This window comes from Phyllostomus discolor, chromosome 5, assembly GCF_004126475.2.
Source record: "Phyllostomus discolor isolate MPI-MPIP mPhyDis1 chromosome 5, mPhyDis1.pri.v3, whole genome shotgun sequence".
In the NCBI taxonomy this organism is placed as follows: domain Eukaryota; kingdom Metazoa; phylum Chordata; class Mammalia; order Chiroptera; family Phyllostomidae; genus Phyllostomus; species Phyllostomus discolor.
In genome coordinates, this window is record NC_040907.2 from 61779031 (window position 1) to 61851119 (window position 72089).

A 72089-nucleotide genomic window follows, 5' to 3' on the forward strand; every position below is an offset into this window, starting at 1 on the left:
AGGTAGAGGGGGCCACAGGTAGATCACAAAAGATTCTTGATGGTTTTAATCTTCTACAAATTCATTTTGTTAATTGATGTATGAACTTTCTAGGAAGGCTCCTTTTACTAACACCCAGAGCTACTTGGGGCCACTTGGTTACTCTCAACTCTTACAAATTTTGGTCAAAAAAATAATAGACACCTTTCCTGACATTGGCTTTATTCTTGACGTAGAACTCATGGATCAGAAGAGCCAGGCTGCCTGAACAGCTGTGTCTACACAGCAGTCAGGAGAGAAGCTCGCCACTTACTAGATGTTTGATCTCAGTAAAGCCATCTACATCAGGTCTCTTGTTTGCAAAAGGAGGGAACTGGCACCAGACATGTCTATGATGTCTCTGCTGGTTGAAAAATCTAATGATTTTAAGTATTTTTCTGAGTCTGTTTTCATATCTGTTAAAATGGGGATATTAAAATTAATCCCTCTTTCTTTTCAGTGTTGTTATAAACCAGCCTGTTGTTTTATATATTTAAGGATTTATAATATTTCTACTACCCAGCTGGTGTAGCTCAGTGGATTGAGTGCAGGCCTGCAAACCAAAGGGTTGCTGGTTCGATTTCCAGTTGGGGCACATGCCTGGGTTGCAGGTCAGGTCTCCAGCAGGGGGCACATGAGAAGCAACCATACATTGACGTTTCTCTCCCTCTCTATCTCCCTCCCTTCCCTTCTCTCTTTTGTTTGAGTAGATCAAGGGAAAGAAACAAAATATGTTTTTACATACAATTTTTGGAGTTTGTTTTTTAATTTTTTCTCTATAAGTATTTGACCACTTTTGCAATAAAATATGCGCTTATTGATTGCAATCATTCCCATGGCAGCATATTGGAGCCACACACACAGGTCTGAGACTTGACTACAGGTTCAAGCAGCAAGAGAAACTGGCTTGGGACCAAATAAACTCTTGTTCAAGTAAAACTGTCGAAAAACACTGCCAAGAGAATACAGAAAATAACTGGGGAAGGAAATTGCTTTTGGAATAAATGTTCTGTTCTTTCAAGTTTTCTCTGGTAGAAAAGTACCCCTTTGAAGGGACATAATAGAACCATTAGGAGGACCAAACATGAAATATCTCATGAAATCTTAAAAGGTTTATTTTATAACCACTTTTCCTAAAGGTGTAGAGGAGAAAAAAAGAAACCAAGGTGATAAAATTTATACCCTTGTACAAATGCATAAGGCTATTTGATGTAGAACCGTTACTTATGTCTCAATCTATTCTGGATATGCTATCTGATCTGTTCTTTGCCATGTTTCTTGTTGTTGTTTATGTATCCTGTGCTACCCACATGTCTAGACATCACACTGAAGTGCTAGGTTTTCCCTTGACTTGCTTTTGTACTGAACTTTTGCAGTTACTCTTGGCTCTTTAGGTGTAGTCACTTGAAGTTTTCCTCAATTTCAGTGAAAGCTTTTGACAGAACCTGTCTTTATCAGTTTTCAAACATTTACTAGGTGCTAAGTACTGTTCATTCTTTTGTTTAACAAATTTAACTTCAGTACCTGTCGTAGGCACTGGTTACAAAAGAATGTATAAAATATATTTCCTGCTTGAAAATAATTTGCATTTTGGTAGAATTTTAAATCTAGGCCATTTAAATATAATGAGGGACTACAGTGTCTTTATCTATGAGGAGCAACTGATCCAGTGTTGTCTAGAGGGGGAATTAAGATTTTTAGATGTGTTAATGGTTTCACTGAGGCAGAAAATACTACCAGGAATTAGCCTCTCTATTGTCGGAGTGCAGAGGGGTTGCAGAAAAGGGTATTTCTAGGCTTGGAATGGAAGGACAGTGTATTAGTCAGCTAGAGTAGCCATAATAATACCACACGTAAGTGGCTTAAACAACAGAAATTTATTTTTCACAGTTCTGAAGCCTGGAAGTTCAAGACCAAGGTACTGTCATGTTTGGTTTCTGTGAGGCCTATCTCTTTGGCTTGCAGGTAGTCATCTGCTCAACGTGTCCTCATTTGACTTTACCTCTGTTTGTGTGCACTGCTGGGGTCTCCTCCTCCTCTTATAAAAACATCAGTTCCATTGGATAAGGGCCCCACCCATAGGCCTTATTTTACCTTAATTATCTCATTAAAAGACCTATCTGTAGACACATCAGAGGTTAGAACTTCAACACAGGAATTGGAAGGGGGCACAATTCAGTCTATAACACAGAGTAATGGACTTCAGCAATTCAGTATTGCTTAAGTTTAGTCAGTGAATGAAAGAAATGGGAGAGATTACACAATGCCTGAATGTCTGATTGTGCATCTGAATTACAAATCTTAGGACACTGGGGAACCATTGAAGAATTCTATGGGCTACAGTGATCAGATTCACCCTTTGTAAAGGCATTCTGGCTACAAGGTAAAAGATGGGTCAGTGGCAGAGGCAAGATCAGACCCAGAGAAACACAGAGAGACTGGTTAACAGAGCATAACCAGTCAGCCAAATAGTCATCATACAAAGATGAGCTGAATCGCAAGTGGCTAAATTAGGCAAAACTTTAGAAGGTAGATTGATAGAATTTGATGATTAAATTGTATGCAGAGAGTGAGGAAGGGAAAGTGGTTGGTGTTGACTTTGCACTATTTGGAGTAACTTAGTAGATCAATGAGATAAGAAATATAGGGAAGGTATTGTGACTTAAGGATTTAAGCAAGAGCCCTTGGGATCAGCTTTGATGTGGGGTGTTTAAGGGCTGTAGAACATCCAAGTAGAAATGTCTAAGTAGATAAGCAAGCCTGATTCTCAGAAAAGAGATCTTGGATGAGATTAGTTTGAAATTATTTAAGGATATGGACAAGTTAAGAGTTAGAGCTGTGAGAGTAAATGAAATTACCTGAGTAAGTTAAGAAGAGAGCAAAAATCACCTTTCTAAATAGAGGTTCTGTATAGAAAGGTAGAATTAATACAAATAGAAAGGTAGGAAACATTATCATTTAAGGTATGAGTTGAGAAATAAGAATGAAGGAAAATGATTTTTTTGGTAAATACAAGGAATATAATTCAAATAATCATGAATTGTGAATTTGATTTAATACTCCAAATAAATATCAAGTTATATTTGTATTGTGGTTTATCAAATAAGTTATATTACAAGCATATATTTTCATTTTACTGAAATATTTTTATTATCTTTGGTTTAAATTTCATTCTGTGATTTCATTTTCAGCTTAAGGTCTTTAAATTCTAATCATTATTTTGGTTGCAATACTTTTCTAACTTTTTCAGTTAGTACTGAGATCAAAACCTAAATAGGCTATTAACTAGTGAAGGAATTTTAAATTTTTGAAAAACTCTGAAAATACACTCAAAGGAAGAATTTGATTTCTAAACATTATACTGTGCTTTTGATTTCAAGTTGTGTAACATTAACAGCTTTATCTTAAAGCACTGTGAAGATACGCTAATTCATTTATTTGGCTGGGCTATTTGTCACTGCTGGGTCTAGCAGAGGAAGGAAGAGACCCAAACAGCTGCTAACAGAGATTCTTGAGTGTTGGTCCATTCATTTTTTGAGCATTTACTTACTCTCTCAAGCATGTGCTAGGTGCAGTGAATGCAGACAACAGAAGTTAACAGAACTTAAAATGGACCCTGTTCTTTCAGAGCTTTTAGCACTTTGCGAGTGTGCCTGAAAAAACTGCTGTAAAACCCTTTTGCTATGGTATAGGACTAGGGTGGCAAAGTCCTTTTGCTTGCAGCCGTCTCTGGAGCAGGCCTTTGTTACTTGGCTTTTTAATTTCATCACCTGCTTGCTGATGGCAGCTTTTCTGTGCTCCATATCTTGCCTCACAACAGTGTAAAGAATGGCTCGGACCAAGATCAGTAGTCATGGAATCATTTGTTACTAGGCTGGCCAAACAGGGCTGGAATAAAAATAGTCCTAGGGTTCTCTTTGAATTGTTATTGCTTCCAAATCTCTGTTCATGGCTCTACCATTCCAGCCTTGCATATTCAAGAATTCAGGAGATATTAATAGAAGAATGAAAGAGGCATATGGGAGGCTAATTTTCATTAATGAAAAGTGACAGCCCTTTGAACCCTATAAATTGTGGTAGGAAATCAAGGCATCCACTGCCCCTTGAATGTTGATTTCCAGATTTCACCACCATTATTGAAGTAAATCAGACCATCCTAAGGTAAGTAATACTGCTGTATGTTGTGTATATTACATAGTTATCTTTCAGGAAATGCCATAGTGTTGACACACAAAATGAAAAAGACTTTTAAAAAGTATGTATTTAATGCTGTGGTTGAACTAGTAAATAACAATTATTATGCTTCCATTTAGAACATTTGGATAAAGAAAAGCCTATATAATTTTCATTAGCTTTTCTTTCTTAACCTGTGAAAAGAGAACTGTCAAGCAAACATACCATCACTTTAAAGAAAACTATTTTCATCTATTGAATGAAAGTTTTTATTGCCCATTACTTTTTGTATTTTCCATGCAATGGCTTAAAAAAAATACAATCAGGAATTTGAGACATGCTCAAAAACTGGCAATGCATACTTGATTGTACTGGCCTAAGAGTGTCACGATTTTTTCTACGGGGCTCACCATCGTACTTCAGTGTGTTGATGGATCATAGTATTGGATTATTATCTAAAATTGATAGGAAATGCTGCGATTTGAATGCTTCCTGAAGAATTCTATCTATTAATTCTGCTAACATTTGACATTAGAACCACCAGTTCACTGAAGTTCAACCTTGGCTGAGTTTCTTGCATATGCTTCTCATTTAGAGATAAGACTTCTGCTTCCTGACAGAGATTCAAAATGAGTGTCTCAAGGAGGAGGAAAAAAAAAACAGAAACCACAAAAAAAAATTTCCAAATAAAATCAAATGTACTAGAACAAGTACCATATTGGGAAACTTTTTAAGAGGGAGAGGGAGAAGAGAATAGATAAAAAACAGACTTTTATATTCAAATTCAAACAACTCATCTCTCCATTCCTGTCAAGGCATTATCAAATAAATTTAGAAAGTAAGGAAAATCTCCAATTACCCTAGGACTTAGTAGTTCTAGAATTTATGGTTAAAACTATAACTATCTCACAAATATTAACCTTTTGATAGCCTTTGCAGCTTGTTTTAAGATGTGTATGTTCAGAAATGGCTTAACCTATTGACTTTTCCCCATTTCAACCCCCCTGCAGACACATTTCTTCAATTTATATAAGCAGCTGCTTTAAGGTAAACTGGGAAAATTATTTCAATTTGACAGCCTCTAAGTATGATCTTATGTACATTTGCTATCAGGATGAAAAATAATCAGAAAGTTTTCCCCTACTCTCATAGGATTTTCAGGAGGAAAAGTGTGTAGATATTGCATCTTCTCCATGGATAGCATGATGAGAAATGGTGTGCAAACTCACCGGACCAAGATGTGAAATAGACTTCAGTGCGCTTGTTGATTTTTAAAATCTCATTATATTTTCTCAAACAAAGATGAGCAATATTTTCCAATAATCTAGGCAATTTTTTATTTAGTGGAGATTATGAAGAACAAAATATTAATAATTAACTCTAAGTAACTAAGGTCCTCTTTATTAAATTCTACTCACTAAAATTACCCAGAACATACAGAAAATTTAAATCAGTAACATTATTTTTATACTTCCTAAGGCACTGGGGAGACATCAGACTTTATACAATAAAAATGTACTGCATACCTATAACATGTCAGGCATTATGCTGTTTTCTAAATAAAGAGAAACACTGGACACGCAGTCTGACACTGGCTCTTTGGGCACTCACCAAAGTCTTACAGTTTTCCGTACACTACCTATAATGCTAAGTTAATCATTTTTAGGTGGCAGACATTCATTGTCTGAAAGTTGTATTCTGAGTCTCAAACTTGGAATTTCCAGGATGGGTAACTGTATGCTCCAGGAACAAAACGATTGAATGTTTGCAATTGTGACAGTCATTTACAAGCTGAAATTTATTAACACCATTCATATGAACCACCAGGAACAATGTGTGCATAGGCACACACACACACACACACCCTCCCTTTATAAATGTTACAACTGTAACAAAAGGCCATTGCACCTTTGAAATGTCTCATGTGAAAGAGTCCAGTTTCTGTTTCTCTTTTGTACTGTTTTCTAGAGCTTTCAAAATGCCTTTCCTACAATGGTTGTGCCAGTCTTGCAGCTTAAACTGTGCCTTCCTTGCAACTTTATTTCGAATTAGTTGTTGCTTTTTTTAAAGATGAAAGCCCTTTTGCATCTTGAAGAGCTAAGTGAACTTAATGAAATGCTCTGATAGTAGTTACAGATATTTCCTTATATGAGTATGGGCATTAAAGATTAATCCTGGCCTTCTCAGAGGAAAATTGTTGTACTGTGTTTCAGTTAAGATTATGTATTACCATGTTTCTTTCAGCTAAACCAGGTACATAATTTCAGAGTGAGGAGAGCTGTTTTCTTTAGCATCACCTAACTGTATGAGTTGATTTAAATGAATAGCTTCAAAAATAAATCCTTGCCAGCAATAACAATACTAGGAGAAAATGTGGTATGTTATCAGTAGTCACATCAGTGCAGAGGATCCACCTTTCGGTTTGTTTTTCTTTAGCTGGGAAAGTAAGGTTTCTGTGGCAATAAGTTCTGAAGTTTCTTTATGTATCTTGAAGTATCCGTGGTGGACCTTGTGATGTGATGCCCCTGTAAAGGGCACTGACAGGCCCAACTGCTGGGAGTGCTGCAGACAGAAAACGTTCAGGAATCTCTTTCCAGGGTTGCCTCAGCTGAAGATTGCCTGCCTACATCCACACATTTCCAGGGCAGCCCCATTGGAGCACTGCTAATGTGGGTGGGGGGACAAAAAGGTCTGGTCCTTCAACCTAGCTTGGGTAGGTTTTGAAGCATCATTATAGTCTTATGATTGCCTTTGAAAAGATGGAGTACAATGAACGGCCATATAACCATTATTTAAATTTAACCATTTGATACATTTATTTTTACATATGCATCTTTGCATATAGGGATCTTTGCACATGTGTGTCTTTGATGCATCACCCAGAAATACCTCAGCACTTATTTTCCAAGATTAAGGACATTCTACAGTATAACCATAATGATATTTTCACTCTCAAGAAATGTAATATTGGCACTTTACAATTGTCTAATATACAATCCATATTCTAACTTTCTAGTGTCCTAATAATGTCTTTAATAGCTGTTTTTCCCCCACTGAGAATCCATCAAGGGTCACACCTCACATTTATTTCATTTTTAGTCTTCTCTAATTTATAACAGCTTCCCTAATTTCTTCTTTTTAAAATTATATGATACTGACAGTTTTTAATGGTTCAGAAAAACAGTCTGGGTTTGTCTGTTTCCTCATGAGTAAATTTGTATTCAACATTTTTAGAAATAATCCTAAATATGTGAGATTGTGTCCTTCACATGTCTTTGCATCACTTGGTAATGATGGAGGAGGAGGAAGAGGAGGAAAAAGGGGGTTGGATAGGTAGCTATGTAGTTAGATAGATAGGTAGGTAGACAGATGCCTCTGTCTATAGAGCACACCCACCCCTTTCCCCACACTTTTTCCCCCACCTTCCCCCAGGCATGTTCTGTTTCTCCTGAGCTCTAAGGGCCCTGCTTTTGCCTTTGTACCTTGTTCCTTGGGCCCATATCTTCTTTGGCTCACTTCTTCTACCTCTGTGACTTTCTAAATAAACTTTGTCTTACTGTTTGAGTCTGGGCTCTGAATTCTTTTTCAGCCAGAACTAAAAACCAAGGTCCTTTCTGACTCTACCAGTCTAACACCTGGTGCTGTTTCACTGCCAGTGTGTGGTGCCATGACTTGGATACTCTGGTGACTCAGATTGTCTTATCATGGCATAGTGCAACAGGATCCCATGGAAGCCCACCCAAGACCACCTTGCAGACCTGGACCTGTGCTAGGTACCAGCAGGGGCCTATTGTACCCCACAGGTTCCTCTCTTTGCATCAGATAAACTTGGGTGAGTTTTTTCTTAAAATTCTTGACCTCCCTGCTTTAAGGTAAGAGGCCCTGGTTTTCATTGAGTGGTTCATTTCTTTCTTTCTTTCTTCCTTCTTCCCTTCCTTTCTCCCTCCCTCCCTCCCTTGCCATCCCCTTCCTTCCTTCCTTCCTTAACTTAAGGATAATGTATAGAGTGAGGCAAGACATTTCAGGACAATGGAGAAGGTGGTGGTGTTGGTAGTGAAATGGCACCAGGTGTTAGACAGGCAGAGTCAGACCAGACCATGGATCAGCAACCTTGGTACTTGAGTTCTGGCTAAGAAAGAATTCAGAGTCAAGACTCAAACTATAAGAGAAAGTTTACTTAGAAAGTCACAGAGGTAGAAGAAGTGAGCCTTAGAAGAAATGGGCTCAGAAAACAAATAATACAGACAACAAAGCGGGGGGCGGGGGGGTCTTGGGGTTTAGGAGAAAAAGAGAGGCAAGGAAAGTGTGCCTGGGGAAAGTGGTGGGAAAAGGCACTGGCTTGCTCCATAGACCAAGCTGGGTCCTCCCTTTTGAGGGCTTTTATCTGGAGGTCTAATTACATAAGGTAACTTTGCCTCTTTCTAAGTAATGTTAAGTTGATGACTTAGTTAAGATAATGTCTGTCAGACTTTTTCACTATGAAGGTATCTATTACCCTTTAATTAATATGTAATCTGTAGATAACTTTGTGCATTGGCATTTTCAAAATGGTGGTTTTCTGGTTTTCCTTCCACATTTATTAGATGAAACTTTTCTTTAAAGAGGAGCCTTCCTTTTTTTCTCTTATTCTGCTTTATTTTTTTTTATTTCTTTGCAGAGGAAGAAATTCATGGATTAAATAAAATGTATGTTAAAATTTATTAAAATTATTTTATTGTGTATGCTCAAATTTCTTCACATTTAGTCAGTTATTCTTTCAAATGTTATTTACATGCCCAGATCTGGTGCCATTTTGCTCATTGTTACTAAGATTCCATTTGTAGGCCATTTCTTTGAGAAAAACAAGGACATAAAGAAAACAAAAGTCATGTGTTCTCACAAAGATTATTCCTTTTCTCATACTTTATTAGTCAGAACTCTGGTTGTAAAATAACATCAGTCTATTTATTCATTGTCTGTACCTTACTGTCTATCTATCTACATATTTATCTATCCTTTTTTCTTCTCTTCTTCCTCCTCCTCTATCATTATCATCATGGTCAACTTATTAATTGAAAGACTTAAATACACTATTCCAAACCATACCCTCACTGAGTAAAGATCAAGCTATTTGTTCTGTCTTCGTAGTTAGAATATATTTATGGTAAACAGCTCAAATATTATGGTCAGAAGACACTTAAATTATTCTGCTATTTCTATGTAATTATGTTGTTATTTGATACAATTATACCCATTTGTTTCTGAATATAGTTAACCTGTCTGGTTTTATTACATCATTATTGATTATTTTTGAATATGTAAAATGTTTTCATTGTTCAACTTTTTTATTTCTTTCTTCTTTCATTTTATATAAGAATTGGTGGCGTTTCATTTCGTTTCTTTTTCTTTCGATTACCTAATATTCAAGTTTGACAGTGATTGCCTTTGAGGAATAATTTACATTGTTCAGAAATTTATGTCTATACAACAAAGACTTTGTGTTTACCATTTGGGAGGAGAATAAAAAAAATTCATATTTAAATGAAGGGTATCTACATACAATTTTAATACTTGTTTTAAAATTATGAAATTATTATTTTGTTATATAGAATTTCAGTTATCTGTAGAAATATGTGTATGGATACTGAGTAACCCTAGTAGTGGGCTGTGCCATTTGATAAGCTGCTGTGTCTTAGCTCCAAGCCCTCCCTCCCATATTCTCCTTTATGATGATGGCACTCAATATCTTGCACCCTTGCCACCTGTGGTCCTGTTAGGTTCTGCCAAGGAGATTGCAGAAAAGAAGGCTGAAGGAGAAAGGATTTGCTTCTTCAGAGTTCATTTTTGTCCCTTTCTGAGTTTCTCCAGCAATAATCTTTACCAAGACAGTGGAAGATATTTCTAGTAACCATTGTTTTCCAATGAAAAGCCTCTTCCAGGGCTTTCAGACTTGCCAGTAAGAACTCTGTTTTCAGTCTGAGTCTGTTTCAGGGTGCCTTTTCTCAGAGCTCCTGAGATTCTAGGACTATCTGGGACTATCTGTTTTCAGACAAATGCGATCTTTCTGTGGATTCTCTCCTCCATCCCCTCCCTTGTTCTCCCAGCCTGTGGGGGTGGAAGCTGCTTCAGGCAGATGGAGTGTCTAGATTACATCAGTGTTCCATGGTTGCTTTGCATCCTTCCAACATCAATCTAGGCAGGTTTGTAAATGATATTCTCGATATAATTTGTGTTGTTTCTGTTTTCCTGACTGGATGCTAATGTGTGAGATTTGTTAAGAATATTTTTAGCCATTCCCCAGCCTTTCTATATTCACACACACCTGTAGGTAACAAATTTATTATATTTTGGTTTATCCTTACTATGTTTCATTGAGAAAAATAGATGTTTATCTATATTTATAATTAAATTTAAACCTATATGTAGAAAATGACATCTTCTCATAAGGATAATTTTTAAACATCAGTGGAGTACCCTGTCATGTGATTGTGATAATAATTCTCCTGTGATTGGGCACATGAGTTGTTTTCAATGTTCTTTATTATAAAAAAAATGCTGCTATGAAAAAATCTGGTACATAAGGTTCCCACCACCATACATTTTTGGAGCTGTATCTCCAAGGAAATTTTCTATAAGTTAAAAGGTAAACACATATAGTATTGTTATATATCACCAAATTCCCCTTTGTAGCAATTGCCTCATGATACACCCTTACCAACAGTATAGACAGTCCCTGTCCCCAAAGCTCACAGAAAAAATGTTTTCTCAAGCTTTTGAATATTCTCAACCTGACAGATGAGAAGCTATATCTTTACAGTTTAATTTTAATTTTTCTCATTATGCTTGTATGTGTTCTATTATGTAAGGGCAAATTTTAGACCTTTTCTCATGAATTGTTTGTTTATTCATTCCATTCTTTTCATTTGGTTTTGGCTTTTTCTCCTCAGTTTTTAAGAGTTTTTATGTATCAGAAATCTTATCACTTTAATTGCTGTATATATTGCAAATGTTTTTTCCTTCCTGGTCATTTGCCTTTTGAATTTGCTTATCATTTCTTTTTGCCATGAAAAAAAGTTTTAAATAGTAAAATTGTTTCATATTTTACTTGTATTGAATATATAGAATTTAAGTTTAAAAAATAATAATCATACTTTCTTCAAGTAATTATGTGATTTCAATTTTTGATCATTTACATATTATAATGATTAATTTTATGTTTTAAATTGGTTGGGCCACGATGCCCTGATATTTGGTCAAACAGTATTCCAGATGTTTCTGTGAAGGTATTTTCTGGATGAGATTAACGTTTCTATCAGTGGACTCACAATTGCTTTCCATAATGTGGGTGTGTTTCATGCAACCAGCTGAAGGCCTTAATAGAACAAAGTCTGACCTCCCCCAAACAAAAAGGAATTCTACCAGCAGACTGCCCTAAGGCTCAAGTGCCAGCCAACCCATCAAATTTTAGCCTCACAAAACTTCCTCAATGGCATGAGTCCAGTCCTTAAAAAAGATCTCTCTCTATGCATATATACATACCCTGCTGGTTCTGTGTCTCTGGAGAACCTGGACTAATACACATACCTTATCCACTTGAAACTTATGCTGTATGGTGGTATGGATCAAATTTTATCTGTTATCCAAATGGATATCTACATGTAGCAACAAAATTTATTAAAATGTCCATCATTTCTGTGATTTGAAAGGTCACCTTCATCTTATACAAAACTTTCATTTGTACTTGACTCAATTTCTATTCCACTGGCATATGTATTCAGGCAACAGTAATAGATTACTTGTTAAATTTTAGAAGTACTGAGCTATGTTTCCATTTCTGGTAGGGTTACTGCACTTTTACCGTTCTTTTTTACTCCCCCTACCCACAACTTTTTACCTTACAAAAATTTTCAAATGTTCAGAAAATTTGAAAGAACTTTACAGTAAACATCTCTATACCACTGCACATGCTGTAACTAACACTGACTTTCTGCTAGGCTTACTTTATTACATATTTATCCATCTACTCATTCTGCTATCTATCCATCAGTCCCTCTTTTTCTTTGGTGCATCCAAAAGTAAATTGCAGACATCACTGTCACCCTTCTAAATACTTCAGAATTCCTAACATTAAATAGAGTTACATATTTGTTAGAACTCTCTTTTTCTGAAGTAAAATTTTTATGATAACAAAATGCCAAATCTTACAAGTAACATCCAATAAGTTCCCACAGTCCACACACCGTGTACTCTGGTAAAGTTCTCCCATTATTTCCCCAATAAATCTCCACTCACATTGCTGTCCCAGAGGCAAGTCCTCTTTTCACTTTTTCCCCACCATGAATTAGTTTTGCTTGTTCTAGAACTTCATGTAAATAGGATTATACACTATATAAACTTTGTATAAAGTTTCTTTCACCCAGCAAAATGCTGATAGTCATCCATGTTGTATGTATTTGTAAATCATTTCTTTTAGTTGCTGAATAGTATTCCATGGCAAAAATATACCATACTTCCTTCATCTCTTTTCTATTGATGGACCCTTGAACTGTTTTCAACTTTTGGTTACTATGAATTAAGCTGTAATGAACAATGTTGAAGAACTATTTGGAGGACATATGTTTTCATTTATCTTGGATAAATACCTAGGAGTAAAATTTGGGGGGTATGGGGTGGATGTTTAGCTGTATAAAGAACTTCCATTCTTTTACCTAATGTATGTGAATTATGTTGCTTAACCTTTAGTGGTGTCAGTTTTCCCATTTTAACTGATTTAGTGACATTGCAGTAACTGTAGGGTTTTCTTTGTTAGGTTTTATTTTTACTAGTTTTACTTACATTTCTTTCCCAAATTAACTTTAGAATAAACTTATCTCTTGAAATGAGTATTTGCTAATATGTTAAAAATTATTAATATATTTTACTGATTATCTGTTATAGTTGTCCCAATTTTTCCCCCTATGCCCCTCTCTACCAGGTACCCCCATTCCCTCTGGCAATCCTACCCCCTTAGTTCTTGTCCATGGGTCATACATATAAGTTCTTTGGCCACTCCAGTTCCTGTACTGTTCTTAATATCCCCTATCTATTCTGGACCTACCAATTTGTACTATTTAATCCTTGCCCCTTTTTCTCTATCCTCCCCCTTCCTCCTCCCAGCTGATAACCCTCCAAATGATCCCCATATCTATGGTTCTGTTCCTCTTCTGGTTGTTTGCTTAACTTGTTTTTTAGATTCAGTTTTTGATAGTTGTGAATTTATTGCCATTTTAATATATATAGCTTTGTTCTTCTTGCTCTTAAGTCAGTCACTTTACATATCGTATTATAATGGCTTGGTGATGAAGAACTCCTTTAGCTTTACCTTGTCTGGGAAGCACTTTATTTATCTGCCTTTCTATTCTAAATGATATCTTTGTTGGATAGAAAAATTAGGTTGTAGGTCCTTGCTTTTTATCACTTTGAACACTTCTTGCCAGTCCCTTCTGGACTGCAAAGTATCTTTTGAGAATTCAGCTGACAGACAATCTTATGGGAACTTCTTTGTAGGTAACTATCTGCTTTTTTCTTGCTGCTTTTAAATGTATCTTGTTATCATTAACCTTTGACATTTTAATTGTGACGTGTCTTGGTGTGGTCCTCTTTGGTGTCCATCTTGTTTGGGATTCTCTGTGCTTCCTAGACTTGTATCTCTATTTCCTTTGCCAAATTAGAGAAGTTTTCCTTCAATATTTTTCAAATAACTTTTCAAGTTCTTGCTTGTTCTCTTCTCCTTCTGGCACCCCTATGATTCGAATGTGCATACTTTTGAAGTTGTCCCTGAAACTCCTTACCATATCCTCATTTTTTTGGATTCTTTGTTTTTCTTGCTGTTCTGTTTTTTTCTTCCTTATGTTCCAAATCATTGATTTGATTCTTTACTTCATCCTCTCTGCTCTTGATTCCCTGTAAATTTTATTTCACTTAATGTAACCTTCATTTCTGCCTGGGTCTTCTTTATGCTGTTAAAATACCCAGTGAGTTCCTTGAACATCCTAATAACCAGTGTTTGTAACTCTGCATCTGATAGATTGCTTATCTCTATTTTGTTTAGTTCTTTTTTGGAATTTTGTTCTTTTCTTTCATTTGGGCCATATTCATTCTCTCCACATTTTGGCAGCTTCCCTTTGTTTGTTTCTTCGTATTAGGTAGGGTTGCTTTCACTTCTGCTTAGTACCCTGGCCTATTGTAGAAAAGCACACATGTAAGTTGGATGGCACAGAGCCTTAGGTAATTGCCAGGCTGGGGCAACCCATATGAACCAGGTTGATGGAGTCTTAGACATGGTGTCTGTGCTCTGTGGCTTTGTGTGGGGGAGGGCTCAGAAAAGGGACTATGGCCACTGGCTGGCCTCTGGGGTTTTGTCTAGGAGGAAGGTATCTCCTGACACTCGCCTTGATGCCAGACACTTCGGTTTCTCCCCATGTGCCACTGATGCTCTTCCAGCTTCTACCCCAGAGTGGGAGCCCAGAGGGACTGAGTCTGCATAAGTTCTTAATTTGTTGTGAGCCCTTAAAGAGGAGATGCCTGAGATTCCCACAGTTTCTTCCACTGTCCCAACCTGCATTGGTTTTTATTGTCAGAAGATATGCAGACTTATCTTCCTGGCACGAGGCCCTGGGCTAGGTGGTCTGGTGTGGGGCTGGAATCCCTTGCTCCTGAGGTATCTGTACCAAATTTTTATCTACCACATATGGATGTGGGACCAGCCTGTTCCATGTCTCCACATCTCTGTGTCTTCACAACTCCTCCCCTCTTATCTGTCTGGATGAATGTGGCTTCCTTAATTCCTTGGTTGTCAGACTTCCACACAGCTTGATTTCCTGTTGATTCTGGATGATAATTTTTGAAGTTTAGTTGTAATTTTTTCCTGTGGTCGTGTGAGGAGGTGAGCTGTGTTTATCTATGCCTTCACCTTGACTGGAAGTCCTCAGGCTGCTAATATATTTTTGAGGTAATTTTAAATCTGTAATATTTTGAAAAATAAATTTTAGGGATAATTTTTTCCAATGATGAGGAACAGTTTCTATTTTTAGACAAAAGTCTAAAAGTAGAGAGAAGTCTACTTTTGTATATCTCATGAATGTTTTTAAAATTTTCTTTTTGTCCACATTTCTTATTGAGTTACTCATAAATATTTAATTTTTGTTTTTATTGTAAGTGGGTTTTTTTCTTCAATTTTATCTCCAATTGGCTATTTTATATCTATATATGCATATATTATTTTGTATACTAATATATAATAAACATGCATATTAATGAAAATTTTAATACTGTCACTTGAATAAATTATTTTCTTGTGTAAACTACTTTTGTCATTAATTCTCTTTGGTTTCCTAGGTATGCTGTTGTATTATTTGTAAACAGAGGTAATTTAAGTGTATTTTCCCCCAGTTCTTATTAGTCTTTTATTTTAAAGATTGTGTTTATTTTTAGACAGAGGGGGAAGGGAGGGAGAAAGAGAGGGAGAGAAACATCACTGTGTGGTTGCTTCTCACATGCCCCACATCTGGGGACCTGGCCTGCAACCCAGGCATGTGCTCTGACTAGGAATCAAACCAACAACCATTTAGTTTGAGGGCCTGCACTCAATGCACTGAGCCACACTAGCCAGGGACAATTCTTATTATTTTTAATCATTTTCAGGTTTCTGATTGCTTTGGCTCTTTTTCTCCTTCCCTGAATGTAACCTTGTCTAGTATTAAGTTTGCTAGTCCTGTCTTCTTTTTGGTTGTATATGCCTTGTCTTTTTCCATTATGTGATTTTCACTCTTTTTTTGAGACACTTTGCTTTGGGCCTGTATCTTTTATAGCTTTTTTCAACCTGAGACTCCTTTTCTTTTAATCAGTGTGCTTGATCTATCTATATTTATTGAAGGGACAGATTTGTTTGAGCTTAGTTCTTTCATAGTCCTCTATATTATACTTTCATTTTTTACAGCATATTTGACTATCTTTGTATTATTAGAGTATATTTTCTTCTAAGCTTCATCTTGTGTGTATGTTTTTGAAATATTTTTAAAAGCTGTAGGTTGCACATTTATTGGCAGTTCTGTTAGTGATTATGTTTATATAATTTTATATAATACACTTACTGCTCTGTGTCTTTAGGCAGTAACTATTGAATCACCATTTTGTGCAATAACAAAGTTATTATAATTCCTCAATTTCTTCTTTTCAAAGTGTATTTCCACTTTGAAATACAAGTGAACATAATATGAGTGAACTAGAAAAAGATGATCTAGTCTATAGATTGTCTAGTATATATGTACCTTTACATATTTAAATACAGTTGTATTTCAGTTACATTTTTATCAATTTTTTAAAACATTTGAATCTCTTGTTACTAAAATGAAGAATAAAGTAGTTATAATTCTATCTTTTTTCATCCTTCTTCTTCCAATTATTTGTTAATATATTTTTGCTTTATTTTTGTGGTTTGTGACATTTTCTTTTGATTTTCTAACCATAATTTCATCTGATGTTTGGTATTATTCTTGCAGTTGAATGACTTCAGTGTCTTAATTAATCATTTCCCTACAGTTTCTCTATTAATTTTTTCATTGGCTCCACTGGTTTCCTTAAGAAGGGCTCAGAGGAGTCGGCGTTATTGCACAAGTAAGATTGCTTATCTTCTGCCTTTGTTTGTATCCACAGTTTCCTGATTAGGAAGTTTATATGTTATACTTTCCCTCAAAACATTGAAGGCATTTGCCAATCTCTTTCACCACTGAAGAATACTAATCAAAGGTCTCTAACGCTAGCCTGAATCTTCACTCTTTTGGTGACTACCTTTCTGACATGAGGCCCATAGAGATATTTTTTTGTTTTGTTTTGTTTTGTACATAGAAGATCTATGACTCTAATGGTCTGTTTCGATGTTGATCATTCTGCACCCATGTTTTCCAAGACAGTGCATGTACCCTTTTACTCTGCAGGTTAGTCTTATTTCTAGACAATATTTTTGCACTACATATTTGAATATTTTTCCATTCCAATTATTGAGACTGCTTTTGAAACTCATATTTTCTATGTATATGTGATTTTTTTCTCAATCTTGAATTTTCTTTTGCATTGTGATCAGTGAAAATTGAAAAATAGTTTTTTTTTTCCTACTTAACTTGTTTTCTGAGCTCTCTCTGATCCAATTTCTCTGTACCCATCATGTATTTTCTTTAAGCCCTATGTATTTGCTTTGTACTCTTGGTAATTTTATTAATTTAAAAAATTGTTTGGCATTGTAATTGTTTGGGGTTTTTTGGGGGTTGTTTTTTTCTAGCCTTCATTTATTACTTTCTAATATATTAGGAAAGATCCTGTAGTGGTTCAGTTTTATTATTTGAATAAGTGGAATTCTGCCTGGCCTGACTTTTTGCAGGAAGTTTGTCTTGGCAGTTTTCTGGGCTAGTAGGAATTCACCTTGGTATACAAGGAAACCCAAGATGCTATGCTGGGCATTTGAGAGACATTTTCTCTGGAGCCAATAAAGGTCAGTAGCTACAAGAGACTCTAAAACCCCAAACTTCTCTCCTACAGTCTGTCTCCAATCTCTCCAACCACGCCTAATATGTTTCTGTGTTTCCTTATGGAATTCTTGATATACCACAGTGCCATATGGCATTTTCCCACCAGCTAGGGTGTTCCATTTCCTTTGTTTTCAACAGAAAAGACTTTAAACAAAAAGATCATTGCTTTGGCCCCTCCGATGCACTCCTATGCTCTGCTGTCTTTGTTTGGCATCTACATGTTTTGTCACTTACTATTCCCCACATCTGCCTGCTCTTTTACAACCTTTGGCAGTTCTACAGAAAATATTGAGGTTTAAAGTTAGAGTGCCCTGTAATTTTGAAAAGGTAAAAGTAATTCTATTTCTTCACTTATACTCAGTATTTTCAGTGAATCTGCCATCAGATTCAGAAGTGCTTAAGGTATGTAGCACTCAACCTTGGTCCTTTGTGTGTATGTATGGTATAATACACATATCAGAAAATTCTTCAGGCCCTAACTTCATCTTAACCTTTGCTCTTTCAGAATTTTTCTTTATCTCACTTTCCTAATAGTCACCATTTACTTTTACTTTCTAGCTTGTGTTGTATCAAAATAGGAAAGTTTTGGCTGCAAGTTACAGAAAATCTAACCCCAGGTAACTTAAACCAGTGGTCCTCAAACTTTAAGGGGCCATCAGGATGACCTGCCCAGTTTCTGATTCAGTAGGTTTCGGCTGGTTGCTGGGAAATTTCATTTCTGACAAGTTCCCAAGTAATGTGGATGCTGCCAATCTTGACACCATACTCTGAGAATCACTGGGTTTAACAATTAGAAGATTTATTATTTTGCAGTAAATGACAGTAGGATGACTCATTGACAAATTAAGGTTATATTTCAACAATAATAGTATTGTCTCTTCTCAGAAATATAGATTATCTCCCCTCCTGGAGAAAGCTGTAGCACTTTAAGGCACAATAATGTCAGCAGGAAAAATAGAAGCTTAATCCTCCCTGTCTCTTTCAGAGTTTCCTTTCCATGAAACACTCTTCTAGGTGAAAATTAGGCAGGACAGTTTTTTCTCTGTCTACTTACTAACAAGGAGGGTGTAACTTCTATTTGTTATTAGGCTGGACTAATCAAGACTCACCTACTGTCTAGATAGATAAATGAGAGCAAAGCTTGGGACTGGAAGTGGTGGTTCAATGGTGTAGACAGAGAAAGTGACAGTGCTCTAAATTATTGCATGTGCAGGTTTCCTGAAGTCCTTTTGACAGTTTGAGCCCAGTTTTTCCCAGTTTATTTCCATGTTTTCTGTAGTTAAAATCTAAGTGTTAAATGCAATGTTAATACTTCCTTGTTCATTAGCAAGCAGAACAATGTCTCCATGGATTCTTTTAGACTCACAAATTCTGTCCTGTGGGTACTTTAGAGGAATCATACTCTGCACGGTTTTTATGTTACCCTGGTACAAAGTTTCTTCTACAATATTTGCCTTAGTTTTGATTTTTTTCCTCTCTTGTTTCTGGAACAAATCTATCTTTTTTTCTGATTCTGGAATAAACTTGAAATAAATAATCTTTCTTCAGATGAAATTCTGAGCTGCTGTTCTGGATATTTCACTGCTTTATTTGCTTGTTAATTCACAATGACCAATTCTTTCTACATAATTACAACTTGTGTGTTGTATAATAAAGGGACCAGAAAATTTTGTAAGGAAACTCAATGTATATGAAATAACTATCATATCTAATGTTATTATTTTATGGACATTTTATTGAAGTACACAACTTAAGAACTTAGCTTGATAAAAGTGAGCGTATTCATTTACCCATAATCAGATCAATAAAGTGAACATTATATGAATCCTATGAGTCCCTTACATGTGCCCTCCATCCAGCATACCCCCTCTTCTTAACTGAAAGCAACATAGATTAGTTTTTCCTTTTTGAACATAACATAAATGGAATCACACAGTATGAACTGCTTTGTGTTATACTTCTTTTGTTTAATTGTATGTGTGAGATTGATCCTTATTTTTTTTAAGATTTTATTTCTTTATTTTAGAGAGGGAAGGGAGGGAGATAGAGATAGAGAGAGAGAGAAAAAAAAATATCAATGTGCGGTTGTGGGGGTTATGGCCTGCAACCCACGAATGTACCCTGGCTGGGAATCGAACCTGGGACACTTTGGTTCCCAGCCCACACTCAATCCACTGAGCTACACCAGTCAGGGCTGATTCTTATTTTTTTATGTGGCAAAGTGACTGCAGAAATTTATACTGCTAGTAGTATTTTGAAGTTCCAGTAGCTTCAAAGTAAGGCAACATTTACTTTCTATCTTTTTAACCTTAGCAGCTCTGGGTATGTACAGTTTTACTTTTGGTTTTAATTTATACTGCTCTCATGACTAATGAAAGAAGGTTTTCTTTTTATTCCAAGTTAATGTTTTTAATACATAAGACTATTCAGATTCCTGTTATTTTCTCATCTGTTTTAATAAGCTATGTGTTCATAGTTATCTCTTTTTCATCCAAATTTTTGTATATGTTAGCTTGTTTATAATAGCTGATTATCTTTTTAGTTTCTATAAATTCTATATTGATGTTTCTTTTTGGTTTGTGTATATATTTGCTAGGGTTTTGCTACTCTTATTTGTCTTTTTAAAGGACAAAATTTAGCTTAGCTTTCTCTTGAGTTTTTTTTCTATTTGATTTTCACTTTTTTCTCTTTATCCTCCTTCCCTCTTTTTTACTGTCTGGGTTTAATTAACTGTACTTTTCCCCTAAACTCTTAAGATGTATACATGTATAATATCAGCCTTTTTCTTCTCTTTCAATATGTATATTTAAGATTTAAATTAGTTTTGATTTTCATTTAGTTAAAAATATTTTTAATTTTGCATTGAAATTTCTTTTTTACCTGTGAATTAATTAGAAGTAGAGTGCTTAAATTCAAAATATTTGGGGATGCTCTAGTTAACCTTTTGTTGTTGATTTCTAATGTAATACCATTGTATTCTAAAAACAAATGATATATAATTTCAACCCTTCAAAATTTGTTCACTATGCTTATGTTTCTGCATGTAGTCAGTGTTGGAAATGCTCTGTAGTTGTATGATACAATGTTCCATATGCAATAATTACATCTTTTGTGAATCATGTTGTGCTGATTACTGTATCCTCATGGATTTTTGTCTGCTTATCTTATCAGTATTGAGAGAGGTATATTAAAATCTTTTGTAATTGTATATTTTCATTTCTTTTTCATGTATGTCAAATTTTGCTTTGTATATTTTGAGGTCATGCTTTTAAATATAAATTAATATTTTATATCTTCCTGGTAAATGTAACATTTTGCTATTAACATAGCCCTACTATTACCTTTTTCATAAGGATTTGTTTTCTGCATTCCAAATAATTAGGCTCTAAACAACTTACAAAATGGACAAATTGGGTGATATTCCACAATTTTTCAGGATTAAATGTAAAGGGATTGCTGTGTTCCTGGTCTCCGGAGATTGATACTCAGTTTGCTGGCCTTTCTGATTGCAGAAGTACTTTAAGGCTCTATTTTACTAAAACTCTACGGTGAATATTTGCCTTTAGGGCCATCTATTTCAAATCTGATCTGTCATAACAAAGTACCACAGACTTGGTACCTTAATCGACAGAAATTTACTTTCTCACAGTTCTAGAGCCCGGAAGGCCAAGACAAAGATATCTATCGGCAGCATGTTTATTTTAACCTGAGGCCTCAGTTCTCAGCTTACAGGTGGCATTTTCTCATTGTGCCCATGTATCCCTAGTCTTCTGTGTGTCCATATTTCCACTTCTTGTAAGGACAGATTGGATTAGGGTTCATCCTAGAAGCTCATTTTAACATAATCAAATCTTTACAGGCCCCATCTTCAAATACAGTCACATTCTGAGGTAGGAGGGGTTAGAGTTTTAATACAGGAGTTTTGAGGAGAGCAGAACTGAGCCCATAGCAGCATCAATGGATACTACATCCATTACTTAAATTAATAGACAGGAATTTTATTGTGTACTTTCTTGTGTATATTTTTTACTGGTTTATATAATATCCTTTCTTATGTAATTAGAAATAGCCTTTTAGGTGCATTTTATAATTTTATAATACCCTACGTCTGATTCTTTTTAACACTTAACAACAAATCTTTCAGTAATTAACGTGTGAAATTCACAAAAAGAATATCAGTATTTGGAAAGGTTACATATAACACAATGAAATATTTAAATAGTTCCCTGTATTAAGACATTTAGACAGGCCTAGATTATTTGAATGTGTTCTTAAATTTTAGATAGTTTAGAATCCAACTAATAATTAATCTTAATTTAGGTCTACTTGATTAAAAATTAACACCATATTGTTTTCTTTGAGGCTGATAACTCAATTCTGAAGAAAAATAATACCATAATTAATATATAGGCATCAGTTTCTATTCTTGCTCATATAAGGGTGGGACAAAAGTAGGTTTGTTTACAGTTGTTCATTTGGAAAAATAATACAATAATAAGAATACATGAGCAAATAAATAATAATACAAGAATCACTCTGTGTTTCCCACATTCACAACTGTAAACCTACTTTTGCCTCACCCTGCATTATGTTTATTAAAGGTTTAGTGCTAGAAATTTCAGCCTGAACAAATAAATATCTTAGATATCTGTCAGGCAGATTATGAAGGGTTTTTAAAAAATAAAATATCTTTTCTTTCTTCCCAGCTTCTCATTCAATTGAATAAGTCCCAGGCGATTGAATTCTGGCCAAAAATGGTGGACATCTTTCTAGGCATAATCAGTGAAAACTTCTTGTGGTAATCCTCCTCTCTTTCTTTTCCTGTTCTTTTGATGAATAGAGAGTGTCCTTTGGATCTAGAGGAGAACAAAAGTATAATGTAGAAGTATGGCTTCATGACTGACAATATACAAGGCTATTCACCCAGTGGGGACATGTAACTCATGTGGAGAAAGATAAAATGGGCTGTACTAAACCACTGAGATTGGGAGTCCTCCTTATGACAGCAGCAAACACCTAGTAGGTACAGATGATCAAAATACAATTTCAAATAACTCCTGTAACAAACAGTCTTTGCTAAAAATCTCCTTTTAGATGATTTTATTAAACACTTCAGAACACTTTTTCTTAATTTTTCTACTTGGTTAAATGCCATCCATTATCTTTATGACATATGTAAAAAATAACTAGAAATTTCTTCCCTGCTTCTTCTCTAATCTTCATGTTCTCTTCACCACATCAGAGTAGTTTACCTCTAGTTTGACTATTTTTTTCATTTATTATTCCTCAAACATTGAGATTATTCCCTCCTTTATACATTTGCTTTCCTGATGTGTCTTCCCCCATATGCTTGTTTAAGCCCTGCGTTATCTGTGAGGCCTACATTATTGTCCTAATTTTTCATGTGTTTCTGTAATACTTATTTTCTGAACCATTATTTTAACACTTTCAAATTGATGCATGGTGTCAGGAGGAAAACTAATCTTTATCAAGTATATCTAGTATACTAATAAGTATTTTAAATGTGTTCACCATGGGCCAGATGCCTCATGAAAAACTTTCATTTAAGGTCATCCGAATAACCTCCAGAAGATTTTCTTCACTCCTATTTTCTAGAGGAAGAAACTGAGAAATCAAAGAGCTGAAGAAACTTACAACCCATTGGAAAGTGACTTCAAAGAACAGGTTTTTCCACACTGCACCTCAATAATTTACCTTTCATGAATAGTTTTTTGTTTTGTTTTGTTTTGTTTTGTTTACTTAAAATGCATCTCCTCCCCCACTGGCTCCATGCCCCTGTAGTCAGAAAGTATGTGTTGCATGAAAGGCACTCAATAAATATTCAGTTATCAGTGTCTACATTTGGCTCCAGTTCAGAGCAGGTCTTTAATTCAGAAAAATGTACTACATTTAAATTTGTGTTTGACCTCTTGTACTACTACAGTCAACATAAGTGTTCAAATGCACAACACTGTGATGCTTTAGCCTGGAACCCTGGGACTCCAACCAGGAATTCTCTAATTTGTAACCCAAATTCTAGGTCAGGCACTGAAAAATCCAGATTTCTAGGGATTACTTCATTCTTATGTAAAGGGGTCAGAGCAAGTCTAAACCAGGACTACACTGTTATTAGTTCAAAGGTCTTATGTTGACCTATGGGAATCCATCTTGATATTCCTTTCTTTATGAAATAATAAATACCCAGAATTTGTCTGGCTGATTACAGCCTTACACCAATTTCTAATCTACTTTTCTCTGTAAAAGGGAATTAGAAGGTGTTTAAATGAAGATTAAAATGAGGAGAGTCTAATTAGGGCTGCATTCAATTACAATCCTACTTTATTTATTTAACATTAGTTGAAAGTTCCTCTCATATATTTTGGTAGTTGAAAAATACTGAATTATTTTAATTTTTAATAATATCATATTGACAATGTTTTCAGGTTTTCATAAAAATATATGTATTTATTTTATGACAATTTATGTATTTTATGCCTTTCTGTTTTCAGCAGGAAAATAGGTTGTCGGTAAAGTAGGATAATTGCTAATATATATTCCTTGACATTAATGGCCTTCTCTTCCCTGTAGAGCATTATTAGTTTTCCACTAAAACACTTTTTAATTAATCAGAAGAAAATGGGATATTTCCATTAATATCTGAGCATCTTTTTACCTCAATTTGTTCTGAAGTGCACATGTGTCCTGAATTGTGAGTCTCTGAACAGATTGGAAAAAGAAAAGGAACCTTCATGTTTTCTTACATAGGTCAAAGATGATCTGATCAACTATGTCGGTGTCATTGACCTTTCTGGTAAAATGTTTATCCAGGCTTTTTGCTCCTTTTTTTGCATTCCTTCAGGACAAGGTGTTCATAAATGTGACAGTATCATATTCACTGACAGAATTTTCAAACTTATCTGAACCAAGTCATATCATTTGTAAGTTTCATTTGGGTCTAATGAAGAAAGTAAGCATGTATCACTGAGGACTGCACTTTACAGTGTATAATCAGCCAGCTGAACTACAAATACAAATAAACAAATGTCATTAACTTATGGATTGCAGAGACATATAATAACAAGTAGTCACTGGGGAATAGGAAAGATGTGTTATTTAAAATCAAGACTTTCTCCTAATACCAAGAATTACGAAAAAAGATATCAGGAACATTTTGAGATACTTGAGAATATTGAAAACTCAAATGAAACAGCAACATTTAGATTTTTTTTCACTTTTTTATTTTAATTTGTAGAGTTCTCAAAACATGAGAGAAATAATCACTTAAAAACATAAGTGTTCAGATGGAGCAAAATCCCAACTGAGGGGAGGTTATGGAAACATCAGGAGAGCAGAGTCCATTGTCGATGGGTATTGTGCAACCCACAAACAAAATTACCACTAACGTATCTTATATCCCAAACTCAATTCACTGGAATAGTGGAAGACAAGTGATAGTCTTTCTGATTTTCTGACTGGAAAGATGAGTGTGAGTCTTTACCTGGAATCTAATTACAGGCAAGCCACTAATAAAACTACAATATACTTGACAATATGAGAGGAAAAATTGTACAAACAGAAAATTTATGACAGTGATCCACAGCACCACTGCAATAAAGGAATCTAGTTTGAGTGACACTTTCTGAATAGTAATAAAAAATTAGAAGCCCATTCAACCACCAGGGATATTATCAATATTTACTTCTTCTTTGGTTGTCAGTTTCATGTCATGCCCCCAAACCTCCTTTAGGGGAAAGAAAAGAAATGTAGGTTCTCCTCCCTACATAAATTTAAAATATTAGTCTTTAGCATTTAAGATTTTTTTTTTTATTTTTCTGCAGGCAAAGGCAAGGGATTTACTTTTGTCACTCTTGAGAAAAGCTGCTCTGTAGTTAAGAAAACACTTGCAGAATCAGACAGGCATAGATTTTGATTCCAATTTTCCCATGAGCTAGAAGATTGTGATCGTGTTACAGAACAACAAGGGCGGCCTGGGAAGATATACTATTACTGAAAGGAACCCCCAGGTCCGTTATATCTGCCGCCAGAGGAAAGATGTCTCTCAGTGCCAGGGATTTGTGAAAAGGAAAGGAAATGTTTATTTAATGCTGTACAGACTTAACGTAGTGACCTAATGTCTTCATCAAAATCCTAGTCTCTTAAAACACCCACAAACATACACAGTCCTTCCTTCCCCCTTTGCCCCAGTTTGGGGTACCATATCTCAGGAAAGGAAATAGAAGTCCATGGCTCAGGCAGTCCTCTGGTTCTTCCCAGTTAGTACTCCATCTCGACTGGGAGACCTCCCTGGGTTCCTGGCACCCTCAGCTGAGTCGCCGGGATCTCCGCTAAAACCAGGTGGTGGTTCCCCCTTCTAAAGCTGCGGGGGTCCCCACTCTGGCAAAGACACGTGGTCCTCTCTCCACTGCTCCAGCTGTGTGGTCTTCTCTTCCCCAGGGCCACGGGAGTCCCCACTCAGCCAAAACCGTGTGGTTCTCTCCCCCAGGGCTGTGAGGAGGGGGGTCGCCACTCTGCCAAAGCCGAGTGGCGATTCTTTGCTAAAGCTGCATGGTGATTCTCTCTCCAATGGCTGCCGCGTCTGGGTTTAAATTCCTGCGCCAATCTTCCTCTGCAGCCCCATTTCCAACTCCTCCCACACAAGGCCTCACATGCCAGAACTCATATCCTTCCAGCTTTACTGGGCTGCCATCCTGAGTCTGGGCAGGCGTGGCCCCATGTCCTGGAGCCAATCTTCTCCAAGCTCCCATGCAAGCGCTGTAACTCGGGGGACCTGCCCCCCAGTTACATCTTGGTGGGGAATTTACATTCATTCCCCTGGCTCAGAGCAGGGCTGCAGCTATTTAACATATCTAAGCAATCAGTTAAAGGTTATAGATATGTTAAATGACCACACCAGAGGTTAGCTGCAAAGCTGTTGCTATGCAAAACAGCTCTCAATGGCCCTGCTCCATTTGTCCCTTCCCCCAACCCACACCTGGGGGTGGAGTGAAGACATCCTAATATTTCCTGAACACCTTGAGTTCTGGACCCCATTCCAAATCCCTATTTGGGGTCCCCCTTTTGGCTGCACCCTGTTACAATCCTAACTGTTTATGTGTTAGTTTTCTAATTTTTTAATATGATAATAATTAATTAAAAGGGTGTTGTGGGAATTCAGCTAGATATTATATGAACTATGAAATGTAATGTCTTACAAATAGTAAACACTCAATACATGGTAACTGAAAGAGAAAGAGAGGGAAAGTGAGGGAAGGAGGGAGGGAAGGAGAGAGAGACAGAGAGAGAGGAGAAAGAGAGATTTAATTTTGGCTCTGTAGAAACATTTTAAACAGCACAGACCAAGCATTATCACAAAGATTTGTTCTATTTGAAGCAAAAGTAATGGATTACTTTCTGAAAGTTACACGTAAAATTATTGTTTTTCTGTACTGAATTCTAATTTGCCACTGATGTAATTCTATAGTTTAAAATTCACAATTTTGTAATTGAAGACTGATCTTTATTTGTTATTGATCATTAATTGATAAGATTGCTGAGAACATTTCCTAACCCTCATGGTAACATGTAAACACAAAAGTTAACTACACTAAGTGGGAACTGTATAAAAAAATGTTTAGTGCAATTGTTACAGAACAAACAAGGGGGGCCTGGGACGATATACTATTATTGAAAAAAAAAAAAAGCCCCCAGGTCCGTTATGTCCGCTGCCAGAGGAAAGATGTCTCTCAATGCCAGAGATTCATGAAAAGGAAAGGAAATGTTTATTTAATGCTATACAGACTTAAAGTAGTGACCTAATGTCTTCACCAAAATCCCAAAGTTCCTTAAAACACCCACAAACAGACACAGTCCTTCCTTCCTTCCCCCTTTGCCCAGTCCAGAGTACCATATCTCAGGAAAGGAAATAGAAGTCCATGGCTCAGGCAGTCCTCTGGTTCTTCCCAGTTAGTACTCCATCTCGACTGGGAGACCTCCCTGGGTTCCTGGCACCCTCGGCTGAGTCACCAGGATCTCTGCTAAAACCAGGTGGTGGTTCCCCCTTCTAAAGCTGTGGGGGTCCCCACTCTGGCAAAGGCACATGGTCCTCTCTCCCAGGACCATGGGAGTCCCCACTCTGCCAAAACTGTGTGCTTCTCCCCCCTACAAAGCTGTGGGAAGGGGGAGTCCCCACTCTGCCAAAGCCGCGTGGTTCTCCCCCCAATGGCTGCCATGTCTGGGTTTAAATCCCCGTGCCAATCTTCCTCTGCAGCCCCATTTCCGACTCCTCGTACACTCGGGCACACTTGCCCTCAATCTGCTGTCCTTTCAGCTTTTCTGGTCGCCATCATGGGTCTGGGCAGGTGTGACCCCATGTCATGGAGCCAGTCTTCTCCGAGCTCCCATGCAGGTGCTGTGACTCAGGAGACCTGTCCCCCAGTCACATCTTGCGGGAGAGGTCCCTTTCCATCCCCCTGGCCCAGAGCATGGCCATAGCTATTTAGCATATCTAAGTGACTAGCCAAAGGCTATAGGTATGTTAAATGACCATTGCATGGATTAGCTGCAAAGCTGCCCTGCATGTTCTTGCTCTGTGTGCCCCTTCCCCCAACTCACACCTGTGGGGGAAGGGGTGAGGACACCTTAAAATCTCCTGGACACCTTGAGTTCTGGACCCCATTTCAAATGCCTATTTGGGGTCCCCCTCTTGGCTGTGCCCTGTAACACAATGAATAATTATTTCCCTAAGAGCAGTCAATCACTGGTTAACACTTATGTTCTTCAAATTCTTTTTTCCAGATGAATTTGTAAATGTGTGTCTTTCCCCATGTGTGGTCAAAGATTGAGATCAAAATAAAAATACTTAAAGACAATAGCTCTGGTCTAGAACATCCCCATCACTTTCAGTATTGGTAGAATTTCAGAAGCCTTTACTAACTGCATTTTAACTTCGAGGAGTAGTACCATGTTTGATAATTGATTAAATTTTAAGAGGCTTTACTGAGGACTCATTTCATGGGATTTGTAGGAAGTACAAATTTTATCTCTGTTCAACAGCAAAAATCTAGGAAATTCAATAGTAGTCTAAGTCCACAGGCTGAGGCAAAGGCACCCCTGACATATATGGTATTTAGCATCTAAAAGCAAAACTAAAACTAAAACAAACAAACAAAGCTATACAAATTGGATAACAGGCTCCACGTAAAGACAAAGCCATTCCTGAGAACTTTCATATGGCATGGTAGGTAGATATACACAATCCATTAATAAGCAATTGTAACTTTTTTCCTTTATATTCATCATGCTTAACAAAGGGAGAGGGAATAAATATAAGGAGAAAGGAGAGACTTTGAAAGAGGAACAAAAATGATCATAATTCTACGATCTTATTTTTCCTTCATTCCTATCAATGGGTAGAGGAATGAGCCCCACAAAATCTATCACTCAAGGAATCTAGCCAAGAGATTTCAGTTGGTTCTCAATTGTTAGACATGAAATTAGCAATGTTTTCCTCCATTCCATCCTCGGGCCTGTGGTAAGCTAGTCATCTTCCTAAATACATGAAAAAATAAAAAGAATAAGTCATGTGTTTAGTCATTTTACTTGCGATTTCATACACTTTTATTCCAAAGAAATTTCAGCTATTGGCTGAGGTAAGGTGTTGAATTATCAAGGATTACCAATGTTTGATAATCTTAAGATTCTCATATTACTAGAACACAGAAGACTCCAGTTCCATATTCTCATAAGAGTTATGGCTGCCCCACAATCCTCGGTAACTTTCTAAATCTCCTATTCTGTACATGCACACAAAACTCAGCTCTACTGGGCAAGGATGTTTCATCTTCAGGGCATCTTGATACGGTGATGATTTGTACTCGCTACTTTTTTTGGTAGTCGTATATTAGTTGAATTACTATTAAGAGTATTGTTTTAAAATCATTCATTCTGCTGTTTTGCTATCCACTTCATTTTTATTTTGTTCTTTGTAATCTTTTATTATACTGAGAACCTTTTACATTCCCTAGGTTCCAAAATTGGGATGTGAGAATGCAAGGAATAGTATGAAAACCACTGCTCTAAAATGTTTTATTCTTTTCAGCGTTAGAGGGAAGAAAGTTCTGCCATAGCGCATGACATAAACCAATCCCAATAAAAGGGATCTCTAGAGATCTAATTGCTAACTAGATCTACTTAGACCAGATTCCCCTTCTCTAAAGATGGAGGCATTCTGGCCTTGCCCTACTGGACCCAGCTCATTAAACTGTGTAGAAATCTGCCAGGTTGGATTCAATCAGATTTGATTGAAAAAATTTTTGAAACTTGGAGTCAGAGATATTATTTAGGCTTTGGTAGTGCTTATTTGAAAACATGGTCTTGATAATTCAGAAACAGGCAGCAGACTATTTTTCATCAGAGCCTGGGTTCTTTACCCTGCTTATCCAAAGTCAGTAAAAATAATCCTGAGTTTTGGAAGTGTTTACATTTTGGTAAGCATTCCCAGATTCTAGCATAGATAAAATATGCTCATCAGAAATGGGCTCCTTTGTACCTAATAGCCATGATAGAGGAATGCTGAAAATGGCTAATGTCCTTCCCTGGGAGGGAGGGATGATGACTGAGATAACAAACCAGATTCCTGTTCTTAGAGGGAATGTGTTTAAAAAGAGTCTTCTACTTTTTGCAATGCCATTTACAACTTAAAGTGCCCATTCAAAAACAAATATACTCTGATTTACAAATGGTTAGTAATAATATTAAAAAGGCAGATAAAGTCTTAAGTTCTTAATTAGGGAGAGAATTTCTTAAAAACTTACTTGAGAAGTTTTGTCTTGATTAGACCTAATACCTGTGGAAATGGATGTTTAATTAAACATCTATGAATTTGAAGTCATTTGCCTTGGTCTCTGACATGGCATAAACTGATACAAATTCTGATATAGTATAGATATAGTAATAGCATATATTATATATGATACATATGCCCAATAATACAGATCAGATGGAAGATACCTTTCTACTTTTTTCCAACCAAAAATATAAAAAAATCAAGGTTTTAATGTTGTCTTTATTTATAAAATTATACGTGGGAAGTCCCTAGAGTAAAGCAACGGAAAGGAAACATGATATCCTCTTGATTTAAGGAATAGCAGATTAAATTGCAATAAGAAAAGCTCTTTGGCACAGCCTAATTCAAACTGATCTAAGGAGATTGATTTAGACAATTCAAGATGTCCAGTTATGAAAACAGGGACACCCCAACAGGGTGTTTTCTTCAAACGTAATATAAAATTCCCTCTCCCCACCTCAACAACTTTTAACATTTTATTTGAGGAAACATATCCTAGTGGCAGATTGGTAAAACTAACCAGTGAAATTCAAATATGTGAATAAAAAAAAAAAAGAAGAAATGAGAGTCATGGAGGGAAATTCTCAAAACCGCCTTGCTGAGGATCCTGACAGAATTTGGAGGTTCTCTTCCGAGTGTGGTGCTGATGATTGCCAATCCACTCAATCACACCTTAATCCACTACTGCTGGGTTGGACCTAGAGCAACATAGATTTTTCTGTACCCCCTGCCAAGAGCCTAACAACCCATTTCCTTTCTTTTGAAGGGTAGAAATCTCAGTAGGATTGGAAACAAGTCACGGAGAAGGTGCCAGTGGGGGGCTTGTTTCATTATAATAACAAACCAGCTCCTGTTCAAAGGGGATTCACATTGAATTCCTTGCTGTCTTGTCCTACTTGATTCTTTTTTTTTTATCCTAAATATTTACCTTAATCTCTTTAAACCAAGGCCCTCCCAAAGGGATAACTATACTTTTTTCCTGTATCTGGGGACTACTTTCATTTACTCTTCTCTCCAGAGGGGTTTTGTCATTTCTTTTTTGATTCTACTTTTTATTTTCATTCTAAACTGTTAACTTGAATTTACTTTTTTTTTCTGTGTGGGTCTTTATCAAAACCTGGATATGGAATGCTTAAGATAAGACAATCTGAATAGGTAAGTAGGGTAAATATCTATGTATTTTATCAGTGTAGATTTTGGTCATTCATGCTGAAACTTCTGCTTATAGCATCCTTGTTTAGCCACAAAACCATTGTCATCCTTATGTCAATCAAGTAGCAGATGATTCTGGTGGCTCTGGATATATAGCATTCCTTTGAGGATGCTGCCTTTACCAAATTGCCCTTCTCTCAAGAGAGAGTGGATCTGGCCTTGCCATACAGACCCCAACTTGTGGAGCTGCATGGACTTGTGACCCAGGCTGGAACAAACAGATCTGATTGAGAAGAAGGACATTTGAAATTGGGATTCAGAGATGCTAGTTAGACCCTGGTAGTATTTGAAGTGAACTGAGTGGGAGGGGTGCCCTGTGGACAGCTATGTTTTGTGCCCGGCAAAGCAGTGAGAACTGAACTGAAGGGAAAAAAAATTAATATTCAAAGACTTGCAAGAATAAGAATGCAGGGGCCCCTTAGAGACACAAAAGAAATCAATTATAAACATAGTATAATCACGGATTATAGTCCTAGTTCCTGGGGAAGCCCTTTAAACTTCTTAACCCTGGGATTTGTGAGGTCTCCCTGTGTCCCCGTAACAAATCTGTTTTTAAATTACACTTGCTTGATTGGGTTTATGTTACATGCAAATGAAAAGACCTATGAATAAGACTATTGGTTTCATGATGGTCATGGAATTATATTGCCTTTTCACTGGACTGGACTATAGGTATCTAATTCAATCCCCTTATTTTACACAAGACGAAGCTGAGGCCTATAAGTAGAGCAATATGCTTATGGGTGAAAAAGATAATTAATGGCAAAATCAAGACTAGAAACACAGATGAGTGGTAAGAAGACTGGCAATTTCCAATACACACTGAAAAGCGTGATTGGATCAGAGCCCTGGAACGGAAGTCAGAGCATTGAACACTAGCTCTGAGAGACTCACTAGCTTTGTAACCTTGAGTTTGTTTTTGGAGCCTTGGGTTTTTATCTGCTAATGAGGATGTTGGGCATATGTTCTATCCAGTTCTTTCTAAGTCTAAACTCATGATTCTAATCAGTGTCTCCAAACACAAAGTGAGCTGAGTATCAGAAGTAATTATCTAGAAAATGTGAATATGGATATGGTTGCTTGGGGAGGAAATAAACCAGTTCACACAGGGTGAGTATCCAAGTGTTAAAGTGGAAGCACTGTTTTATAGCTCAAAGCTTCCTACTGAAGTCAATCAGAGGTCCCCAAAGTGGTAGTTTTACTTTGTGGGTTTTTCATATCAAATCAAGTAGTAAACTGATTATGTGTGCAGACAGTGGGTTTGTGTTGAGACTCTGTCTGGAAAGCATCCAGAATCAGCTATCAGATGCATGCCAAAATGGCATTCCTTCTTCCAGATTGCAGGAAAATTGAAAGGTTAACTGTAAATTGATTTGGGCTCCTGGCTCTCTGAAGAAATAGAATGAACTGAAGAAAAAAAGAAGTCTCTCTCTCTCTCATTTGCTATTGCTCTCACTCTTCCTTCCCCTTTACTTTTCCCCTTCCTCCCCTCCTTCCTTTCTTTCCTCTCCCTCTTTCTTTCCTTCCTTCCTCCCTTCTTGCCTTCTTTCTTCCCTTCCTTCCTCTCTCCCTTTTCTCCTTCCTTCTTTCCTTCCTTTTTTCTTTCTTTTTCCCCCTGGCAAATGATATATTTGTAGAATGAATGAATGTGACTATGACAGTTTTTCTCATTTTTACTTATGAAAGACAGAAAACAAAGAGATTGTCAACAGAGTAGGAGTTCTCCACCTCCAAAATATTAAACTCCTGACAACACATAAAATACATGCTTATCAGCAAATACATGGGATCTGGAATAGCATAAAACTCCCTCCATAATATATATCATATAGCAGCAAATTCCCTCTACTGGCACATAGAGATAATTTCCCAGTGGGTTACATCTGTCTGATTTCCTTTCCCTGCCCCTTCCTGTGGCCTTCTCATCTGCCTCATGTTTCCTGTTCTTCAGAATTGTCTCATTTGTCAGTCAGTAATTAATCTCCTAGTTGCCATATACAAGTAACCTTTCCTCAGGTCACTTTTTCCTCATCACTTTTGCCCATTTGGTTCGTTTGCCTCTTTTCCTTCTTAGATCTTGTCAGCTTACCTCATTGCAATTGAGGTAAGATTCAGCTAATCTTGACTCCTCCTCCTGTCTGTCTTCATTGATTTATCTTCTTCTCCTCACTTCCCAAACACAGCCATTCTTAAAAGTTTTCCTTTACTCTTTTCTATACCTATTAAGCTCTTTGGATATTTCATAAACTCCTGTGATTTAAACTATCATTCAGTGAAGTATGGCAGAGATTGGGTGGTGCATGGGAAAAGCAATGAAAGAGATTTCGGAGGTCAAATATCTCATTCTTGAATTTAAAGTTTTTCAAAATCTTTTTAACCTCCCTTTATTAAATATCTCATATTACTCTTTACCCTTTCCCTTTTACAGAAATTTTATCTTCATTTTTCTTTCCTCTATTTTTTCTTGTATTTTTGCATACATTTCCCTTTCTTGGAAGCTCCTCCCTGTCATCTCTACTTCTAGAAATCCTACACATTCTTGAAGAACCAATAAAAATAGATTTTCCATTCACTGTACAAACTTTTTTTAATGCTTACCGAATTTCCGACTTTGTGCATAGTGTTGAGGAAACAAATTCTTGACATTGTCCTTACTAGAACAGAAATACACTATCTGATACAATACATAATTAATGCTTTATGTAATAGTTCTACACTGGAATATATATTATAATAAGAAACTATGATAGCATTCATCTTAATCCAGCCTGGGGCCCCTCTGGTACAGTTACTTGTTAAGCAACATGCTGAAGGAGACATCTACCAGGTAAGACAAAAGTAATTGGTGGTTGGGGAATTTTCCATGTAAAAAGATAGCACGTTTATTAAAACACACAAATGTGTGAGAGAGCACAGAATTCTACGAGTATGTTAAGCAGTTCACTCCAGGCAGAAGGGTTTTTTTCCTTCTCTAAAGTATTAGAACACAGGACATTTTTAATGTGCTCCTTGCAATTTGGTTTTGTCTGTTGTTAATTCTGAGAAGAGGCAGGCATTATGTTACATGTCATTCATTATGCAAGGTTTTCTTCCCAGCATAGCAGTGTGCACTTAGAAGATATTCAATGTGTGGTAAATATTAGTTGAGTGAATAAAAGGTAGCATAGACTGTGCTAGTTCTTATTCACAGGTGTGATTTTCCCAACAGCCTCCAAACACTGAGGAAAATAAAATAAAGTAAAATACAATATAATAAGACAAAATAAAATCCTTTCTGGGGATACCGTATCACTCAAACAAGAGTATGAAAATACAAACAAACTTCAGAAGAAGAAAGGTGAAGTGTTTTGATGGATGTTTTTTACTTAAGCAAAAGGGCAGACCAGAATCCTGTTCTGTGGGTTCTTACATGGAGCTTTTTGTTTCTTTCAGTACAGGAAATTTAGAAGTCATGCAGGAATTTGTAAGTTACTGTGACTGGTGTATTAAAGGGAATGACACATTCAGGATTCTCTTAAATATGGGAATGTTATAAAATTTCTATTCCTGACAGAATTTTAAATATTTGAAGTTAGTTCTAAAGGTTAGGGAATTCATAGAGAAGTCTTAACCAGCACCTTAATTTGGTGTCTGTGGCCACTATTTGGATTACTTGTAACCCACCTTTGGAGAAGTCAGTGCCATTGAGCTTGTTTTTGTGTGTTCTTAAAGTGAACAGAGGAATTTCTGGTATTTGGTTTTGGTAGGTGTATGACATTTTCTCTCCAGAGCAGAAGAAGAAAGTTTGGTGAAAGCAGACAAAAATGAACATTTTACTGTGTTCATATTTCCCTCAATCCTGCCATTGACCTCCCCTCACCATCACCCCACTAATGCTGTGACCCCATCACCAACCTGGGTCGCAGCCTCTCAAAGGGAAGACAGTGTCACATTACTACGGTTATTCTGATTTATTCCTGCATGAGATAAATTCTGATCCTCCAATTTTTCCTTTTTTGCAAACATGTCTTTTCAAACTAACTCTCAACTTTTTACCAAACTCTCTCAACATCTTTCCCTAAAATCTTATTTCCAAATAAACTCTCCTTATATCTTCTAGTTGTACCACCACTTCCCCTACTATCTAAGCTATAAAATGTGGTCTGTCTGGAAAAAGTCCAGCAATTATTAATAACATGAGAATCATTTACACAACTTTGGTGTAACCTGGCAGCCAAGGAGAGTGGACTGGAATGTGCATGTGTGAACAATGACAACTTTACTGTACTAGTCAGTGGGGGCGGTAGACCTCACTGGGTGGGCATGTGTACGGTGTGGCTGTCACATCTAAAATCACTACGTAAGTAGAGCGAATAATCTGCAGAAAATTTTGCATTAAACTTGAACATCCTTCTATGGAAACTACTTGGATAATTCTGAAAGCTGCAGCTATGGGTAACTGGTAATTGGTAGCTTCATCACAAAAATGCACGCACTCATGAATCAGGTCTCGTTTTTGGTGAAATATCAAATCACCCAGGTGACTCAGCCCCCTTATAGCCCAGATTTGGTGCCCCATGACTTCTGGCTTTTCCCAAAACTAAAATCGCCTTTCAAAGGGAGGAGATTTCAGACTGTGGAAGAGATTTCAGACCATCAATGAGATTCGAGAAAATATGATGGGGCAGCTGATGGGGATTGGGGGAACTGTGTGAGGTCCTAAGGTGCCTACTTTGAAGGGAGTGTAGGTGCTACTGTCCTGTGTACAATGTTTCCTGTATCTTGCATCTTCTTTAACAAATGTGTCTATTTTTCATAGTATGTGGCTGGGTACTTTCTGGACAGGCCTTGTCGGATACACACAAAATCTTCAATTTTAGGCAAATTTAACCCTTTATTCTCATTCCTATTGTCTTTGTTTTAGTTGAACTACCTAGCTTTTGCTCATCTCAGTCACATGACACCTTCATCCCCCCCCAACTGCTTTTTGCCTCTTCTTTTCTACATTCTTCAACCTGTTGTGCTCTTTCCAGACTGTTCCTTCAGGTGCAGACTGGGTAAAAATTAGATGCTATTTAGTACCCTTCGACAGCTCCCTATTTGTTCACAACTATATTTTACCAGGCATCCAAGGCCTGGGACAGACATTCCATAGCTGTTGTTCAGCTCCCTGGGCAGTGTAGATATAAATAGATGGCCTCTGTAGAGAGATACGTGGGTTAAAATTCTGACTTGTCTCTTACTAATTGAGTGTCTTAAGTTCCTCAGTCCGCCTGTGCTTCATTTCCTGCATCTAAACAGCAGGGCTAGTGGGACATACACAGAGGTTTGTTGCGATGATTACATTGTTAGTAATGTGAAGTGTATTGAACAAGGCCTCAGATATTATTAAGTGCTGATTAAGTATTAAAGCACACTATTAGTAGCTTTCATTATTGCCATTCTTGTAATACTTGAAGTTATAGAACCAAAAATCTTTCAATTATAAGAAAAACCAAAATCTTTGAGCTACACAGAAGATCTTGAAGTTTTCATTTTACTAATGATAAAAATGAAGTCCAAAGTGGTCAAATAACCTTACTGAGGTCGCACAAGAACCTGATGACCATACCTCTCTCTTCTAACCAGTGTTTTTAAAGCTTTCAAGGTCCTAAGGACCCCAGTTATTGGTAATGTTACAACTAACTTTGAAATCAGTATGAATTGGTAGATGAAAAACCAGAGTCAGAGAAGAATATAAATGGAAATAAAATTCTGTAAATGATAATCTTAGACTATTTTACCCATGTACATATAGAATCTGAGCAACTAATATCAGTTCATCAGATTTCTAGTGTGAGAGGGGAGCATGTAAGAATCTGAGAATGTATAATGCTGTGTTAGAGTGTGTCTGCTTTTCCACATCAACTTAGCAACTTTTATCAGCAACTTTCCCATAGCAATTTCTATAGCAAATTTTATTGTTATTTTTCAAATTACCCATTATCCACATATTTCTTGTTCTGCATTTGCAGTTAATCAAGAGTTCACTCTATTGAATTTTTGATTGTTCATTAAAAAATCTCTATTCTATGGCATAGATTAAGAGCAGCATGTGCACGTTTGTCACTTTTACTTTATCTCATATGTATTCTAAGACTAGGTGTGCACTGACCAGCTGCCACCACTGTCTACCTTCTCTACTAAGTTGTCAGGTTCCTACCATCTGTTATTTCATATTCACATTCTCCAATATGCTCTGATTATCCAAGACTTAAGTTGAAGGTACAGTGAATGGATTGAGGACTCCACACTTTGCATTCCAGGTTGCTAACCACTGGGACTCTGACTGTTTAACTGAAGTGCACTGAATGCTTGGCATATTACATTTCCCTTTATTTGTTATTAAAAATTAATCCTCACTGATCACATTGAAGCTTTTCTTAAAATAATATTATTCCTAACCTGGTTGGAATGAAAATGACATAATTATAATTCCTTTCTGTTTCTTAAAGAAGTAATAATTTATGAAAAAGGGAGAAAAGCCCCCAAATGATGGATAGAATAAAATTATAAAAGTTTAAAGACAATCATCTTTATTCCTTAAGAGGCAATAGAAAAATAATATAGCTTGCAAGCATCTACTGTGTGTCACCTACTTCATCACCTTGTAGCAATCCTGCAAGTTCAAAGATTATTGCCATCATTCTAGAGACAAGCAACTCAAGATGAGGGGGTCAGGGGTTTGCAATGGGTTAGGGCTTAGAGCTGGTATTTGCCAGAATCTCAGTGTATTTTCAGGAGTCCCTGACTCCAAATTTTGTTCCCTGTCTATCATGGCAGATAGCCTCCAAATCTCACATCAAGTATACCTGAAAATAAGTTTTGACACTACAAAGTTGGGCTCTGGGTTATGGACATGTTAATTGTATATATATTTTTTCTACCATTTGCATCTTTACCATCATCAAACACAAAACATTTTAAAACCTCTATTTTATTTATCTAGAATTCACCAAATTAAAATTATAACAACAACAATAAATTCTGTGGAAAGAAAATTTGAAGTTTTGAAGTTGAAGTAATTTATTGAGTATATGGCAATATAAATCCTTCCATGAGAAGTTATTACAAAAAAGAATAAATAATTTTTAGAAATTATGAACACAAGGCACACCTCTGTGGGTAGCATAAAATACTGCATTAAGTAGACTTTGCAATATAAAGAAAGCTGAAAAATAAGAGGTATTGGGGTAATCCATAGAAACTGAAAATATCTATGTACTAAAACAAGGATAACTAGGCTTCAAACTTTACAATCTTAATTTTAAGCATTCAAAACCTATATCTGAATAATTATTACAAATAAAGCTTTGCAACCTTTTAAATTTATGTGCCTTTAAGTTTTTTAAATTAGTTTTTTATTTATAAAAGAAAAGAGTGCCAGGAAGGAATAATAAGAATTAAAACTCTGTGTTGTGACTTATATTGGACTTAGTAAAACATACTACAAAACTCTGTGTAATGGAGTCAGGCAACATTTGGTTTATTTAGGGACCAGCTACTAGATTTTGACAGCATAAAATTATGAGGTAACAATTCAGCTTTTCTAAATCAGATTTTTTTTTCATCAGAATCAGATGTTTTTATCCGTGTCTTCAAGATCAGAAGAGTTTCATGGCACACTAAGAAAATGACATTGACTATACTCAATGGCCAGGGGGTCATGAGCTAAAGAAGAAAAAAATATTTAAATTATTCTCTCTTCTGAGTCTAGGACAGTGGTCAGTGACAGAGTGGGTACTCCATAACCATGGACTGAATACATTAATGAATAATGTATATCTATCACATGTATGTCATGGTTCTAGAAATTGAGACAAATGAGAAAGGTAGTCCCTTACTTCAAATAGCTAACAGTTCAACTATAAGACACAGAAAGAAACCATAGGTTATAATGCAATGAACAATTTAAGAAAGTATTCACAGGATACTAATGAAAGGGAAAATTCAAGTAACCCAACTTGGAGAGAGGTCTTGGAATGATTTTTCTGAATTTTTCTGAAATGTGTTTATTGCAGTTATCTTGTTCCAATTCCACCTTTCATATTGGTTGCAAATGAAGCAGATAACTTATCTGTTTCATTTATAGTTCTGATAAAGAGAAAGCCCATGTGGATGTAATGTGAAAACTGTTGCACATAACCTCAGTGTAGATACAACCATGTATATATCCCAGAGCTTGATGCCATGACTGTATGGTTTTTGGAGTTTTCTCCTTTGGGTTACAGATGAGCATATTATCATGCAGAAAGGAGGATGGACCAAACATTTGTTGATACAGAAGATCAAACTATAGGGAACATTGATGATATTTGTTAAATATTTCAGGTTCTCTTTCCTTTTGAGTATATTTTGGCTTCTTTGTGGAAAAGAACCAACAAACATCTACTTAAAAGAATAAATGAAATGATGACACAGAGTACCAGTAACTCTAACATTTTCTTTAATTAAAGGAGTTGATACAGTTCTGTGGAATTATGTTAAGAATTATAAGTTTTTTAGAAAATGTATACTTATGGATTGATTTTTAGAGAGAGAAGAAAGGACCGAGAGAACAACATGGATTTGTTGTTGTACTAATTTATGCATCCATTGGTTGTTTCTTGTATGTGCCCTGAGGGGTGCTGCATTGTGGCATCTCTCACATCTGCAATTTAGAAAGATGCTTACAACATTTTTCATATTCTGCACCTCTTCTACCTTCTAAGCCCCACCTCTTCAGTTCTGTTACCTAAATACAAACCTCTTGCAGGAATAAAAAGGATTTGCCCTGAATCAGCTTCTTCAGATTAAGATCCACTAAAAGTACCATTGGAAGTCTAGATCTGGATTTTAATGGCAGCTCTACACTGATTCAAGGTCACAGTTCAATGGTTTGAGATTACTTTATTTCCTCTAATTTGTCAGAGTGAGGTATCTCAGCTATCTGCAGCTAACCCTTGAGAGTAAAATTGCTCTTTTATTTTGTGTGGTTGTGACACTGATTCTGACACTGTAAAGACTAGTTTACAGAAAAAAAAATTGATCCCAAGGGGCAGAGTCAAGGATAACTCAATAATCTGTTGCTTCTGTATTATGTTTTAATGGGGAAGCAGAACATCATAAATTTGTAACAGTGGGGAATTGTAATCCCACCATTTTTTGATGTTGTTTCTATAAATGCTGACTCTGATTAATATGTAGATTATAGACAAGCAGAATATTTGTATACAAATCCTAGGAACTAACTTCAAAAGATACAGACTCTGAACTTCAGTCATTCCAGCTCCAGGAGCTTTGCCAACCTTCAGCCGAGGAGACAGGATGACAAAGACCAGGATGACACACAAGGGACCATCACTTGACCAGTTTCAAGGTCTTTAAAGGAATGGACTGTGCTGGTCTGCATGTAAAGAACTTTTCCACCCCTTCCCTTGATCTCTTTGTTCTGTTTCTGCTCTCCCTCCTTATAAAAACATCTGCCTGCACTGTTAAGATGAGCTTTGAGGCAAGAGTCCCTCATCTTCTCGGATTGCTGACATCCAAATAAACCTCTTTCTTTTTCATCAGCACCTACCTCACAAGTTTGACTTTCTTTGTGGCAGGCAGACAGACCTGTGTTCAATGACAAACTCATTGCAAATCCTATATTTTTGGACTGACTTGTTATGGGTCATCTAGAAATTTAAAATTCAAGGTTGTGGTTTGCTTTCTATAAAATGTAAAATTTGCCAGAAACCTCTCCTACATGTCAAGTTAATTCAACAATGCATTTAGAAATCAATAGGTAGATCTAGACTAAGCCATCTGAAGATTTATTCATAGAAGTGAAATTAAAATAGAATGCCATCAATTAATGTGGATACTGGTTCTTGGCATACGGAAACTTTGACTTAGTGCCTTTTGAACTTAAACTCAAAAAGAAAGAGTAGAATGGACTGAATGTTTGTTCCTGCCTCTCCCCCCTGAAATCACATTCGAAATATAATTCCTGATATGGTGGTATTTGGATGTGGGGAGATGATTAGATTATGAGTCCTGGTGAGTGGGATCATTGCCCTAAAAAGGAGACCCCACAGAGCTCCCTCTCCCTTTCTCTTATGTGAGGACACAGCTGTCTATGAACCAGGAAGCAGGGCCTCAGTGACACAAGACATCTATCAGTGCCTTGATCTTGGACTTCCTAGCTTACTGAACTGTGACAACAAAATATCTGCTGTTTATGAGACATTCAGCCTGTGATAATTTGTTACTGCAGCCTGAACTAAGACAGTATTTATTATAGTTCATTGTACATTATGGTAGAAGTAAAAGAAAAGAAGAAAATAAGGAAGGAAGAAAAAAGAGAAAGAAGAATATATTCATAGTGCACAGCATTAAATGATATAAAGATAGGTTACTTGTCAACAATGAATGTGAAGGACTGTGAGATCTGAACAGGTTCGAACAGTGAAGAGAACCTGGGGAACTGAACTACAGGGGACAAAGAAAATTGTTCATTTATTGTTGACAGATAAGCCTATTCACTAATAAGAATACCCAATTCCTACAAACTTATGTCTAGGGAATTCTTATCATGGATTTCACCTAACGTGGAGTTGCTGGGTGAGTTTAAGGAAGACCTGATTATGACCGAAGCCTAGATGTTCAGTGCAAGGATTAGAGCTTCTGCCATAATTGCAAGTGCCCTGGACTAGGAGATGGGACCCATGTTCAATTACTGGCTCTGCTAGTGTCACATCACCACCATATGAATTTGAACAAAGCTTCAACCAACCAGGATGCTAGGATGTCAATCTGGACTTCTTTTTCCTTTTAGGTCTTTTCTCATTTTTTTAGTTCGTATTTTGACTAAGAGCTAAGAAAATTGCACTCTTGGCAGGGATTGGCATGGTGAAGATGAGCAAATAATCTCTTGCCACTATTAAAGTCCGGTATTAGACAAGTCTACCTGTACTGATTTACCCTTAGACTGACATAACCAGTGCTGGGTACCAGAGTAGCTTAAGGTATTAAATATGTCTCTTTCTATTCCACGTACTGCTGTCAGTATAGAAGTTCAGGTCCCACAGTCCCTTGCGCTGTTGCTGGTATGGTTAGCGCTGGCGCAGGGTAAACATTACAAGTTCCTGTTCTGCTCCAGGTGTGAGTGATTTAATCAGCCACTTAGGGTGAAATGCAGAACCACTAATTCAGTGGCAGCCAGTGTCGGTACTGGGAATGCACCCACTGACTTCCATGTATAAAAATAGTTTTCTTTGGAGAGGAACTCCTTAATTACTCTCTGCCAGTGTCTAGGAGGCCAGCTTCCTCATGACAGATTAAATTTACCATGTTCTGTTTCCAAACCAGGTGAAAATATCCAAGTCATTCTGATTATCTTTCTCCTTTCTGCTGTGACCCCTCATTACCACCTGTGGCCTTACCTTCTGTTCCATTTGCAGGTGCTTTAACTTGCTTTACCTACAATTTTCAATTATACTCATACTCCTTTATTCATTTTTTCCTGATGAAGACATACAGATGTTGCCCACTAATTTCTCTAAAAGCTTGGAAGGGCAAAAATAGACAAGCTCACTGAAATAATACCTTCAAAAAGTGTTTAAAGTTCACTAATCCAAACCACTCTATGCTAGTACAACTTTTAAAATAGTACAGAAATAAAAGTTGAGACTGAGCTGTTGGGTAGCTGCAGAGTTTGTTAGTACCTACTTAATTGGAGAAAGAAAAGTTTTAAAAGTTGTATTTTATGAATATTAAACGACTACAGCCTGAGTCTAGCAGATCTCCGTTTACTCTGTGCACCTTGTTTCCACTTCTCTTTCCCATCAGGACTAACAGAACACAAAACAACTGCATCTGACTTCTGTCTCCGTCCCAGGTGAAATTTGGGGAGGTCATCAAACCTTTCCAGGCCTTGTTTGCCTCATTTATAAAGTAAGAAGTTGAGATAAACAAGTTCTGGCCTGTCTTTCGGCAGGAGCATCTCATGTGTCTATGGTATCTTAAAAGTTGAAAGAACATCCAGATCACAGACCATGATTTGCCCCAAGAAGCCCCAGTAGGCCACAGCATGAAAGATTCTGATATAGATCAGCCTTGAGGTAAAAGTAATTTATTCGTTAACAACCATAGTAGTAAAGTATGTGAGGTTTTCACAATACCTTTTCCTTCTTTAATTCAGTGAACTATCTTTTAAATAACTCGATTTATTCTTTGTTTCATTCTACTTTCATGCAACAATAGGCTCATAGTAAATTTCATATTATTTGACTTGCTTACAATAATTTATCACATTTGGGAAAACTGCAGCTAGCTTCAACAAATTAAAGCCAAATTTGATTTAATCATTTTCATTTGAACATAAGCCATTAGCATGGCAGGATTAAGAATAAATTCTTTGTTTTGATTATTTGTGTTGAATAAATTTATTGGATTCCTTACCAAATTACTCCTCACATTCTCTTGCCACTCTGGCCCTGATTTGGTTATTAATGATTGAGGTCACTAACCAATTTAAGAACAAAAACATCTGTTTTATTCATAATACTGCTCATGAAAATTCCTGGTGTTTATTGTCTTATAATACAAGCATTGATGGTGATTAGTGTCAAGCAAACCTCTAAATATTTATGGATTTGATTCATAAAATTTTCCAAAGTGTGAATTTTGTAAAATTTGAGCTCATGAAAGTGTGTTAGTTGTGTTTTTCATTCTGATACCCAGAATTCAGATGAGATATATTGGACATTAGAATGAATCTAAAGTGAATAGCAGCATGTGCATTCATTGAGCACTTATTATGTACATCCTGTGTGTTAAATGCTATAGGTATATTAATGTATTGGATTATCACAGTAATCCTGTTAGGTATGTATTTTTCTTATGCCCAATAGATAAATGGAGAAACTGAGATCCAATTTCTCCATTTGGGACCTTGGATAAGATCCGTGGTCAGCAAATTAAGAGCCAGAATGCACAACCTGGAATGCATTCATTCTTAACCCTTCCACTCTGCTGCCTCTGACCTAGATAATAATTCTAGCTGCACCATTACAACTCTTGCTATGTGCCAGGAGCTCTTCAAAGTTACAAATACAACCACAATTAATCACAAGAACAACCCTGTAAAGAGGTACTATTAGTCTCTCTCTTCTACAGATAAAGAAACTGAGGCACAGAAAGTTTTGTTAACTTGTCCAAGGTCACACACAGCAAGCAGTGGAGTGGAGCCAGAATCAGATGCATCTAGTTCATCCTCTGAACCTGTACTTTTAAATATTTCTTAATTTTTTATAGGATACAATATTTGATAGTTTACTAGTGTTATTTTCTCTCACATATAAATGATTATAAAATATTTTTTTCACCAGGCTGCTATGACAATTATTAAATCAGCACTGATACATTAAAAGATTTGAGAAAGTATATAATAAGAACATGAACTTGGAGGTGTCTTGATGTCAATCTTGGGACCTCCTCTTTCTAGTTAGGTGACCATGATGAGGTATCTGATCCAGGTTTTTAAGGCTCAGATTTTTTTCTTGTGATAGCTTTCTTCCTAAATAAATATTTAGGAAGAATATTTGGAGATCCAAATCTCCAATTCCATGACTAGATACACGTTTACATTGGTGAACCTTTATACATATATATGTATAATATATATAATATATATATTATATATATATAATTTATTCTCTGAACTCCAAAGCCTATCTACAACTGCAATTCAGCATCTCTGTTTGAATGTCTAATCATCAAATTAAACTGAACACTTCAATACTGAGCTCAGGAATGTGCCTTATTCCCCCTTGTGCCCCTCTTTGCCACCAGTGGACACTGGCTCCTTTTCCAACCTTCTGGTTTAAAAAGTGGCACTGCCAGTTACTAAGTTGCTCAGGATAAAACACAAAAAAAGCTATTCTTGACTCCTCTCTTTCCCTCATCCCCAAGTATTACAAAGCAAATTCTCTTCCACTTAACTTCCTCATACATACAGCCTCCAAAGGCCACCATCTCCAGTATTATTGCCCTTTGTCCAAAAGCCATTCTTCTGCACTTAGGTGATCCAGCGAAGCAGTCTTTCTGTTGTGACCATTGAACTTGAGAAAATGTCATTGAGGACCTCATTTTCTTCCTCAAACGTGGACCAAACTTCTTGCCTACATAGCCTTCCATGAGCTGAACCGTGCATCTCTCTTCAAACTCATCTGCCTTGCTCTTCTCTTCCAGCCAGACTGGCCTTCTTGATTTTATTCAAACATAAAGTTTGTTTATTATTTCATGACTTTTTGCCTTTTGTTCTCTTTCCCTGGATATTTGCAAAGCTAGTTTCTTAAATTATTACTGTTTATGCTCAAATGTTCCTACCTCAAAGGAATGCTCCCTAAAAGGTTCACTATTTCTAAGATCTCCAAAGCCCTAAGCTTCCCACCCCATCATTTTCAACTTTTCTTCTTAGCACTAAGCACTATCAAACATTATTTTATATATTTACTTTTCATATATATATGTGTATACACACACACACATATATACACACATTTATAAGCCATGAGGCCCAGGCCTTTGTCTTGTTCATCGCTATATGTGTAGCAACTAGAACACAGGCAATCAGAATACATCTGTTAATTTGTATGAATTCCTTGTAAGTTCTGGTATAATAGTTCAATGTTTTGGGCAAATGGTGATTACATAGTCTATAGGACATCTAGGGGAAAAATGCCATTCGTATTTTCAGTGCTCCTAGAATCCTCTCATTTGCCAACTTTCACATATTCTCTAGGCTCACTTGTGATTAGTAATTCTGGTTTGATTCATGGGTTGGCTATATTCTGTACTTCCAAATTCTGGCCCTGTTTTCTGGCTTCTGCTCCCATCTATCCATTCGTTGATGGCATATCAAAGGCTGACAAAAACCAACCTTTTGGATGTGGCCCCAGACCTGGGGTATTGATTGCTCTCACAGGCAGCTCCTGCCAAAATTGCCAGCCCTTCTGCATATCTTGAATTACTAATCCTTTGACTTCTAGTACAGAGAGGGTCAGATGCATCTTAGTCTTATTTTTTTCTTGATTAAGAAAAAATTAAGAAAAATTGCCTTTCTAAGAGGTAGAAACACCTGTTAGACTTTATCTGCTTCATGTCTGGTTTATGTATTTGTTTTGCCTGAAATCTCTTCCCTAACAATCCTTGCATAGCTGAGAATAAAATACAATATTTTATTAGGATCTTTAATTCCAACAGCATGTATGTTCTCAAACTAGTCATATACCTTTCATTAGTATCTGGGATTTGTTTGTTTGCTATTTACTACTTATGTGACAGGAAACCTCAGGCAGATTGCAGAACTGTAGTGTTCTTATGTATAATACAAAATGTGTTTATAAAAGTCATAGGCTGTGAAGTCAGAGAGATTGGAGTTTTAATGCAGATTCTTTCTAGCTAATATTTGGTTTTATAAGTATACTACTGGCCACTGCCTGGGCATTTTAAGAGCTAAATTAGAAAACATATATAATACCAAAATAATCATCAAATTTTAGATTTCACATCATATATTCATACTCTAACCCTATTTCTGAATTTAACTCTGTTGCCTTGGTAAACCTGCTCATACTACTTGCTAGACCCTTGCCATTTCTTTTCCAGGCAGTTTGACCTGGCTCATGTATCTCCAGCCAGTTCTTAGTATTTTTAATTGAATTATCACAGGCTGTCTCATAACTTAGCAAGATTTTTTTTTCTGTTCTTAAATCCCTGCTTTGACTCCTTTTGTAACACTGAACTCATGTCATGCTCCACTCAGCTCATTCTGCAGTTAGCTGTATCTCTTAAATTTGGTGGTTTTGAATATTTCCCAACTCTCTCCCTAGTCACAGGAAAAAGGTCACATATCAAGGTCTTTTATGACAATCAGTGAAGCCCAAAATGCCACATGGATATATCTATACCCTCTAATATTCAGAAGATATCCAGGAGATGAGCTATTTCAGTTTTGTTTAATTTAGTGTTCCTTTTTGCATTGATCTATAACAGTCTTTAATTGCATCTGCATACATTTGAGAATAGAGTTTTTCTCTGGCATTGTAAAGGGGAGCTATTGGTTAATTTACCCCTTTGGGTAAGAGACTCCAGGCAATTATCTAGCTAATCACTTTGTTTTAAAAATCTAAGATTTCATTAATCGTATACTTCCCTTCACTGGAGCGAGAAGCCAAATTGCTGCCCCAGAAAAGCGGCCCCCCCATCCTGATGCCTATTTTCTCACCTGGTTTTTCAGAGTTAATTCTTCTTTGTGGCTTTAAGGTTGGAACGGTTTAAAAATTATGTCACTGTTAATTACATACAAACCTTATTATGGTTAGTCTGTAGAAAAGGAATTGATGACTATGAAAATGTAGTGTTTATGCATAAACATTTTACTTAAAAGTTAGAAGTCCTGGAAGATACATACAGTCCTTAGAGATGGTGCAATTGAATTAGCTGCTTTGTGGGTTTTGAAGTACAGATAAAAACTTAAGCTTTCCTTGAAGAAATGCTTGCTCATTCTCTTTCTCTCTCTCACTCATTCCTTCTTTCCTTCTTTTCATAGCCTTTATATTTGGTTAGTTGGCAAATGCCATTGATCAAGATACCTTAAAAATATTAAAAAGAAATTAGATATATTTATCAAAAATTATAGAGGTAACTTTTATTATTTTATTGTACTTATGTATTTAATGTACTAATTGTATAACTTGTTCTAATCAGTACTAAAATCAGTACCTAATTTTGGAGTACAGCTTGAAAAAGAAAACCCTTAGATCTTACTTGCAAAGAATGCTTTAAAGTGATACTGAAAGTGGATGAATTTGCTCAGAATCTCTGATTTTGATATCATAATCTCATTGGTAGTGTTTACCAAAGGCAGTAAGAGTCTTAACTCTTGCTTAGAATATCTTCACCATAATTCAGTTTGATTAAGTTTAGAAACAAAATAGTGTTTAACCTAAAAAATATTAAATATAAATAATAATATAAGTAATAAAAAATATTTTGTCTTTAGTTTATCTCAAAACAACAAAATAAATTTATTTATGTTTGTTTTGTGGAGAGCATTTTAGACCTTTAAAAAATACTGAGCAATGCTTTTAAAATTCTCACTATAGGGTGGGCTGGGATGGGAATAAAAGACAGAAAACTGCACTTGAATGACAATTAAAATAAAAAAATACAAAAAAAATTATGAGTACTCAATATAAAAATGAATCCTGATAAACACATAATCTTGAACTTAGATGACTTATGTGAACCTGCACTTTGGGATGGTTTTTGCTCAGTGGACCTAAAATTACAAATTCATTTTTTACTCTAGGACAACAATTTTTATAAATAAGATTAGTCTATCTCTAAAATAAACTAAGTTAAAAAAATTCTCACTGTAAATTAGAGTGAATTGCTCATTTGAGACATTACTATCATTAAAAAATGCAAAGATAGTAACTTCTATCTTGTAGAAGAGATAATACATAGAATAAAATGCATATCTACCTTAATAAGTAATTTGATCAAATTAGCTTCCTGCAATTATAAGAGTCTCTTTAAATATCTCTTTACTTTGACCATAGTTTTTCTACTAGCTCTCACTTTCATGGTTAGATAATCTGGCCTTCCTAATGACTAGAGTATTTTGCATTTAAATCATCCCTTTCATCTGAACATCTTAAAGTCTGTTTAATTATCCCATTTTACAGATGGAGAATCAAAATGCTTAAAGTTTCAATGACTTACCAGGCTCACACAGAGAGTCAGTGACAGTCAGCCAAAGAATCACAAATGTCTGGAAATTTCCTGCATTGGTCCAAACACAAAATATTCTATCATTCTTGATAAGCTTGAAATTCATGTACTGCACTTAATAGGGCAAAATGACCCATTGTGCTTGATAAACAGTAGTGCACATTCAATCAGTGTTCATTCACAAGAATTATTTGGTTGTCAGTGTAATAGTGTTCTGTTTTATCTGCCAGAACCACAGCTGTAACATATGGGTGAAACAATTAAAACTTAAATCAAGCTGTATCTCAGAGGACTACAGATCCAGTATCGTTCACATAGACAGAAAATTAGAAAAAGGCACATAGTTTTAAGGGCTGAAATGTACCCACTTTTCATCCTGGAAATTTTCTGTAGTCTCAGGTTACTTAGAGTTATAACCTAATTGGTAAGTGTAGTTTTCTTTCTTAGGAATATTTTCTATATGCTATTATCATTTTAGATGCATTGTCCTACTCCAAGCTTTAAGATAATATTTGGGGAGAAGACAAAATTTGTTTTCAAATTTAGTATTAAATATTTGAATATTAATTAAAAAAAAACACAAAAGATGATGTTATTGAGTGGGTAAAAATAGTGACAATGAAATTAGAGGCCACGTATACATACCTGGCAATTTTCAGTGATCTCATTATAAAATTATAAAAGATTTTATCGATAATGAAGCAGTGATGATGTCTCTTGACTCTATGCCACATCTCAGTTTCTTCATATTTCTGCATTTCTGTGAGAGTTTCACAGCAGCATGACTTGGTTGGTGTGCCAATTATTTTCCTCTCTTTTCACCTCTTATGCATCCTTTGATACTTCTATGTGATGCTGGGCCTAAGAGTTTCCAAATTATATATTTCCTAGGATTCTTTCCTTTTTTTACTAAGAGATGGACATGGGAGATCAGAAAGCAAAAAGAAGGGAGAAACCATTGTTTTTCTGCTCTCTCTCTCTCTCTTTCAGTTCTGGCAGTATTCCTAGTAGTAAGTAGCTAAATTACTTCCATAATCCTATTTTTTTGAGGCAGGAAGGCAGGAGCTCCTCCTCCCTGGGCCCTTGCCCAAGGGGCTCTTATACAAAGTGGCAACAGTGGCAGGAATTCAGGTTATACATAGGGTCAAAAATAGCCTGTCTGTCATTACTGCTGATGTGGTTCCTATCCCTGTTTAGAGACTAACCTGGCCAATATCAAAGACCAACACTGACCCCTCTATTTAGCCCCAATCCTAAGAGGGTCATTGTGCCTGATGGAAGTTGTTTAATTTGTTCTCTTCCATCACGAACAAGGAAGTGCCTTGATGTAACTTAAATAAAACATTGTGGACACAGATTTGCCTTTGCTTCCTATAATTCTGTTGTCATCACTCTCATCCACTGATTTTTTAGAATGTCTCACTCACTATCATGGTATTTCAACTGACATTACTTCAAACCAAGGAATTTATTTTATGTTAAAAAAGTATATCTGTAAGCTATGGGTAAAAAGGGGAAGAACCAAAAAAATACAAAAGAAGTTACTACATTTAAAAAAATGTTTGTATCAAAATAAATAGAAAATAATCATAACTATTAAAGGATTCATTTATGGTACAGCATTTATAACTTTTCTTTTTCCACACCACATTTCCTTTCACCTTAGCAGGCATTTTAATTGGTCATGGTTCTTTGCTACTGACTGACTCAAAACTTCAATCTTGAAGAATATGTGACATTAGTATTCCTACCTGTATCCTACTTGTTCTTGTAGTTTTACATTAACTTTTATCACAGGGCATTAGAAAATTTAGAGATACCCAAGGTAACCTGTATTCAGACATATTTTTCTCTTTCCTCCATTACATGGAAGTAACACAATTTCCTATGAATAGAACTAATTGTCAGAGTGCGTATACTAACATCTTTTTTGGCCCTTGGTTCACTAGTATGAGGAGCCTAAAGTTGCCAGTTTAATGGAACCATTGTGTCTTCTCTAGGGGAAGTATATTCTTCTTGGGAACCAAGACTTCTAAGCCAAATGAAGCAGGAAGTCACAAAATTGAGATGTACAGAATTTATTAATGAATAATAAGACTAATAGTGGAAAGAGTTACTTCCACTTCTATTCTTTTATTCCCAGACTTGTGAATCTTAGGTATGAAAGAAACTAATATATACTTTGGTTACTGATTCAGAGTATAGACCACATCATGCAGAACACTGCCCTACCTCTGAAGGTGATGTCATTCATTTGGTGATGTAACTAATTATTCAACTGGCTATTTCACCATTCTGGTAGGCTCGGTGCTTCAGGGTATTAGGCACATGAAGAGACCACTGAATTTCATGAATTTGAGCCCATTGCTGGCCACACATTATTTGCTATAAATGAATTCCTTGTTGAGGAGCAATGGTGGGTGGAATTCTCAGATGGTCAATGAAGCATTCTTTAAGTCCACAGCATTGGTTTTGGCAAAAGCATTACAGGCAGAGAAGGCAAGTCTATATCCAGATAAGTCTTCCAATGAGAACAAAATTCTGCCTATTTTCTAATGGAAACGGTCAAACGTAATCAGCCTGACACTAAATAAATAGCTTGGGGGTCTCTACCATGTGGGGAATGCTGCCTTATGGGGTCTTAGTGTTGTTCTCTGCTGTTCGCCAGGTACATACTTGGCAGTGGCTGTAATCAGATTGGCCTTGATAAGTGGAAGCTTGTGTTTCTGAGACTAAGTGTAGCTTCCATTCTTGACACTTTATTCATAATTTTATTGTGTAAGAACAATGGTCAATGGGGAAGATATATGATTGATGCACAGGTAATTTTATTTACCCGAGTATTAATACCCTCCTCTGCTAAAGTTGCTTTTGGGTGAGCCTTCTCATGAGACATAAATATATTTATGTTTTGTGACCGATCAGAGAAATCTATGTTCATATCTATCCTTTAGACTTTCTTGCCATTAATTTCCCAGTTGTGTTTCCTTTAATTTCCTGACCACTCAGCCATTACTCATGAATCAGTGTATATTTATATTTCCTGCTATATCTCCTTTCAAGCAAAATTAATAGGCAGGTGTATTACTGGAAATTCTGCTGACTGGTGGATTTACTTTCCTCACTCTTTCTGAAAGTTACCCTTGAGTGGGGCTATAGTACTATGGTTATCCACCTTAAGGCAATGCCTGCATATCGTGCAGGGCCATCTTTAAACAAGGTTAATTTTTTCTTCTTTACTTGGTGGTTATAGGAAACTCTCTATGAAATCATGGGTATGAGTTGAAAAAGAAAGAACAATGTAGTAGGAAGGGACTGTGGAAAACTGAGCCACTGGCTCATGTAATTTTATTTTGCTTCTTGGATTTGCTCAAACTTAGCATTGTATATAACACTTCTACTTGATGGTGCGGTGCTTGCCCAAATAGCTGGCTTGGTGAGACAGCACTGAGTTTGTAATGGGAAAGCCAGATTGTACGGTAACTTTTTGGGCCCTAGTGCTGAGTTTCTACTAAGTCTTAGTAGGAAACTAGAAGCTATTTCTTAAGGGAAAATGAGTATGTTCAGAATATAACTTTTCTCCAAAATCTCAAATTTTTGAACTGTGATCCACCCATAGTGAGCAGGCCAAAAGCTCAATACCATATTCTCTTTTGCCACAGACACTTCATACACTATCAGATCTGCTGAGTAGGTGGGACTAAATAGACATGTAAAAAAGCCTAAGCTGGCCACACAAGAAAATAAAAACAACAAACAAAAAAATCATGGCGAGAGAGAGACATAGAGACAGAGAGAAAGACAAAAAGAGAGATCCATCTCAGTTTTTTATCCATTCTATGGCACCAGACATGTAGTAAAGCCATCTATGATGTTTCAGCCCCAACTACCGATTGATTGTAACCTTCTGAGTAACCCCAGCTAATGCCCTGCAGAACCAGTCAAAAGAACTGTGCCTGAATTTCTGACCTACAGAATGGTGAGACAATAAAGGTTGCTGTTTTCAGCTACTAAGTGGTGGTACAAAAAGCAAGGTCTTTAGTTAAATTGCTTTTTGGTATGTTGATGGAACCCATATCCATGTAACAAACTCCTCACAAAATTTTTACTCATATAATGCCAAGTAAATCCTAGCCTTTTCCATTTAGTCCTAGTTTCAAATAGCCTTACTCACCATACAATAACAGACTGACGGTCTGGCTTAATATTTCTTTCAGAATATACATTCACCCCAAATCTAGTTTTGAGTAACTTAAGATAGCAAAATATAGTTTATTAGCTAATAACTTTAAAATGAAATTGATAGTTAAAAATTGTCTAAAGTAGTATATATTATTTGTTTCAATATAGCAAATATAATGATATAATTCAAAACTCAATTCATGGTAACTTTTTTAAGTACATAGGAAAAGTCTCACTATACTTCCTCTTGCTTTACTACATGTTTTCTTTTTTTTAAAGATTTTATTTATTTATTTTTAGAGAGGGAAGGGAAGGAGAAAGAGAGAGAGAGAGAAACATCAATGTGCGGTTGCTGGGGGATGTGGCCTGCAACCCAGGTATGTGCCCTGACTGGGAATCGAACCTGTGATGTTTTGGTTTGCAGCCTGAACTCAATTCACTGAGCTACGCCAGCCAAGTCTTTACCACATGTTTTCAACAGAAGATCAAAGAAATCCTTATTTCCTCATATTTACCCAGGTATAGACTCTTCTCTACCCAGTCAGATATTCTAAGTGTTCTAAGTGTATGTTATGTGTTTATATGAAAGTGGCTAAAATTCACTTCAGGTAAGCAGGTCTGTACACTCAGTGAAGCAAATGTCATCAATATATAAATTTCCTCAAAAATATGATTACTGTGCGAGTATGGCTGCTCACATGAATGTTACCTAACATGGAATTTCTTCACAGTCTAGGCACACAGCTTCCAATGATTTTTGCTATGTTGCATCCAGGACAGTCTTTATTTAAAAACAAGAAAGCTATAAAAATTATACATGCTTATGGTAATTAATAAATAAAAAATTTTAGCCCTGAAAGGTGTGGCTCAGTGGGTTGGGCATCATTCTGTGGGCTGAAGGGTTGCTGGTTTGATTTACAGTCAGGGCAAATGCCTGGGTTGTGGGCCAGGCCTCCTGCTCAGGGTGTATGAGCAGCAAGCGATTGATTACTTCTCTCACACATTTTTTTCCTGTCTTTTTCCACCCCTTCTCCTCTCTCTAAAAACAAACTAACAAATAAATACTTTTTTATTACAAATTACCTACAGTCTCTCCAGGGAAAGGTACCAACTGTTAACATCTCTATGAATCTCTTTTTATATACCTATTTTTGTGCCTGTGGAATTTGTGTCACCCACACTTTTATTCAATTTTCTGTGCTATAGATGCTCTTCTATAATTGCTAGTCTCACATGGAAATTATTAAGATCCTATTTCTGTGTCATTGATTAAAAATATGCTTTTTCATTTTAATTGCTGAACAGCATTCTATTCATTAAACATGCTATATTTTGTTAATTGATTACTTATGAGTGATAGAGTGTTTCAAATTTTTCTATTCTAAAATTTAGTTCAGTGAACATTGATACAAACAAGCACACATAAGTGTGTGAATATATATATATATATATATATATGTGAATTTGTCCGATTATCATCTCAGAACATACGTTAAGAAAAGACATTGGTGGGTTTTATATATTTAAACATTTAGCACATGTTACTACATTTTTACCAAAAGCTTTTGGCAATTTATGTACCATGGAAACTTTATTAGAATGGTGTTTGTTTTAGAGAAAGGCATTTATTTAAATTAATACATATTAATATGGAAGGCCTTTCAAAACTTTTAAGAACTGAATTGTTTGCTTATCTTTTTTTGTTCTTTCTTTTAAATTACTGTCTCCTGGAAATACAGAAAGTCAATAGGTAATCATTTACCCTAAGTTGCTTTGACATGTGGCTACACTGGAGTAGATTCAACATGATTCAGACTGTTTATTTGTACACTTTTCCATTTTTTGCACTCTATAGCGATTAACAAACTTTTAAAAAATATATAATTGCCAAGTTTCTTTTCTTGGAAAAGATTATAATCCAATTTTATGCTATTTGAATGTTAGCCATTTATTCGAATCATTTAATAATACTCAAAGGAACTCTTACACACAAATATGATGGAATTAGATTTCTAAGTCAGCAATGGGCAAATTTTGAGATAAACTTCTTTTCCTAGAGACAAAACATGGAAGAATGCTTACAATTGTGAACATGTATATATACTGTGCAGGGAATAAAAATATAGAGAGTAGAAGCATAAGAAGGAAATACCACAAAACTGTCAAGAATGAGGAACAAGGAAGTAGAAGAAAAAAGTCACCTTTCAAGCTAATGTACAAGGGGGCTACCCCCCTAACCAGAATTCATTTATAAAAAAATTATGTATTTATTCTTACATGTTTAAACTTCAGTGGCCTTCCAAGTATTCTCCAGTTGATGCAATACACTTATTGAGACATTTTTTCCCACTGCTCACAACAGTTTTTGAACTTGTCAAATTTGATGCCTTTTAGTGCTTCTGCTGTTTTTTGTTTCACCTTGCCCATACTGACAAAACGTTTCCCTTTGAGGACTTTCTCATCTGGGGAAACAAAAAAAGTTTCTCAGGGCGAGATCAGGTGAATAGGGGAAGCAGGGCACGGAGATCATGGTGTTTTTGGTCAAAAACTGCTGGACACTCCGGTGTGGTGTGGGCAGGTGCGCTTGTAAACCACTCATCATGAAATGGGCAAACGTGTTGAAAGAGTCTTAAAAAAAATCACTGAAGCTGAATGCAGCCTCTCACAACAATGTCAGCTGGTACACTGAAGCATATGGGTTCCTAGAGCACTTACCTAGCGGGGGAAGCCTGTGCCACAAGAGGTGCGTCCGCCCTTCAGAAGATAATTCTGGGAATGGGGGGTTGGACCCCTCATACAATGTTTGCATAATAAAACAGTGAATTTACCTGAAGTTGTAATGAAGAAAGTAACGTATTTTCATGTGCAAAGACAGCATGTTTTTCAAATGTGTGATCATCAAACTCATTCATGACCAACTCCTACTGTTAAATCTCCATTGTGTTTTCCATTCTTCCTCTTACATTTTTGTCAAAACAAAAGAACATTCTCCAGCTACTGATCAGTAAAATTAGAATATTTGTTACTTTAGCTTAAAAATTTCTTATTTTAACAGGAATACTTTAATTGACAAAATTGTTCACATCTTTCAGTGGGTCCCACCTTGTCAGACTGTCAAAGCCCTGCTCTCCCCAGCCTCTTCTTGCTGAGGCTTTCTCCTCAAACCCAGATATTTTTTTGAATATTGAAAAGAGACCCCCAGGTTGGTGCTTGGGTGGTGAGGTAACATGTGCCACTCTAATCATCATTTCAAATAACTTTTAAAATTTGTTTAGATTAATTTATACTTGCTAGAAGGCTGTCATCTCAAGTGGCACATATTTTGAAACACTGAAACCCAAGCCTAGACAATTGGTGAGTGCTTGGATGAGGAAACAGAAATGGGAAGAAAGTGAACTCTTGCAAGGACTACACGGCTTCAATCTCTGTTTCTCTGCATCATTTTCTTTTTTGGTAACTTAGCTTCCTCTCCTTTGTTCTCTTTCATAGCTCTCCTTCCCCCAACTTTACTTGTAACTCCAGCTTTGACTCTGTGTGACCTTTCAGCTCCAGAGCGCATAAGAACAGAACAAAACGCAGTCAGTATTTGCAACTCTACATTCATTTTTCTCAAGAGATGAATCTGATTAGGCTGAGTTCCAAAGGGGAGACTTCCCTGTCGCTGAAAGAATTAGAGCAGAGATAGGTTGGTCATCAGTCAATGTAGTAGCGAGTTCTAGTTTGGGCATGGAAGATGAACCAGATGACCCCTAATTCCTTCCAGTTCTAGGATTCAAGTAATATATCTTTGCTTAAAACCCTCTCCCTAGAAAGCATCTTCCAAAATAAACATCTACATCATTACTCTTTCTTCAATCTTTGTCAAAAGTTTTGCTACTGTCATCGTTGAAAAATGATGTGGAACATTCCAGCAATTTTAGTTCCTCAAAATGCCAGATGTTATATTATTAATCATATGTACATATACACATATACATAAATATACATATTTACACGTGTGTAGTGTGAGACATGATATTCGATGGTACCACACAAATTCTTTCAAAGGAAAGCACTTTTCAGTGTGAAACGTTTCCTTTATAAATTAGTAAATCCTAGACGTCGTCTCATAAGTAATAGTCTAGGTGATGCAGCACAGAGTCTGTGTGGCTACTGTCATAACTTTGAGCTCGGCACTTAATACATATGGGCAGTATCACTGAGAAAACCATTTCCCAGGATCCATGTATGTTTAGCAGGCTTTGTCCCACTTTTGTGTCTCACTGAAAGGTAGTATGCATTTAAGATAGGTTTTTATACCTATTAAAAACCCCAAAGCCAAATACCAGTATTTTCAATGAACACCCCTTTAAAATGTAGATCAGTATAAATGTTAAAGCAAAAATTTCATGAGACTTCTGTGTGTTGAACTTCTGTTCCTTCTCCTACAATCAGCACAAATTGATTAGACTTGATCTGTTTCATCTCAGAGAAAAACAATTCCACTAGTTTTTACTCTGCTTGCTGTCCCCACGTGTAAAGGGACGGTGTCAAACAGCAGGCTGCTTCTCTGGGAGAAAAGCCAGCACCTTTTAGAGTCTCTTTTTCTTTCTAATCTAAAACTTTAGAAATTGCCTCTGTAAAGTAGTAAAATAGTCTCTTCAATAAGTTGTTTTGCTTCTTTTTTAAAATTTTCTTTTTCTTTTTTCATTGAGGGCCAATTCACAATCAATAAAATATGAACCTTCAAAGTTCATGTTGATGCAATCTGACAATTGTATATTTGACAATTGTAACTGGCATCCAACAAAATGCAGAACATTATCTTCACCCTACAGAGTTCCCTCATGCCTCTTCTAGACAGTTCACTCCTATTCATCTTCCAAGGCGATTGCCTTTTGGTTCATATCACTGGAGATTAGTTTTGTCTGTTTCTGAATTTTGTATACATTTTAATCACTCAGTATGTGTTCTTCTATGTCTGGTTTCTTTTACTCAATGTGATTTTGAGATTCATCCATGTTGTTGCATGTATCAATAGTACATTGTTTTACAGTATTTAATAATGTTCCGTATGCAGAATATTACCCAAATTATTATCCATACTTTTGTTCATTCTCCTGTAGATGATCATTTGGGCTTTCTAACTAATGACTATTGTGAATAAAGCTATCATGCACATTCTTGTACAACTGTTTTGAATTTTTTGTTCATTTCTTTTGGGCATAAACCTAGAAGTAATATTGCTACTTTAGAGATTAGCTAATTATGTTTTTAAGAAACAGTTCTTTAAAGTGTTTCTTATTGTTCTTCACCTCCATCAGTAATGCAGGAGAGTTCCAGTTGCTCCACATTCTCACTAACTTTTGATATTACAAGCTTTTTTGATTTTATAATCATTACCCAATGGTTTATTATGATTTTAATTTGTATTTCCCTTACAACAAACTATATAGAGCACATTCTATTTGCTTATTGTTAATTCCTATATTTCCTTTTTTGAATTATCTTAGTTAAATTTGGCTTATTTCATTGTATTTATTTTTTTGTTGATTTAAAAATTCTTTACATATTTTTTGATAGGAGTTTTCTTAAAAAATGTTTTAGAGTTCTTTTTCCTAAGCTGTGGCTTCATTATTCTTTTTCTTATTTGTGTCTGTAGTGGTTAATTCTATGTGTCAACTTGACTAGACTATAGTAGCCAGGTAGCTAATGAAACACTAATCTAGGTGTTTGTATTTGTGAATATAAATCACATCTTGCATACCTGTGTGGTATTTTGTAGATGTGATCAGCACCTACAATCAGTTTCCTTTTAAGTAAAGGATATTACCCTTAATAATGTGGGTTGGCTTCATCCAGTCAGTTAAAGGCTTTAAGAGGAAAAACACATTTCTTAGAGATGAACTTCTGCCTCAAGGCTGCAACATAGAAACCCTACTTGAGTTTCTAGCTGCCCTACAGATTTTTTAAATTTAAAATTTTTATGGTTACAACTTTTGTGACTTCTCTAATAAATTTTTGCCTAGCCCATGATTGTATAATGATTTTTCTATTTTTATTCTAAAATCTTAGGACTCTAACTTAGCAGTGCTTTATAGTTTTTAGTTATGTACATATTTCATTAGATTTATTTCTATTTGCTATTTTATATGTTCTTTTCAATTGTTAAAAAGTGTTTTCTTATTTATTCATTGCTAGGATATGGAAACAGAATTCACTTTTTGCATATTGATCTTTTATTACACTGCTTTGCTAAATTCTGCATTAGTTTCCCTAGCCTCTGTATGTAACAAACACCATTGGCCTAAAACAGTATAACTTTATTGTTTTTTCATTCTGGAGTTAGAAGTTTTAGAGCGGATCATCAGGGCTGCATTTTTCTGGAAGTTCTAGGGCACAATGTCCTTTCTTGCTTTTTCTAGTTTCCAGAAGCCACCCCTCTTCTTCGACCTGCGTTCCTCTGAAGCCCCATCTCCCATTTAAATGCAGCATCAGGGCATCTCTCCATCTCTCTTTGTCCCTCTGCTTTCTTTGTCATAGCAACTTCTGTGTGATTTTGACTCTCCTCCTTCACTCACAGTCCCTTGTACTTACACTGAGGACACCTAGATAATTGAGGAAATTATTCCTATCCTGAGACTCTTAATCACATCTGCAAAACCCATTTTGCCATGTAAGATAACACATTCAGAGCTTCCAGGGACTAGGACATCGTGTGTGTGTGTGTGTGTGTGTGTGTGTGTGTGTTGTGGGGAGGGGCATTATTCTGTCTATAGCAATTACTTAATTCAGTAAGTTTTATTTTGATATTAATATGGCCACACCAACTTACATATGCTTAGTGTTTGAGAAGTATATATTTCCTCATGCTCTGTATTTTTTAGCCATTTTTTATATTTAAAATATATCTTTTGCAAATAACATACAGATTGATTTTGCTTTTTTGCAAATCCAATCTAATGATCTCTGCCATTTAATGGGAGTGTTCATTTTATTTACAGTTATTGTAATTATTAACAGTTGCATCTAAGTTAAAACTATCAACATTTATTTTCTATTACTCCCATCTGTTCTTTTTTCTTGTTTTTCATTTTCTGCCTTTATTTAGCAAGTCACATATTTTTTAGTTTTCTACTTTTTCTTCTATATTGATTTGTTTGCTATACCTATCTGTTATTTTTAGTATTTCTCTAGCAATTTGAATATGTGTCTTACCTTATCACAGAGTACTTTCAAATAATAATTTTACACTTCACAAACAAGTTAAGAACCTTATACCTATAAAAGAACATAAATCTTAGAAAAGCAAAATAAAACAAAAAAACACTTTATACTTGTATGCTTTCTTCCCCCTCCATGCCTCATTTTCTCTCTACCGTCATGTATTTTACCACTGTATACATTGTTAATATTTTTACTTGAATGGGTCAATAGTCTTTTAAACAAAGGTCTTACAGTTTGCCTATATATTCACTCTTTCTGTTGCTTTTAGTTTTTCTCAATAATATGTTTTTTTCTCTGGTATCAGTTTCCTTCAGCCAGAAAAACTTTAATGCCCCTATAGGGCAGTTCTGTTGGGAATAAATTTTCTCAGCTTCTTTCTAAATATTTAAAAATACCTCTAATTCACCTTAGTAACTGATGGATTTTTTGCTGCATATATAATTTTAGGATCATTTTTTTCTGCTCTTTCATTATGTTGCTCAACCTTCTTCTGGCCTCATTGTTTCTGATGCTAAATCAGCCATCCTTCTTCTTTTTGTTTCTTGGTATGAAATGTATCTATCTTTCTTTTCTTGTTGGATTTTTTGTTTTCTCTTTTTCTTTGATATCCAGAATTTTGATGATCAAGTGCCTAAGAGTGGTTTTCATTTAAATTTATCCTGTCTGGTTTTCACTTTCCTTTTTGGATTTTAGAATTGATGAACTTTAATCAACTTTAATCAAAGTTGATTAATCAACTGTGGAAAATTCTTCATTACTGCTTTATCAAATAATCTGCTTTATTTTGTCTCTCTTCCCATCTTAGATTCACATATCAGACTATTTAGTATTTTAATATTATCCCACAGATTTTATAGTTCTGGTTTTTCATTTATATTTTTCTTTTGTGTTCACTTTGAATACTTTTTTTCTGACCTGTGTTCAAGTTCACTGATTATTCACAGTGCTATTTTCACTCACATGTTAAGCCCACTGACCATACTGTTCATTTCTGGTAATATCTTTTATATTTCTATCTCATTCTTTTTTGTTTTTTCCTTCTCCCTGCTCAAATTCCTCAACTGTTCATGCATGTGTTCTACCTTTCTCCCAAGGTTCTTTAACATATTTAAATATAAGATCATGGGATTTAAAATCATTGTCTCATAACTCCAACATCTGTGCCATTTCTGGGTCTATGTCTATAGCATCTCTTAATTGTAAGTGACATTTTCTTGATTCTTCATGTTTCATAATTTTTAGTTATGTGCTGCACATTGTGTGTAAAAGAGCACTAGAGACTGAAGTAAATCATGTCTATTTATCAGAAAAAGGTCTGTTTCCTTCTATGTGGCTGCTGGAGGGTGCAGTGGTGTCAATCTAATCAGGCAATTGAGCTTGGTCTGGGCTTTGTTGCATCTTTAGTTCCTCGAAGATCATTACCGGCTTCAAGTGTTGGAGGGACTCCAGAGATTTCTTTATGTTTTAGAGCCTTCCTGCTAGTTTTCCAAATTGTGGGTGATTCCTCTCTTTTTTATTTCCAGCTGTTCATTTTGTTAGTCACTGGTGAATTATCTTTTCACTTCAGTTCCACTATGAACTTTTTGTACCTCAGGATTTACTCTCTTCACTCTGCTTGCCCGCACTAACCTTTGGAAGACCTCTGCATTGCACAGAGTCAAAGCTCAGAGTGTCTCAGCGGAGTACTTTTTCATTTTGTCGGCCTTTTCCCGGATCTTTTGCAGCCAGGGACTTCACTGGATGAAGGCTCTGAGTGTTCCCCAGAGGAGTTTGCCTCTGCTCTCCTACACAGCCTTGACACTGACTTACAACTAGGCCCTAGAAGCCACAAGGGGAAGTCTCTCTCAGAATGGCTTCCCTGCCCCAGCATTAGCCGCATATATCTGTGTGTTTGGTGAAGTGTCAGGGGAACGGGTCAGCAAGTACAGTCAGACTCACTCTATGCCTTTCAGTGATTCTAATCCAACAAGTCAGCCCACAGGTGGTCACTGTAAGTTCGTTAAAAGTTTGTCCGGTTTACCCTTCTCATTGCTCTGCCATTCTAACAACATTGAAAGCAGCTGTGTTTCTTTTCTAGCAAGTTCATTAGTTTTTGGAATTTAGTTTATTTTTGTTTCCTCAGCTCTCATATTGGTTTAAAATCTCTGCTTTGGAGTTTAACTGGCTTATTCTTAGGGTAGAGGAGATTGTACTTGCAAACTTCTGTATTCTAAACCAAATGGGAAGTTTTCTTTTGGATACTTCTATATATTGTTTTTAAAAAACAGATAGTTTATTTGAGACTATAAGTGACCATGACACTTACAATGTAATTTTATTTCTTCTTTTTATTCTCTAGCTGTAGATACTGAGTTTTAAATTTCAAATAACATAGAATTATGTGATTAGGTGCCATGTGTGATTTATGTATGTCTGTTGGTGAATGTTCAGCATGTAGAATTATGTTTCTATATGATGGCACAAACCAAAAAACTTTCAAAACATAAATATACACCTAATGAGCATGGAATAATTCCTAAGAAAATGCAACAAGATGTAAGCATGGGGTTCTTGTCCCATTATTCTTATACATTGTCAGATGTTATCACCTATGGTATAAGCCACAGAATTAGAAGTAAACTATTCTTGTTTAAATGATAACAACCTCTTTTCTAGAAATAGTCTGTCTAGTAAAATAAGATGGTGTGACAACTCCAGAATGGCCTCTCTTTATGTGAGTTAAAGAAAACAGAAAATGTAGGTTAAAGGTATATGAGTAATAACATCACTTAACATCTGTGATTTTTAAAAGATAAACTAAAGAGAAAAAAGAAGATCAGTAATGGTACAACTTAAAAAATGAGAGACCCAGAAAGAAGGGATGATCTTGGACAAGTGCTGTGCTGGCACACAGAGATCAGGTGATAGCTATTAGGCTTAGGAGACTGCAAAGCTTTACACACATCAAAGAGCATGTAGAACTTCGGCAGTTTTTCATAGGCATCATTTATGGAAGATTGAAGATGATCCATGGGACTTTTTAAGAAAAAAGACTAAAATTTCCAACAAGAAATGGCTTAAATCAGTAAGCTAAGCTGTGTATGGAGCCCATGGTAAGAAGAAATAGTTTAAGTCTGAGAATATGCTTGAATCAAACAAGATGCTTGCAGACTCTTAACTAGAGCAGTCCTAGCAAGGCCTCTATGATACTTAACACATAAAACGAATTATAACAATATCCTTAAGATTACCACACAAGTAATAGTGCTATATAAAAACTCATAAAAAAGAAATGTATGGCTACAATAACAATATTAAAACAACTACAGTTTTCTTTTAAATAACCATATAACCCATGGTTGGAGGATATTATGCTATTTAGTGGTTAAGTTCAAGAAGCAATGTCTTCCAGCCATTTGTGACTAAAGAAGAAAACAAAAGGCAATTTCTTCCTTTTCCCTGAAAATGGGGGAATAATGATCTCCACTGGGGAGTGGAAGGAGCCAAGGGGTCCAGGGCATGATGAAAGAACAAACTTCTCTTTGATAATTATCTTTTTGTAAAGATAAGAAACACAATTCTTTTGATGAAAAAATAAACACACACACATAAATCAAAACCAGTAGAGCCATTTAAATGGATGACCAGGAAAACTTCTATTTTTAAGAAGTATTCAGTGAAGGACTGTATAATTATAAAACATAAGAAATCTATATTATTTACTAAGTGTTTAATCTGCTTTCTTTCTCTTTAATCTTTTTTTCTGAATTGCTATTGGTGTAGAAATCTTGACCTCTAATAGAAGGATACTTCTGTGCTTCTGGCAGAGAAAGTAAGCAAAAATAAATACACATGATAGTCATTCTCAAGCACAGTTCGAAGATATTGCATAATAATTGCATTAGTTTGCATTTGTAGAGGGTGTGAGAGAGTTTTGAGGGAAGCTGTTAATGACCTACCTCTTTCCCACCCAAGTTAGGAACCATATGAAAAATAATCAGTGTGGTGGAAGAAAAAAATAAGGGTTTTGTTGTTGACGACAGCTGAATCGAGGCTATGAAATATGTATGTGGCCACAATAGGTTTGCTATTAATTTATCTTCTAATTAAACAAATTTACTTCCCAGTCATGGTGTGGCTGCTTGGCTGCAGGCCTCTGCCCACTGAGGCCTGATCCTCAAGCTTACAGCAGAATGTAGCCAAAAATATTTGCATCCCTTAAGTGGCTATTTTTACAAGGGAAGCAAGAAGTGATTGAGCAGAACATGGTCACTTCTTTCTCTCAAACATCCCACCAATGTAAGGCATTTCTCCTTCTCAAGGGTATATGGCAGTGGAAAAGAAACCAAGAGTGTTACTCTATCAAAAGGCCCTTCTCATGGAAGGGCTCTCAGGAACACAAGTCATGGAGCACTCAGAACAGCTCTGTAAGCAACGGCAACAGCAACAACAAGCCAGGTCAAAAGACCAAAAGAACCTAGAACTTAGACTTGGGCTGAGGTATCCAACTTCCTGCTCTCAAAAGCAGTAGTTTTTGACTTGTCTACAGAGAAACCAGTATGTTCTGATGGCCCCAACCACTGTTTCCAAATTATTCCTGATTGTCTTTTTTAAAGTGACAATTCATTTCTACTTTCAGAATAAATTCATTGTCTTTCTGGATGGCTTTTGATTTTATAACCTAGGTCAAATTGAGATATAATATAAAAATTACAGATTGGGAGAAATTCACCTTATATTATCTGATGTCAATGAAGAAATGATTTTTGCCCATTTTCATGATTTCACCTAGTAATATCATGGTACAACAAAGTAGAAAGCATGACCCTTTTTTAAAAGTTATTTTCCATAGCTGTTCTTAGGACTCTTAGATCAGTGACACTTTCACCAACAGCTCTGAACACTGGATGTTACTCCATGCAAGGACCTGGCCCTCTTAAAATTAATGGTGTGAGAGAGCAAAGCACATGACATCCTGTGAGCAGTCTCTCAAAAAGAGAGGAAACACAAAGAGTGTAGGCTGAGCTAGTCTAGTTTATTCCCTTATCAACCTCACCACGAGGCAAGTTCCATCTTTTCCATTGGGAAAAATGAGTCAAGAAGCCATGAAAGGTCAAGAAACTTACATTAGGTGACTTCCTCAAAAATGAAAGAGTCATCAAGGATGTATCCCAAAGCATGGTTCTGATCCCTCAATGTCCCTACATAAAATAAAGCTCTGTTGGTTCACAAGTTAGGTTTGAATTGTTTGTCTTTGTAATACAAATTTCTCCCACTCTTGTTTTTCAGGTTTATATTATAAGAATCCTTTGGTAAACTCAAGACTGTGGATCTTATTGTCCATTTAGGATTAACAAATATTTATTGTGTACCTAACATGCACCAAGCACTATTTTAGGCAGTTGTGATACATCAGTAAACAAAACCCACAAAAATCCTTGCAACTTTGGATTTTATTTTCTAGTGAGAGATAGATAATAAACAATATATATTGGAAAAAATAAACTTGCAGTATACTAGAAAGTGGTATGTGCTATAAAAATTGAGCAGGATAACAAAACCAGAAGTACCAAGGATATTACAGAGAGAAGAAGACGATTTTAAAATGCTGGTCAAAGTAAGGTTTATTGAAAACTTGACATCTATTAGTTTCCAAGGGCTTACAACAGAAATGTGTTCTTTCACAGTTCTGAAAGCTAGAAGTTCAAAATCAAGGTGGTAGCAGGACTTTACTCCTTTTGCAATGTTTGGGAGAAAATCCTGGCTGGCTTCTTTCAGTTTCTGTGGCTTCTGGCTGTCTTTGGCTTGTGAGTGCATAACTTCAATCTCTGTCTCCACCCTCACATAACATTCTCCTCTGTTTTCCCTTCTTCTCTGTATTTCTTCTCTGTGTGTATTTTATAAGAACATGATTACTGAAACAACCAGGTGATTCAGGCTGTTCTTATCTCAAGTTCTTTAATTCAATTATACCCACAAAAATTCTTTTTCCAATAAGTGTATATTGATAGGTTCTGGGTGTTAGGATGTGGACACATGTTTTGGGGGGCCACCATACAACCAACTATCACATGTTAGGAAAGATTTGGAGCAAATGAAAGAGTTAGCTGTGTGATTATTTGGATGAAGAATGACCAAGTCAGAGGAACACCCAGAGTGAAGTCTTTAAGGTGGGAGTGTGCCCTGACATGTCCACAGGACAGCAAAGGGGCCAGTGTGGCTAGAGTAAGAACTAGCCAAAATGACTAGGTTGAGGCAACCAGGGAGTCAAAACAAAACCAAGGCTGCGAAGTCTAAGAAGTCAAGCAAAGAAAAGTCAGAAGTAATAGTCAACTGTGTCTATATGCCAAGTAAGAAAAAATCTGATCGACTTGATGGTTATGAGTGATCTTGATAGAACCACTTTGGTGGTGGGACAAGAAGACCAATCGAAGAGAATTCAAGTCAGACCCATTCTACAAAGCAAAACTCAATGGCATATCCCAGAAAGATTATCTGACCTTACTACTTGCATAGTTGTGAACTTAAATACTTTAACACTTATCTTTTACATTTGTAGTGGAGTTATTTATGAGTTTATTTCCTTTACCAGATTTTTAACATATTATGGATAAAACTCATTCATCTTTTTATTCACCATAGGGCTTAATATAGTGTCATGTACATGCTAAGTGCTTCTTGGTAAATCTTCACTAAGTAAATGAATGTACTCCAACTTTGGTCACATTATCAGAATTCTTACCTAAAAAAAAGAGTTCTGTCTTCTTCAGTTATGAACAATTGTCAAACTAAAGCAAACTATTCTTCATTTTCTAATTTTCTCTGTATGAAACTTTGTTGAGAATTTGGTTGCAACATTATATTCAACACAAATCTTTGGGGGGAAAGGTATTTAGATAACATGTAAGAAAAAGAGAGATGTGTCTTTTTCATTCTACTTCTCAGGTTTCACATTGCTGAAGTCATAGCACCTACTCTATTCGGACCATTTTTAGTTCCAGAGAGGAATGATAGAACAATGTCTGACAACTATAACTGCAGTAGTTTCACTCACATTGGCCTTAAATCAAGAACCATTTGCTTATAGTACAATTACTTGTGGTTTTCGTTGTGTGAAGGTACACTGTGATGTAAATGAAGGGATTAGGAGAGTGTCCACATGGAATGGTTCTGAACCAGTCACAGTGAATTACTTTCTGCCAGGCCAGGGCAGCCAAGGCTAGTCCAAGCAGATTCAATGACAGGGAGGCCTATGGTACCCTGAAAGAACACTGGCATTATTCCCATGGTACTTAGATGTTAAGTCATGAAATATAAATCATTTTGGCCCTGTATCTTCAGTCATTTTCAATAGAATAACCAAATTCTGTTTCCTGTGTTAATTTTCTATTCTATCAAAATAGAAACATTATTTTGATAGAGATCATTCTGTTTATTCCATTGCCCATGTTCATTCTGTTATCACACAGACTAACTTTAAAGATAATACAGAGTAGTTGGCATGTGCTTTCTCCCCTTTGTTGGTTTAACATCTAGATAGTGTCCTGACACACAGTCTTCTTCTACCTGGGGTAACAGTCGATGAATAGACATTCCTTTGCATTGTGATGCTTGCACCTTATTTTTATATTTTGCCAGGTTGTTACCTGTCAGTTTTGCAATCAGTCATTCTCTCTCTCCTTGTGTTCAGACTCTCTCTGCCCTGTGGTAGAAAAGCCCTGTTTACACTTCTCATAATCCCCTTCCCTGTATGGTCACAAGTTAAAGTTTGAAAATGAGAAGGCAAAGAGGAGGAGAGACCTTTACTCTCAGAAGACTGTGTCTAGCAGATGTGGTGGCTTCTCTATTGCAGAAACTTACTCTTTTTTTATACTTTATTTATTTTTAGAGAGAGGGGAAGGGAGGAGAAAGGGAGAGAAACATCAATGTGCAAGAGATACATTGCTCAGTTGCCTCTTACACGCCCCCAACTGGGGACCTGGCCCACAATCTAGGCATCTGCCCTGACTGGGAATCAAACCAGCAACCTTTCAGTTCACAGGCTGGCACTCAATGCACTGAGCCACACCAGCCAGGGCTTAGAAACTTACTCTTTCTGTCGAGGTGGCCAGACATGGCAGCCTCTCAAACTCCCTTACAAGGTCTTGTTTCTTACACAGCTGTAGCTTCTCAAACTTTTTATGTGAGCTCCAGCATCTCACCCACTGCAGTGCTTCAGGCTGAAGTCCCGAGTGATTGTTTCTTCACTCTTCTGGGTACAGCCATCTAGAACTTCCCATCCTACATCTGTGTTATCCCCACATTGTGTATTAAGCTCCCTTCTGTCCATAACACCTGTGATGTTTCTCTCTCTCTCTCTCTTATCCTGGCAAAAACACAGACTGACACACTCATTCCATAAACATTTTCTTAGTGCTTAGGATATGCCCTATGCTGGAACAGACTGAAATTGCAGAGCTAAAGATAAGGTCCTGACTTCAATAGGCTGAAAATCGGGTGAGAAGACTGAAAAGTGAGCACAAGGTGTAAGTGAAAATGAATACATAGGAAACTTACCTAATGCAGACTGGGGGGGGGGGGGGTCAAGAAGCACCCTCAGGAGGAGTGAATATCTGCAGTAAATCAAGTTAGGACTCTTGCTACCCATTAATCCCATAGCAGGGACATCTAAACTTTCAGAATCAAAATATTCTGAATCATGTTTCTGAGTACAATTTACTTGACATGATTTAAGTATAGCTGTATTTGCCAATAATAATCAATAATAGCCTTTTATATAAAATCATTTTGGTCACAGAAATACACAGGCATTTAACTTTTATCTTAGCCTATACAGAGTTTTGGAGAATTTCTGTACAAAATGCCAGAGTGTTTCTTTGCACAGTTGAAAACAATTCAATTTCCTTTTATGGAATCCCTAAACAGGACCACCTCAAAGTTCACTCAGCGACTGACCATCCCACCCAGAACTGTATCATCTGCATGAGGATACACACTACAATCAGAACACTGCCCTGTCAGCTCTTTTATAAAGATCATAAATAGCAATGGCCCAAGGACTGATCCCTGAGGAACCTCCATAATGACATCCATTTAAATCTGACATGACACTGTTTAATAACACAAGTGGTGTGTGCCCTCTTAAGTAGCTAGCACACCAATTAATTAAGGATGATGCCATACCTTGTCCATTCCATTTATGTGGCAAAGAAGTATGCACTGCCAATTAAGAAATAAAATAATGTTTGGAGCAACACTAAGTTATTTATCTAAGAAAAGATCACTTGACTTGATCAGTAACCCTGATATGACTGTGCACACGCCCTTTCCTTCAGTGAGCTGTGACTATGTTAACATCTTACTTAGCTATGGAAAGAGAGGCATAATTTTAACTTGGAAATGACCATTCAGCATCGCATGCAGGATCTCCTCAGTGAAGGCATATTAGACATAATTGCAGTAGATGAAGCTTTGAAGTAATAATCTTGCATGCTCACTTAAATAGTTAATAGGACAATCTAGTTTATTGGTACTTTGCAGGAAGTCATTTACACATTTTTACACCACTGAGTAAAATCTAAAATGCTGTCCAATGCCAGCTTTCCTTGCCAATTTATTTTCAGTTGAGGAGCTGCAAATAATTGCTGGTAAAACAAATAAAGTGAAGAACCAACAGAAATTACATTGGCAGTATGTGGTTTTGAGGGAAAAGGAGAAGGAAAGAGAAAATAACTTTTTCTTTTATAATCAGAACCAGGGAGGTTGACAATGAGAATAAAGGCCCTCTTATCTTGGAAGCTGTGGGAAAGGCAGAGAGGAGGGGAGGAACATGCTTTGGCATCTCCAGCAGCCCAAGATAATGATGATGATAATGCCACATGATTGTACTTAATGATGTTGAATCAATTTATGATGATGATGATGAGTTTTAACTGGAATCATGTAATGTCCCTTATTAGGAGAAAGATAGACAGAGGAAAACTGTAAAGAAAAGAAAAAGGATATTGGAGAAGGAAGGCAAAGAAAGAAGGATAAACAAGGCAAGTAAAGAGGGAAAGAGAAATAGATGAATTAATTATTTTCATTATCAATTCTAGTGAATTTAGTATTTTCATGATCATATTAGTGTGGGCATCTTTTTCAAACCTATGTGATGCATTTGGTAAAGAAGATATTTTCTATAAATAAAGAGATTTCATTGCATTTATTAGGGAAAAATGGAAAAAATAAGTAATGTCTTTATTCACTTGCTTTTCTACTGCTAAGTGTCCGCAAGTTGGGTCAGAATAGAGAATTAAAAAAAAAAAACAACTGGCAGAAATATGGTCAAAATGTTCTCTTTGCAGAAAGGCCACAGGAACAAATGACTCTTGTCCCCACAGGTCAATGCCAGCCTGGTCAGAGGAAATCTCTTTTCTAGTATCAGAAACTCGCCTACCCTTCGACGCAGCTGCAGCAACGTCTTAGTAGAAAAGTAGGCTCTACTGAGTGCTTGACATTTGGAAACTGCTTATTTCCTCCAAAACTTCAGCCTTTACAAACAGAAAAGTCATAAGTTTTCTATAATTACTATCTGGGGCAAGTGTGAATTGGCTATAGATTGCAGAATTGCTTCTGCTGGATTTGGTTGATATTACAGGGGCTTTAAAAATAATAATGAGGACGCTTATGTGAAAGCACTCTCCACATTAGGATTTCAAAAGGTTTTAAAACCTTAATTGTGTAATTAGAGGCCTCACCCACCATTAAGAATGCACCTAATTATCCAACTGTACTAGAAAATTAAGAATAGCTATCTTAATGCCACATAAAGGGAAACTGAGGTGGATAGAGATTGAGAGATTAATGTCGGATGTCTCAACAAACGACTCTAAAATTAAGGCCTCTGTTGACTGAGTGCTTGTGATAAAACTGAACTTACAGGAAACCAAAATGTCCATAATATGGTGGAATATTTTAGGTCTGTGCTACTCAAGATGTGGTCCATAAACTAGAAGTGTCTCCATTACCTGGGAGATTTTAGGAATGTAAATTCTTCAGCCCCTGTCCCTGACCTACTAAAATCAGTCCCTTGGAAATGGAGCCAAAAATCTGTGTTTACAAGCCCACTCTGCTGGTGACTCTCGGACTCATAACATTTTGAGAGGCTC